The sequence below is a fragment of the Pristiophorus japonicus genome, chromosome 6 (assembly GCF_044704955.1).
Source record: "Pristiophorus japonicus isolate sPriJap1 chromosome 6, sPriJap1.hap1, whole genome shotgun sequence".
NCBI lineage: Eukaryota > Metazoa > Chordata > Chondrichthyes > Pristiophoridae > Pristiophorus > Pristiophorus japonicus.
This window is the reverse complement of record NC_091982.1, coordinates 20,871,939-20,944,027: the sequence shown is the minus strand read 5'-3', so window position 1 is coordinate 20,944,027 and position 72,089 is coordinate 20,871,939. Positions and strand designations below refer to the sequence as shown.

Here is a 72,089-nt window from a genome sequence, read left to right as displayed (position 1 = left end):
TCTGAGTTGTGGTTCAGTTGTTTGCCTTGGTGTCTGTTTTTCTTTGGGTGTGGTTGCTGGTATCTTGCCTGGGCTGTCTGTTTAGATTGGTGTGATTGTTGTTCACTCGCCTGGGCTGTCTGTTGGGATTGCCCTTTCCTCAGGTTGTTCCCTCTGTCTGTCCACCAGGTGTGATGCGAGTTCCACATTGTAGTCTGTCTCTGGTTCCGCAGTGTTGTTGGTAAATCTGTTTTTGACTTGGTCTACATGCCTCCGGCAGGTTTTGCCATTGTTCATTTGTACTCCCCGTAGCCTGTTTCCTTCCTTGCCCGTTACTGTCCCTGCAAGCCATTTGGGACCCCTGCCATAGTTTAGTACAAACACTTTGTCCCCTATCTCATTCCATCTCCCCCTCGAATTTCTGTCATGATACTCAGTCAGCTTATGGCGCTTTGCCTCAACGATTTCATGCATGTCTGGGAGGATTAATGAGAGCCTTGTCTTTAAAGTCCTTTTCATCAGCAGTTGCGCGGGGGGGATCCCAGTCAATGAGTGCGGACGAGATCTGTATGCCAGCAGCAGTCACGACAGGTGACCTTGCAGCGTGGGACCTTGGATTTTAAGCATGCCTTGTTTAATGATTTGCACTGCTCTCTCCGCCTGGCCGTTGGAGGCCGGATGAACGGTGCCGTCTTGACGTGATTTATGCCGTGGTCAATTATCAATCTTGGAATTCTGTGCTGGTGAAGCACGGACCATTGTCACTGACCAATATGTCAGGGATTCCGTGCATTGCAAACATGGTTGCGAGGCTCTCCACAGTGGTGGAGGTTGTGCTCAAGTTTAAAATGGTGCATTCGATCCACTTTGAAAATGCATCTACAACTACGAGGAACATTTTGCCCATGAATGGGCCCGCATAGTCTACGTGCACCCGTGACCACGGTTTTGTAGGCCAGGGGCTCAGGGGAGCCTCCCTGGGGGCATTGCTGAGTTGGGCACAAATGGTGCACCTTCGGACGCAGAGATCCAAGTCCGCGTCAATACCAGGCTACCAGACGTGGGATCTGGCTATGGCCTTCATGAGTACGATCCCCGGGTGCTCGCGATGGAGCTCCCGGACAAATGCCTCTCTGCCTCGCAAAAGCATGACTACTCGGCTGCCCCACATCAGGCTTGTAGTGATAGCGCATGCATGCGCCTGTGAAAGGGTTTTAATTCCTCGGGGCAGGCATCGCGAGCCTCTGCCCAGTCACCGGTTAGGACACATCTTTTTACGTGGGGTCGCTGGCCATCCAGGCTCTGATTTGGCGAGCCGTCATGGGCGAACCTGTGGACTCAAAGGCATTGATTGCCATGACTATCTCACAGTCCTGTTCGTCAGACCCTTCCGTGGTCGCCAGGGGTAGCCTGCTGAGCACGTCGGCACAGTTGTCTGTGCCTGGTCTGTGCCTTATGGTATAGTCGTAGGACGCCAGCATGAGTGCCCACCGTTGAATTCGCACTGAGGCGTTAGTGTTTATTGCCTTGCTCACGGATAGGAGGGACATGAGGGGCTTGTGGTCAGTTTCTAACGCGAACTTGGCCCCGAAAAGGTATTGGTGCATCTTTTTGACACCGTACACGCATGCGAGCGCCTCCTTCTCTACCATTCCGTACCCGCGGTCCGGCCGTGAAAGTGACCTGGAGGCATAAGTTGTGGGTTGAAATTTGCCCGCACTATTGACATGTTGCAAAACACACCCAACCCCATACGCTGACGCATCGCATGTGAGAACTAGCTTTTTACCTGGGTCAAAGAAAGTCAAAACACTGTTGGAACACAGAAGGTTGCGTGCCTTATTGAAGGCGAGTTCCTGGGCATCCCCCCAAAACCAATTGCACCTCTTCCTGAGTAGCACGTGGAGAGGCTCCAGCAGCGTGCTTAAGTTCTGCATAAAGTGCCCAAAGTAGCCCGAGAAAGGCGCGCAGTTCTGAGACATTCCGGGGCCTGGGTGCCAGGCGAATTGCTTCTGTTTTGGACTCTGTTGGGCGGATTCCATCAGCGGCAATCCTTCTACCCAAAAATTCAACCTCGGGTGCGAGAAACAGGCACTTGGATTTCTTGACTCGTAGGCCTACCTGATCCAACCGCTTTAGTACTTCCTCCAAATTACGGAGATGGGAGTCGGTGTCCCTGCCCATGATAAGTATGTCGTCTTGAAATGCAACCGTCCCCGGGATGGACTTGAGCAGACTCTCCATGTTGCGCTGGAATATGGCAGCTACCGACCTGATGCCGAATGGGCATTGATTGCACATGAAAAGGCCTCGATGTGTGTTGATGGTGGTGAGTAGCTTGGATTCCTTGGTCAATTCTTGCATCAAATACGCCGATGTGAGGTCTAGTTTTGAGAAAAGTTTACCTCCAGCCAATGTGGCAAATAAGTCCTCCGCTCTGGTCAGCGGGTACTGGTCCTGTAGGGAGACTCTGTTTATGGTTGATTTGTAGTCCCCACAGATTCGTACGGATCCATCAGGCTTCATGACTGGGACGATGGGACTTGCCCAGTCGCTAAATTCCACAGATGATATAATGCCTTCCCTCAGAAGCCTGTCTAGTTCGTGTTCAATCTTTTCCCTCATCACATAGGGTACAGCTCTGGCCTTGTGATGGACCTGTCTAGCATCCTGTGTGATGTAGATTTTGACTTTGGCCCCTTTGAAAGTGCCCACACCTGACTGAAAGAGATGTTCAAATCGCTTTATAACTGTTGAGCAGGAGGTCCGTTCCCCTAATGACATGGCATGGACATAGAAACATAGAAACATAGAAAATAGGTGCAGGAGTAGGCCATTCGGCCCTTCGAGCCTGCACCACCAATCAATGAGTTCATGGCTGAATATGCAACTTCAGTACCCCATTCCTGCTTTCTCGCCATACCCCTTGATCTCCCTAGTAGTAAAGGCTACATCTAACTCCTTTTTGAATCATCCCATTTCCAGTTTAGTTTTGCCACCCAGCTTCTCCCCAGCAGTGCTGGGGGGTCTCCGGGGACAATCCACAGGGGAAGTCGGTTCACTGTCCCTTTGTGTGTGACAGAGAGCATGGCGCTGCCGAGGACTGGTACGATTTCTTTGGTATAGGTCCTTAGTTTGGTGTCGACCCTCGTGAATTTTGGTCTGTCTCTTTTATGCGGCCATAGTTGTTCAAATTGTTGAGCGCCCATGAGAGATTGACTCGCTCCCGTATCCAGCTCCATGTTGACAGGTATCACGTTGAGTAGGACCCTCATCATAATAGGAGGCGTCCTGTTGTAGGAGCAGTAGCCATTGATCGTGTTGACCCGCTGTACATCGGTGTCCCGGATACTGTCCCCACCGTCTTCTGGTCCGCTTTCCGACCCATCCGATTCGTATACCAGCCGAGCTGACGTTTTTTTGCACATGCAGGCCAAATGCCCTGTATATTCACAGTTCCTGCAAACAGCCTGCTGAAATCGACATCCCCTTGACGAGTGCCCACCCCCACACCTCCAGCACAGACTGCTTGCAAAGAATGAGCTGCGTCTGGCTGATCTCTCTTGAGCTTCTCTCAGTTTGTAGTTGATTGCTCGCATTGTGGGTTGATGAGGTATGAACGGCCGTTCCTGTGGCCCTTGTTGGCTTCTGGCGCCACTGCCTGCTGTCGAGAGCCTGTTCTCCCGGTTTTGTCTGTATGTGGGGGTAGCAGCTTGTTTAATGCTGTGAACTTCTTGTTCCAATATTTCGTTAGTTGTCATACCTGTATTCTAAATCAACCTCGTTTCTTCTTCCCCTACCAAGAATGTCTGTGCAACCAGTGCTGCTGCCTCTAAGGTCAGGTTCTTGGTCTCTATGAGCTTTCGGAATATGCCTGCATGGCCTATTCCTTCAATGAAAAAGTCTTTCAGCATTTCTCTCCTAAGTTCATCGGAGAACTCACATAAACTAGCCAACCTCCGAAGTTCTGCCACGACGTCGGGTATGCTCTGGCCCACACAGCGTCTGTAGTTGTAGAACCTGTGTCTGGCCATGTGTAGGCTTCTCACTGGCTTCAGGTGGTCTCTTACCAGTGTGCTCAATTCTTCAAACGACTTGCTTGCTGGTTTCTCGGGTGTCAGCAGATCCTTCATTGAAGCGTATGTTTTCGAGCCACAGCTGGTCAAGAGATGGGCTCTTCTCTTGTCAGCTTTGTCGTCTCCGAACCAGTCTTTGGTTACAAAGCTTTGCTGGAGCCTTCCTATAAAGTCCTCCCAATTGTCTCCCGCATTGTACTTTTCATCTGATCCGTTGTTCGCCATTCTGTGGATTCTGTAATCCCGTAACTTGTCGCCACTGTAAAGTCCTGTCCCCTCAGTACAAATTCACACGAGGCATGTAGTGAAGTCAAGGTCACTCTGGACCTGCACCTTTTTGCACAGCTCTGGAATGCTGCACTTGTCTGAGACCTGTCCTTATATACCTGTCTCTTGCAAGTGCACCCCTGGTGGTAAGGTATGCTGTTGGTTACAGGTCATATCTTATTACAGTCATGTATAGCATGTTAAGATACAGTTATATATAATAATGTAAGATACATGACACTTCCGATTTGTATACCAGCCGAGCTGCTGTTTTTCTGCACATACGAGCCGAGCCAGATGCCCTGTGTCGTTGCAGTTTCTGCAAACGGCATGCTGAAATCGACACACCCTGGTTGAGTGCCTTCCCCCACATCTCCAACACAGACCGTTTCCATTGTTTCCGAAGGATGAGCTTCTCTCAATCTGTTGTTGATTGCTCGCATTTTGGGTTGATGAGGTGTGATCGGCTGTTCATGTGGCCCTTGATTTTGATGGCTTCTGGCGCCACTGTCTGCTGTTGAAGGCCTGCTCTCCTGCCTTTGTCCGTGTGTGGGGGTAGTGGTTTGTTTCACAATGTGAACCCCTTGTTCCGATGCCTCGTTGGTTGTCGTACACAAAGTATAGATCAGCCTCGTTTCTTCTTCGCCTGCCAAGAACGTCTGTGCGACCAGTGCTGCTGCCTCTAGAGTCAAGTTCTTAGTCTCTATAAGCTTTCAGAATATGCCTGCATGGCCTATTCCTTCAATAAAAAAATCTCTCAGCATTTCTCTCCTCAGTTCATCGGAGAACTCACATAAACTAGCCAACCTCCGAAGTTCCACCACGAAGTCGGGTATGCTTTGGCCCACACAGCGTCTGTAGTTGTAGAACCTGTGTCTGGCCATGTGTAGGCTGCTTGCTGGCTTCAAGTGGTCTCTCACCAGTGTGCTCAACTCCTCAAACGACTTGCTTGCTGATTTCTCGGGTGCCAGCAGGTCTTTCATTAAAGCGTAAGTTTTCAAGCCACAGTTGGTCAAGAGATGGGCTCTTCTTTTGTCTGCCTTAGCATCGCCCAGCCAGTCTTTGGTCACAAAGCTTTGCTGGAGCCTTTCTATAAAGTCATCCCAATTGTCTCCTGCATTGTATTTCTCATCTGAGCTGTTGGTAGCTATTCTGTGGATTCTGTGATCCCATTCTCGTCGCCACTGTTAAGTCCTGACTCTAATGTACTGACTTACACGAGACACATGCTGAAGCCAAGGTCACTCAGGACCTGCACCTTTAATTCCAGCTCTCCAGTGCTGCACTTGCCTGAGACCTCCCTTTATATACCACAGTGGGACAGGTGTGGAGTGTCTCCTGCAAGTGCACCCCTGGTGGTAAGGTATGCTTATTGTTACAGGTCATATCCAGTTACAGTCATGTATAGCATGGTAAGATACAGTTATATACAGTAATGTGAGATACATGACAATTTCCAGAACAAAATCAAGCTTTTTTTCTTTCTTTTTGGGTTAGAAACATTTAATCTAAGTAGCACTCCCTGGATGCATTCTCAAAATAATTCACCACTTTGACTACATACATTTATTCCAGTCTATTTTGGGATAGTTAAAATCACCCAATGTTCGTGCCTGTTCTTGTATATCTCACTGAACTGTCTACAGATCTCCACCTCTACTTCGTCTTCACTGTTTGGGGACCTGTAATGCACACTGAGAATTGTTAACATCTCCCTTCCTATTTCTTAACTCTGTGCATATGGATTCTGTCTCCATGCAATCCCAGGACATCCCTGCATTCTAGCATTGGGATGGAATACTTTACCAACTCTGCCACCTCCTTTCTTCCCTACCTTTCCTGAAAATGTTAGCACCAAGAATATTACATTCCCACCCTGTCCAAATGTGATAGCTACTAAATCACATCACTTTGATCACTAACGCTTCAAACTCAACAGTTTTGCCTTGAATGCTTTGTGTATTTGCATACATTCCACTCAATCCTGTCTCCAATTTTTTTAATTGTTTAATGCTCTTTGCAGTAAAATCATTTTATTTTATCTCTCACTACCTCATGACCTTTTTATCCCCCTTGCTCTAATATTTTCTCATTATATATTTCAATTAAGCCTTCTATTTCCCTTCCAGCAGCATTGTTAATCCTGCTCGCACTCTCTATTTCCAAATCAAGGCATTCCCCAGCTCCCTGCTATATTAGTTTAAATCCTGTTTCCCCTACCCTCCTTTTTCCCCAAGGACGTTGTGGCCATTTTGGTTCAGGCGAAGGCCACCATTTCATATAGCCTTCACTCTGCAGTACTGGTTTTCAGATCCATCAACTCCCACTCAAATCAAATTAACTCGCTCATATATATCGATTAAAAAAAGATTGATCTTGTTGTCTCTTTTTTTTTGGGGGGGGGGGTGGAGAATGGTATTTGCTGAGTTAGATGATCTTCCCCCATGTTTTTAACTGGACTCTGACCCCTGTGTTAAGGAGGGGAATACATACCAACCCATAAAACTCAGAAAAGCTGACAAACAGTTTTAAAAACAGACAACTCAATACAACATACAACAGACAAATGGCACTGAATAAAGGCTTATGACCAAGGCTACTGGTTCATCGCAACTGAATAAGTTAAATATCTTTTTAATAAATTAGATTTCAGGATTTTTATTAGAAAGTTGGTATTGCATTCTACAATTCAGTATGTTTTTGTGGCAAATTGTAATACGGTGGCCTCATGTATAACATACAAAAGGTAATCCCAATATGAGTGCACTAGACATGAACTTGTACACACATGCAATTTTTCAGTGGTGAATTTAGACATTTTTTAAATGAATTGTGATTGTGCTAAATTTATTTCCTAGGCGGTCTGGGGGCATGCTCCCAAAACGTTTTTATTTTTGACACTTGGTGCATTTGAAACCAAAAATAATTTCCTCTAGAATGATTATATAGTAAATACTAAGGCTAGATCTATTTAAAGGTATATACTTACACTTCAGTGTGAATACTGCATGAAATTGCTGTCTCCATGTCAGATGCAAACTTTTTGTGAGATCTGGGAATCTGCCAAAATAATCAAGAAATTTCTTGGCTTTCAGACCCTGGCTTTAGGATAATTTATGTTTGGATTTACTAATGTTCTATAAAGGTCTGGCATTCATCTACGGTTCTAGAGAACGTGTGTTAAACTCCTTTACTTTGGCAGTGAATGATTCACCATTACTCTATACAATCTGCATTGTAACAAGAACAAAAGCCCCCAAATTCCATGAAATAACTACTGTGTGAGGGGAAAAAAATCCAAATAGTCAATATTGTGGATCTCTTGATCCTTTGTATTGTAAATATGAAATTGTTCTGTTAGTGAGGTGAATACTTTTACAATTCCCTGATAATTAAACACCTCACCTCAAACTCCTGTTTTTCAGCTGATTTAGGTGCACAGGATTTTTGACCATTACAATACTTACAGATAAAAAAGTTACATTCCCCAGACTAATTGAAAGAGATTAAAGCCCAACCCTCCTATTTAAGTTATTTAAAAACAAACTGCAGAGATATACAATCATGGGGCCACAATCTTAAAATGAGGTTACAATGAAATCTGGGAACATGAAACTGTGCCTCAAGATTTCAAAGACAGCAACATTGTGCACCTCGACAAAAACAAAGGTGTTCACTTATGCTGCGATAGTCACCACTTTGCTGATTAAACTAACAACTAGCAGAAAAATTCACCCACAAAACCAAAGCAATTGTGGAATATCTGACATGATTTTCTCAGCTCGCCAAATCCAAGAAAAGTGTAAAGAAGAGCACCAGAACTGCTACAGGGTATTTGTTGACTTGTCAAAGACATTCTATTCTGTGAATCACGTGTCTGCACCATTTGTAGTTGTTAACAGCATCAAACAAGGCACTTATATAAAAAGTTCTATTTTTTGCTACTATTGCTCCTGGATATCTGGAAACTCTTTACTTGAATGGTTGCATCAATATATGGAGTAAATGACTGGTCTGTGTCTATCTTAAGTACCAAGTTCAAGTGTACAAAGTTGAGAACGTAGTTTAGTCTTGTTGATATTCATGATGGAGAATACTTATTCACACATGTATGTGGTTTCACACGTGGAAAGAATTCTTGATGTAAAGGACCTCAGTTTGGCATAATTTGGTGCTAGGTATTGTGTCTGTAAGCACTCCAGTAATGACTCCATGAGATAAGGTATTGAACTTGAATTGTGGTGACCTTAGTCCATTTATTATTGCTCCTGAGTGAGGGTACAGTATGGCGAGCTCCCTTTTATATCTGGTTACCTGTTGTGTACAGGTAACTCCTAGGTCTCCACCAGTTGCACCCTCTAGTGGTACAAGCATAGTGTATACAGTATGAAGGTACATTCAGTAGTCTTATATAACTGTACATTGAGTGTACAGAGAGTATATTAAATTATACATACACAACGCTTATATTGACAAAACTTGGTAACAATATTGGAAAATAGAGTGTTGCACTGCAGTTCAATAACTTCTATTTAGAGAACTCAGACTGCTAAAGCACACAGTCTGTAAAGACCACTCCAAAAGACACTCATCTGAAATACAATGAGCCTATGCATGAACCGTGAGGAGAAGCCAGACCACCACTAACCATGCACTACACCTGAAAGTGAAATGGAAAATCAGCGCACCTGATTTATATGGACCAGGCTCAGCCAATCGAGATCGAGCTTGCTGCATTTGCATCACTGTGATCGCTGTTACTTCGACCATTTCAGAATGCCGCTGAAGGGCTCAGAATCAGTAAAGTATTCAACTGCTCAGCATGGTTTGATGCAATTTGCGTGAAGTGCCCACTAAATAAATTCCCTGGGTCTAAAATGTTTGAGAGCTATACTCAAATGCCGCTATTTTGGAACAACTTGATTACATGTCATGGGATTGTACTGATTTATTTAAAAGCATAAGTCTAGTAATGGAAGGTGCAAAGACTTAATGACTTTGTTCAGTGGATTAAAGGAATCTCTTTTCATACTAGTTCATCTTATTATCAGTTACTGTAAACAATTTTACCAAACACATTTGATCTTTATTAGAAGTGCGGATGGTAAATAATTGAAACTCCAGCATTCGACCAATAAAGCGTCAAGAACACTATAACTGAGTCAGGTTGATCCGACAACCTTGTTTGGGGTAGAAGCGGAGTGAAATAAAACGATATATGGAGGTGAGGATTGCATGTGCGAGGAGATCTCTGTCTCAGTCTCTGTCAAAGTTTAATGTCATAACGTTGTTTAAAATAAAGCAACCTGCCATTTACTGACAAGAAGGACTGTCAGAAGTGAAGTTAACCGGGATATGCAACAACAACAATAAAATGGCCCTTGTTTTTGCGCTATTCTGATTAAAAGCCTAAAAGCAACAAAAATGAATCACAAAATAAGAAATAATACTTTTTAAAATATGGAAATGGGAAGCCTGCAAAGATTATATAGCTCTTTCACTTTTATGGAAACATTAAATAACCTGTTGTGTTCTGTGCCACGCCTTGGATGTGTATCATACTTTGGCCGTGCTCCTGATTCATCGTTATGCTCACTGTGGCGTATTCTAATGGCTTTGGCATGAATTCCCCATTGGAGGATGGAAGAGCACAATGGTTATGGCATTCTCTGCCAATATCGTCATTTAATTCCAGGCCACTACAGTTATTCTCATCTAAAAACCATAAAAACATCGCAAAACATAAAAACAGATAATAAAAGCTTTTATCGATATAGCAAAACATAAAAACAGATAGTAAAAGCTTTTACTGATATATAAAAAGGAAAAGAGTGACTAAAGTAAATGTTGGTCCTTTAGAAGATGAGAAGGGGGATTTAGTAATGGGAAATGTGGAAATGGCTGAGACTTTAAAGAATTATTTTGCTTCGGTCTTCACAGTGGAAGACACAAAAACCATGCTAAAAATTGCTGGTCACGGGAATGTGGGAAGGGAGGACCTTGAGACAATCACTATCACTAGGGAGGTAGTGCTGGACAGGCTAATGGGACTCAAGGTAGACAAGTCCCCTGGTCCTGATTAAATGCATCCCAGGGTATTAAAAGAGATAGCAGAAGTTATAGCAGATGCAGTGGTGAGAATCTCCCAAAATTCTCTGGACTCTGGGGAGGTACCAGTGGATTGGAAAGCAGCTAATGTAATGTCTCTGTTTAAAAAAGGGGGCAGACAAAAGGCAGGTAACTATAGGCCGGTTAGTTTAACATTTGTAGTGGGGAAAATGCTTGAAGCTATCATTAAGGAAGAAACAGCGGGACATCTAGATAGGAATAGTGCAATCAAGCAGACGCAACATGGATTCATGAAGGGGAAATCATGTCCAACTAATTTACTGGAATTCTTTGAAGATATAACGAGCTTGGTGGATAGAGGTGTACCGATAGATGTGGTGTATTTAGATTTCCAAAAGGCATTCGATAAGGTGCCACACAAAAGGTTAATGCAGAAGATAAAGGTACGTGGAGTCAGCGGAAATGTATTAGCATGGATAGAGAATTGGCTGGCTAACAGAAAGCAAAGAGTTGGGATAAATGGGTCCTTTTCAGGTTGGAAATCGGTGGTTAGTGGTGTGCCACAGGGATCGGTGCTGGGACCACAACTGTTTACAATATACAAGGATGATCTGGAGGAGGGGACAGAGTGTAGTGTAACAAAATTTGCAGATGACACAAAGATTAGTGGGGAAGCGGGTTGTGTAGAGGACACAGAGAGGCTGCAAAGAGATTTAGATAGGTTAAGCGAATGGGCTAAGGTTTGGCAGATGGAATACAATGTAGGAAAATATGAGGTCATCCACCTTGGAAAAAAAAACAGTAAAAGGGAATATTATTTGAATGGGGAGAAATTACAACATGTTGCGGTGCAGAGGGACCTGGGGGTCCTTGTGCATGAATCCCAAAAAGTTAGTTTGCAGGTGCAGCAGGTAATCAGGAAGGTGAATGGAATGTTGGCCTTCATTGCAAGAGGGATGGAGTACAAAAGCAGGGAGGTCCTGCTGCAACTGTACAGGGTATTGGTGAGGCCGCACCTGGAGTACTGCATACAGTTTTGGTCACCTTACTTAAGGAAGGATATACTAGCCTTGGAGGGGGTACAGAGACGATTCACTGGGCTGATTCTGGAGATGAGGGGGTTACCTTATGATGATAGATTGAGTAGACTGGGTCTTTACTCATTGGAGTTCAGAAGGATGAGGGGTGATCTTATAGAAACATTTAAAATAATGAAAGGGATAGACAAGATAGAGGCAGAGGGGTTGTTTCCACTAGTCGGGAAGACTAGAACTAGGGGGCACAGCCTCAAAATACGGGGGAGCCAATTTAAAACAGAGTTGAGAAGGAATTTCTTCTCCCAGAGGGTTGTGAATCTGTGGAATTCTCTGCCCAGGGAAGCAGTTGAGGCTAGCTCATTGAATGTATTCAAATCACAGATAGATACATTTTTAACCAATAAGGTAATTAAGGGGTATGGGGAGCGGGTGGGTAAGTGGAGCTGAGTCCACGGCCAGATCAGCCATGATCTTTTTGAATGGCGGAGCAGGCTCGAGGGGCTAGATGGCCTACTCCTGTTCCTAATTCTTATGTTCTTATGAAACCATTGAATCATACCCAAATAAGGCGTCCGACATTCATAGCTCGGCAGAAAATTGGTGAAAAAAGGAGGAAGTGAAACAAATAAACCTGTTCCAAATATCTTTGAAGTATTAGAAAGTGGGAACCTCTGTCCACAATGGATGAATGTTTCATAGATAGGGCAAGTGATCAGAGCCCAGCACTTTCACTATTTTGGAAAATTATAGTTCTCGGTCAACAATTTAGACAACATGGTTAATATAGAAATTTTGCAACTTATCATAGAAGGTTCCCTCATGTCAAATTACTTGCCCTACATGTCCAATAGGAGAAAATAAATAAAATGACAAGATGATGAACTGTAAGATAGATTGCTTTTTTTGCTGTTTGTTACATAATTGAATTTGTAATACAGATTGAGGGTGAGGAAGTAGTGTCTCAAACGAGCGTACTATGCTTAAACAAAGGGGACTACAGTGGGATGAGGGCAGAGTTGGCTAAAGTAGACTGGAAACACAGACTAAAGGGTGGCACAATTGAGGAACAGTGGAGGACTTTTAAGGAGCTCTTTCATAGTGTTCAACAAAAATATATTCCAGTGAAAAAGAAGGGCAGTAAGAGAAGGGATAACCAGCCGTGGATAACCAAGGAAATAAAGGAGAGTATCAAATTAAAAACCAATGCGTATAAGGTGGCCAAGGTTAGTGGGAAACTAGAAGATTGGGAAAATTTTAAACGACAGCAAAGAATGACTAAGAAAGCAGTAAAGAAAGGAAAGATAGATTAAGAAAGTAAACTTGCGCAAAACATAAAAACAGATAGTAAAAGCTTTTACCGATATACAAAATGGAAAAGAGTGACTTAAGTAAATGTTGGTCCCTTCGAAGATGAGAAGGGGGATTTAATAATGGGAAATGTTGAAATGACTGAGACCTTAAACAATTATTTTGCTTCAGTCTTCACAGTGGAAGACACAAAAACCATGCCAAAAGTTGCTGGTCATGGGAATGTGGGAAGGGAGGACCTTGAGACAATCACTATCACTAGGGAGGTAGTGCTGGACAGGCTAATGGGACTCAAGGTAGACAAGTCCCCTGGTCCTGATGAAATGCATCCCAGGGTATTAAAAGAGATGGCGGTAGTTATAGCAGATGCATTCGTTGTAATCTACCAAAATTCTCTGGACTCTGGGGTGGTACAATCGGATTGGAAATCAGCTAATGTAAAGCCTCTGTTTAAAAAAGGGGGCAGACCAAAGGCAGGTAACTATAGGCCGGTTAGTTTAACATCTGTATTGGGGAAAATGCTTGAAGATATCATTAAGGAAGAAATAATGGGACATCTAGATAGGAATAGTGCAATCAAGCAGATGCAACGTGGATTCATGAAGGGGAAATCATGTTTAACTAATTTACTGGAATTCTTTGAGGATATAACGAGCATGGTGGATAGAGGTGTACCGATGGATGTGGTGTATTTGGATTTTCAAAAGGCATTCGATAAGGCGCCACACAAAAGGTTACTGCAGAAGATAAAGGTATGCGGAGTCAGAGGAAATGTATTAGCATGGATAGAGAATTGGCTAACTAACAGAAAGCAGAGAGTCGGGATAAATGGGTCCTTTTCAGGTTTGCAATCGGTGGTTAGTGGTGTGCCACAGGGATCGGTGCTGGGACAACAACTGTTTACAATATACATAGATGACAGAGTGTCGTGTAACAAAATTTGCAGATGACACAAAGATTAATGGGAAAGCGGGTTGTGTAGAGGACACATAGAGGCTGCAAAGAGATTTAGATAGGTTAAGCGAATGGGCTAAGGTTTGGCAGATGGAATACAATGTCGGAAAATGTGAGGTTATCCACCTTGGAAAAAAAACAGTAAAAGGGAATATTGTTTGAATGGGGAGAAATTACAACATGCTGCGGTGCAGAGGGACCTGGGGGTCCTTGTGCATGAATCCCAAAAAGTTAGTTTGCAGGTGCAGCAGGTAATCAGGAAGGCGAATGGAATGTTGGCCTTCATTGTGAGAGGGATGGAGTACAAAAGCAGGGAGGTCCTGCTGCAACTGTACAGGGTATTGATGAGGCCGCACCTGGAGTACTGCATGCAGTTTTGGTCATCTTACTTAAGGAAGGATATACTAGCTTTGGAGGGGGTACAGAGATGATTCACTAGGCTGATTCCAGAGATGATGGGGTTACCTTATGATGATAGATTGAGTAGACTGGGTCTTTACTCTTTGAAGTTCAGAAGGATGAGGGGTGATCTTATAGAAACATTTAAAATAATGAAAGGGATAGACAAGATAGAGGCAGAGAGGTTGTTTCCACTGGTCGGGGAGACTAGAACTAGGGGCACAGCCTCAAAATACAGGGGAGCCAATTTAAAACCGAGTTGAGAAGGAATTTCTTCTCCCAGAGGGTTGTGAATCTGTGGAATTCTCTGCCCAAGGAAGCAGTTAAGGCTAGCTCTTTGAATGTATTCAAATCAGAGATAGATAGATTTTTAACCAATAAGGGAATTAAGGGTTATGGGGAGCGGGCGGGTAAGTGGAGCTGAGTCCACAGCCAGATCAGCCATGATCTTGTTGAATGGCGGAGCAGGCTCGAGGGGCTCGATGGCCTACTCCTGTTCCTAATTCTTATGTTCTTATGTTCTTATAAAAGAAATGGGTTCGCACCGGTGTTAAAATAACACAGATCAGAAAACTAGGCTTCAGTGTCCCATTGTAGTTGTAGTCAGCTGTTTCATTTTTTTTTCTCTCCAGTTTTATCCCGTTCTCTTCTGAACTCGCTCATGCTGGGATAGGCTTGCATGGGTGCTGGTTGCCTTCTGGTATCTTGCCCAAGTAGCCATTCTTTATGTGTGAGCCAAGACAGTTGAGTGTTAAAAGGCCTTTCAATTATGAAGACATCACAGCAGAGCTTCTCCTGTCCTCACCTGAGAGCCACGTCCACACTTACACTTTCCCTGAAGGTTCTAGAGATGAATTGTAGCATCTCTACTGCTGGCCCAGCGGAAATCAGCAAACTCGGCACACACCAGGAATTGAAATTGAGCCTTTCTAATCTGTGTGTCTCAGTTGCATCATGTCAAGCAAGTCGTTGAGGGAGCTCATCCTGTTTTTCGTTATTTGCTTTCTTATCTCCTTATTTGGTGAAAAGAAAGTTGCTCTTTCAATTAACATAGGCTCCAGTCTTGCGAGACTGGCAAAATCAGGGCTATACTTACCCAAAGCATGGACCTGGCTATGCCGGCAGCAAGAAGGACTGGCTTCATCAAATTTTGCGAACAAAGTTTTTCCCCTTAATTTCCATATGCTCGTCGGACACGAGTCGCCAAATCGATCGGTGGGGAACTTGGTGAAAGAACTGCGTGTGCTTAACTACTCAGTAAAACAGATTTCCCTCACCCAGGGGCTTGCATCTGTGACAGACAGCGTCCTTTGTTGCGCAAAGACTTCGGGCCGTTGGGACTTTCGGTGCGGTTTCGGCGGGATGCAGAGCATTACCGCCCGGAAGAGGCGAGCCGGTGTGCAACGCTCCTGGTTGTGACACCGGCTCGGTTTTTGGCTCGTGACCGATCCACAGTGCTCCATGTAAGCGGGCAGTCCAAGCTGTAGCGGCCGCAGTGGGGTAAGTAACATCGACCACAGGTAAGTGTGATTGTTTTTTTTGTTGCAATTTATAGAAAACATAGAGAACATAGAAAATAGGTGCAGGAGCAGGCCATTCGGCCCTTCGAGCCTGCACCACCATTCAATAAGATCATGGCTGATCATTCACCTCAGTACCCCTTTCCTGCTTTCTCTCCATACCCCTTGATCCCTTTAGTCGTAAGGGCAATATCTAACTCCCTCTTGAATATATACAATGAACTGGCATCAACAACTCGCTGTGGTAGGGAAGTCCACAGGTTAACAACTCTCTGAGTGAAGAAGTTTCTCCTCATTTCAGCCCTAAATGGTTTACCCCTTATCCTTCGACTATGTCCCCTGGTTCTGGACTTCATCAGCATCGGGAACATTCTTCCTGCATCTAACCTCTCCAGTCCTGTCAGAATTTTATATGTTTCTATAAAATCCCCTCTCATCCTTCTAAACTCCAGTGAATACAGGCCCAGTCTATCCAGTCTCTCCTCATATGTCAGTCCAGCCATCCCGGGAATCAGTCTGGTGAACCTTCACTGCACTCCCTCAATAGCAAGAATGTCCTTCCTCAGATTAGGAGACCAAAACTGAACACAATATTCCAGGTGAGGCCTCACCAAGGCCCTGTACAACTGCAGTAAAACCTTCCTGCTCCTATGCTCAAATCCCCTAGCTATGAAGGCCAACATGCCATTTGCCTTCTGTACCTGCATGCCAGCTTTCAATGACTGATGTACCATGACACCCAGGTCTCGTTGCACCTCCCCTTTTCCTAATCTGCCGCCATTCAGATGATATTCTGCCTTCGTGTTTTTGCCACCAAAGTGGATAACCTCACATTTATCCACATTATACTGCATCTGCCATGCATTTGCCCACTCACCTAACCTGTCCAAGTCACCCTGCAGCCTTTTAGCATCCTCCTCATAGCTCACACCGCCACCCAGCTTAGTCTCATCTGCAAACTTGGAGATATTACACTCAATTCCCTCATCCAAATCATTAATGTATATTGTAAATAGCTGTGGTCCCAGCACTGAGCCCTGCGGCACCCCACTAGTCACTGCCTGCCATTCTGAAAAAGACCTGTTTATCCCGACTCTCTGCTTCCTGTCTGCCAACCAATTCTCTATCCACGTCAGTACATTACCCCCAATACCAGGTGCTTTAATTTTGCACACCAAACTCTTGTGTGGGACCTTGTCAAAAACCTTTTGAAAGTCCAAATACATCACATCCACTTGCTCTACCAGTTACATCCTCAAAAAATTCTAGAAGATTTGTCAAGCAGAATTTCTCTTTCATAAATCCATGCTGACTTGGATCGATCCTGTCACTGCTTTCCAAATGTGCTGCTATTTCATCCTTAATGATTGATTCCAACATTTTCCGCACTACTGATGTCAGGCTAACCGGTCTATAATTACCCGTTTTCTCTTTCCACCCTTTCTTAAAAAGTGGTGTTACATTAGCTACCCTCCAGTCCATAGGAACCGATCCAGAGTCGATAGACTGTTGGAAAATGATCACCAATGCATCCACTATTTATGGGCTCTTTCCTTAAGTACTCTGGGTGCAGACTATCAGGCCCCGGGGATTTATCGGCCTTAATCCCATCAATTTCCCTAACACAATTTCCCACCTAATAAGGATTTCCTGCAGTTCCATCTTCTCACTAGACCCTCGGTCCCCTAGTATTTCCGGAAGGTTATTTGTGTCTTCCTTCGTAAAGACAGAACCAAAGTATTTGTTTAACTGGTCCGCCATTTCTTTGTTCCCTAGTATAAATTCACCTGAATCTGACTGCAAGGGACCTACGTTTGTTTTCACTAATCTTTTTCTCTTCACATATCTATAGAAGCTTTTGCAGTCAGTTTTTATGTTCCCAGCAAGCTTCCTCTCATACTCTATTTTCCCCCTCCTAATTAAATCCTTTGTCCTCCTCTGCTGTATTATAAAATTCTCCCAGTCCTCAGATTTGCTGCTTTTTCTGGCCAATTTATATGCCTCTTCCTTGGATTTAACACTATCCTTAATTTCCCTTGGTAGCCACGGTTGAGCCACCTTCCCCATTTTATTTTTACTCCAGACAGGCCAATTCACATCTCATACCATCGACCTTACCTTTCCTTAAGTTCAGGACTCTAGTCTCTGAATTAACTGTGTCATTCTCCATCTTAATAAAGAATTCTACCATATTATGGTCACTCTTCCCCAAGGGGCCTCGCACAACAAGATTGCTAATTAGTCCTTTCTCATTACAAATCACCCAGTCTAGGATGGCCAGCCCTCTATTTGGTTCCTAGACATATTGGTCTAGAAAACCATCCCTAATACACTCCAGGAAATCCTCCTCCACCGCATTGCTACCAGTTTGGTTAGCTCAATCAATATGTAGATTAAAGTCGCCCATGATTACTGCTGTACCTTTATTGCACGCATCCCTAATTTATTGTTTGATGCTGTCCCCAACCTCACTACTATTGTTTGGTGGTCTGTACACAACTCCCACTAGCACTTTCTGCCCTTTGGTATTCCGTAGCTCCACCCATACCGATTCCACATCATCCAAGCTAATGTCCTTCCTTACATTAATTTCCTCTTTAACCAGTAACGCCACCCCACCTACTTTTCCTTTTTGTCTATCCTTATGTTGTGGTGGCGTGAGTTATTTATTGGGAATGTTTTTGGTGGGGTTTTTTCAGGTATTTTTCTCCGAGGCCGGCTGTTTAGCTCGGGATTTTTGCTTGCTCAGCTGCCCTAACACCCTAAGAAAGGTGTGTAACGCCTCCCTTAGTGCTCCGCCCCGGCGCAAACTTTATCGCCCCGCTGGCCAGCCTCCTCAGCTGCAACTCCTGCAGTAGGACCTCCAACAACTCATCTAAAAAGACTTCATTGCAAATATTTTCTAACCTAACCTAACAACAATGAAACACCTTCTACAGCTAGGTTAATTTATAATTAATAAATGAGCAAAACCGAAAATCCAGCCTTTCTCTTTGGCAAAGTATGGAACAAATCTAAAGACGGTGATTTGGAAGGATGCTGTAACATAGAAGTTTAATGCTGTTGTGACGTTCATAGCTGTCCCAGTCCATGAATTTATTGAAAATTCAGCCTGCAGCAGATGGAATAGATGGGAAATTGTCTCTACAGCGGCAAAGACAGGTCTCCTCGGATATGTCTAGTCCTTGAGTAGTAACAGGAGTGAGCATACCACCTGAGGTATTGCTTGACCTGAAGATTTTAGCTCCTCGTGGAATTATATTATCTCAACTAATTCATGTAGCACAATACAATGAGAATACCCAAACAGATTCCCATCCCCACAGCTTTATTAGTCGCAAATTGTAATATTTGCAGAAGTGCACAGGCAAAAAAGTTATGCAGAAGAAGATAAATGCTCACTGACAAAAAAAACCAACAAAGACAGTAACTTTGCTTTAAGAATAATGCTAAAGCTGGCCAGGCCTGTAGAACTGGCATGTACCCATTATATATGGGCTGGCGGTGGAGCTTTGCCAAAAATGATAAAATTCAGCGTGGGACTTTATTTAAATAATTATACAATTTTAAGCGAGACTTTAGGTTGCCTGCTGCGTTGCCTCATTTGGCCCAGTAAAATGATGCCTTACAAAATTCCAATATTTGTAAATTGGCCATGTGAAGCCGCCCACTAAGGCTCCAAGTGCCAGCAGAGCCTCATAAAATCAGGACTACAGTGTTAACGTTTCCAAAACGAATGGTACAAATATGAATCCTTCAACGTGGTTGTTCACATGTGGTCTGTTCCTTTTGTCGTCACTAGATGGTGCCGCAGGTGCTATATTTGGAAATGGCTGGGAAAACTGTTGTGCAATCAACATAACATTCTGGCATATTGTTTCAATAATGTATTATTAAGTGTGTTTATTTAAGCAAAATATTTTTGAACATTTTTAGCTTCATTCTTTCCTGATGATACCAGCCATGGGTATCCATTTTTACCAGCAAAAAAATTGTTTAACATTTGCAGCAATATTTGTTTCTCTATCTCTTATAAAGGAGAAAACTGGTGACGCCACAAAACACATTAAAAATATATCAGTTGTAACCACAAAGACCTCTTCCACAGTAAATACCTTCACGCACACACAATATTAGATTGTAAAGGATTTATAAGTTAGTTCAGATGTTTTCTATTAAATGTTATGAGCTAAAATTCAAAATTGCTATGCCCTGAAGAAATTCTTATCTAAACATGCTGTCACAGTGGACCATTTGCATCATTTGTTAGCGCACTGTTCCATGAACTGGGAAACCTGTGCTTAAAGTTTAAGCCTTGGTGAATATTTGCTCTCAGACTTAAGTAGATTTATGTAGTGGTGAAGTGCTTATAGGATGGAATCATAGAATGGTTACCACAAAGAAGGAGGCTATTTGGCCTGTCGAGCTCATGTTGGCTCTCTGCAAGAGCACCTCAGCTAGTCCCACTCACCTGCCCTTTCCCCGTAGCCATGCAAAATTTACCTTCAGGTACATATCCAATTCCCTATTGAAAACCATGATTGAATCTTCTTCCACCACCCTTTTAGGCAGTGCATTCCAGATCATAACCACTCGTTGCATAAAACAGTTTTTCCTCATGTTGCCTTTGGTTCTTCTGCCAATCACCTTAAATCTGTGTCCTCTGATTCTCAACCGTTCTGTCAATGGGAACAGTTTCTCTCTAACTATTTTGTCGAGACCCCTCATGATTTTGAACACCTCTATCAAATCTCTTCTCAACCTTCTCTGCTCTCAGGTGAACAACCCCAGCTTCTCCAATCTACGCACGTAACTGAAGTCCCTCATCCCTGGAATCATTCTCGTCAATCTTTTCTGCACCCTCTCTAAGGCCTTCACATCCTCCCTAAAGTGCGGGGCCCAGAATCGGACACAATACTCCAGTTAATTGATGTTTTCAGACTCAGATCAAATCAAAATCTTACCATTAGTTGTGTCATTCTTCATTATCTATGTTTTTCTGAGGTTTTATGAGTATGATTGTTGAGAAAAGTAGCAAATATACATGACTTTTGCTGTGAAATTTCTAATGCAAAGATTGTCATTCTAAATTAGGAGCTGTTTTGGAACCAGTACAAGGGCTTCAAATTGGTTATACAAGACCAGAAGACACCATTGAATTTTTGTGCCAGGATAGTTCAGGACAAGATAATCTACGTTAGTAGAACATGATTTTAGAGTTTTTGTATGGTAGACAATATTTTAAGAGCATCCTAATTTTACATAGAAACTCCCATAAATCTAATTTCTGGTTAAAAATCGGTATATTTCAATTTCAACAGGATCATTAAAAAGGATATTGTTTTTTGTCATCTTTCAGTCCTCCACTCTCATGCTTCTCTTTCTTCTCTCCTTTATCGTGTCTAGACTCCTTCTTGCTTGTTGTTATCCAACACAGGGGAGAGGAAATGAGATCGAGTTCCATCTCAGCACTCCTTGCTGTGCATTGGCATTTCAGGAGGCATGAGGGATCTCTGCCTGCAGTTGCCAGAACGTCTTCTCAACAAGATTCTAGTGTGTGATGTCTGAAAGTATATGAAGAAATAAAACGAGGATAAAATAAGCACACTGTCACATTTCAAATAGCTATGCTAGTTTTAGACAATTCCACATATTTACCCTAAAATGGTGTCCTTGACATTCCCCTTTCCTTGTGTTATACAATTTTATTGATGTGTTTTCACAGTCACCCTTGGCTCAGTTGGTAGCATTCTTGCCTCTGAGTCGGGGTGTGAATTCAAGTTGCACGCCAGACACTTGAACAAATAATTCAGGTTGTCACTCCAATGCAGTGCACTCTCGAAGGTGCCGTCTTTCAGATGAGACGTTAAATAGAAACTGTGACTACACTTCAAAAAATAACTCCATTGGCTGTAAAGCGCTTTGCGACTTCCTGAGGTCATGAAAGGTGCTATATAAATGGAAGTCATGTTTTTAATCTTCTTTAGTTTATGACTAAATTAGCCAATACTCCAAATGAAATTAATGATAATGAGAAAATGGCTCAATAAATGAGATGGCTGTTGTGGTATATATACTGACTGATATAGAACTGTACCATACAGATCAGAAGGACTCTGTTTTAATTCCTGGTCTATTCTAAGTTAACTGAGCCACAACTAAAGTGATACAATTGGCTAAGTGCTTGTGCTCAAACATGAAGAATGGCCACTTTGGTGAGGTGCTAGTGGACTGCCAGCAGCCAAAGGAGCTATACCCCAGCATGTCATTATTTTCAGTGGGGAAGAGAGAACATTCTTAAAAAGGAGGATTATAAGCTAAGCTTAGCAATGGAAGTCTTTTCCAAAAGAAAATGTACTTAGCATCATCCACCAATTCTGGAAGTAAAAAACATGAGCAGATATTTGAGCAAGACTATTACATTCTCCAATGTTCATAAAGATGGAGATAATTGTTGGAACTGTTTCAATGAAATCTGACAGTAGACCAATGAAAATGGTCATGGGGAACAAACAGGGTTCAAGGTTAACAACAACAACAACAACACTTTGTAATAATATAGCACCTTTAACATAGTGAAACGTCCCAAGGTGTTTCACAGGAGTATTATGAGACAAAACATTTGACAATGTGCCATATAAGGAGAAATTAGGGCAGGTGACCAAAAGCTTGGTCAAAGAGGTAGGTTTTAAGGAGCGCCTTAAAGGAGAGCTGGAGAGGTTTAGGCAGGGAATTCCAGAGCTTAGGGCCGAGGCAACGGAATGCACAGCCACCAATGGTTGAGTGAATACAATCGGGGATGCAAAAGAGCATCATTTATAAATTAAATCAATTATTAATCATAAATTTATAGTCAATGCTGAATTTTCCAACCTCAGTTGACACAGCAGTGAGAATAGTACAGATACCTTCAGTAGCCTCAGGGTAGAGAGGAGAAAATTGATCAGAATTCCCACTTATGGGGCCCAAATTTGGCCCTCCGTTTTTTTCAGTGCAGTTACCTGAGGTGCGCCGACTTTCTGCTCCCAAAACGGCACCGAAAATATAGCTCCGTATTCTCCCCGCTCTGTGGCCTCTCCCATGGCTTGGCATGACGTGGTCTGTCCATTAGGGGGCGGAGTTATGGCCCTGCATGAAAAACAGTGCCGGCAGCTCAACGCATGTGCACTGGAGGTTTCGCGCATGCGCAGTAGCTCCTGCCCCCAGCCGGAGGTCCCTCGGAGAAGTCCTCGGAGAAGTCCTCGGGGAAGTCCAGTCCTCGGAGAAGTCCAGGCCTCGGAGAAGTCCCTCGGAGAAGTCCTCGGAGAAGTCCCTCAGAGAAGTCCAGTCCTGGGAGAAGTCCAGTCCTGGGAGAAGTCCCTCGGAGAATTCCCTCGGAGAAGTCCCTCAGAGAAGTGAAGTGAAGTCCCTTGGAGAGAGAGTTGGTGCATTCTCCCGCCCCTAGTCCTGGTCGAAGGGCTTGCTGGTGCGTTCTCAAGTCGGTGCATTCTCCCGCCCCTATCCCCGGCCAAGTGGCCTCGCACACCGGCAAGCCTGGCCCGCTGAGTTCCTCGGCCAGGTAGGACTTGAGTTTTATTTTTTATTTATTGATGGTTGTGCTTTGTTTTGATATTGGAGGGGAGGGTGCGGAGGTGGAGGAGAGTTTTGATATGAAGGTAGAACTTAAGTTTTATTATTTATTTATTTATTTATTTATTTATTATTATTGATGGTTTTTGACTTGAATGTTGTCGTGAATGTGTTTAGTGCTTTGCAACATCCTCTGTGCATCCCTTGCCCCCCCCTATCTCTGGCTACCTGCTCTGATTTCTTAACTCTCCGCAAGGGTTTTCTGTGCGGCCACAAGTGGCCACATACGCTGGCCTAAGTTAATTTGGAACAACTATTAGCTGTCCAAACTGGCTTATAGGGCCAAAACAGGCATAGGTGGCTGGTAACGCCCCCTTTTGAAAAAAAACGAAACTAAAAAAAATCCTAACTAACTCACTTACACTGACGCAAATTAAATGTGCAGAATGGGGATTTTTAAGATACTCCAGAAAAATCGAGTTGCTTCAAAAAAAACAGAGCAACTCCTGGCCAAATTTGGGCCCATGAATTCTATCCAGCTACCCTGGAAAACAGATACCAGATAAGGATAATGTTGTGTTTAGCTGTGATGTCTCATATCATTGACAAACTGACTGACACTCTCCAGGCACATATGTGAAGAATGTTTGTTCCGAATGTGTACCGAGTTGGCAGATATGGAACAATAGCCTGCCACAAGACAGCTTTTTCAAGAGAATAGGAATAAGGCGACGCAACGGGAAGGAGCGCTTCAAGCACTTCATAGAGATGACTGGTGTTAATGTTGGCACCAGAAAGCAACTCGCTTTGAGTGAACAAAGTATGATATCTTAAGACACAGCCACATAAGCACACTCACTTACAAGATGTCTCCTTACAGAACTGTGATCACATGGACTTTTATTGTTATTACATTAGTAGTCCACTAGAGGGAGCAGTCCACTAATCTACAATACTTCACCCTCCTTATTGAAGAAGTTAATCAAAACAAAACAATCATTATACATAATTTGCATGGTATACACAACAAAAGATATTAACTTATTTTTCCATATTTACAAATCAAACTTAACCACTGGTTTTCTGTTTCAAAGAGAATACCTTTGTTCTTGAACAGAACTTTCTAAACTTGTTGTGGAACTTAGACTCATTCTAGGCTGAGCCTGAGGAGAGTTTTTCTCTACCTCAAGGGTTGACCTTGATCTACATTTGGAGACTCTACACCTTCAGAATGTTTGTCTGCCTGACTCGTACACAGACTTACATTCTGACTATCTTAGACTTGTTTCTAGTTCATCTGGTTTTGCTTCTGGTACTCTACTTGTAACAAGACTATCTGACTTATCAGAATAAATTGAATCATCTCAACTTTCAACTCCTTCCACATCTGTAGGTAAAATATGTGAACAAGCCTAACCTTTCCATGATCAAATATCTGCGACGGCCACATATCTTCACTGCTTTTCCTGGTAACCACTTTAACCATTTATGGTGATGGTTCTTCACTCGAACCTTCTGATTCAATTTCACACTTCTCTCTCTTACTCTGCCTCTATCAGGTCTCTCTTTCTGCCTTGATTGTTTCTCTTCTACTGACTGTGCCAAATTTGACTTTAACAACGAGAACCTTGTTCGTGGCTGCCATTTGAGAAACAACTCAGCTGGTGTTCTACCAGTAGTGGTATGAGGAGTATTCTGATAAGTAATTAGAAAATTTGCCAGTTTGTGGTCCAACGACAACTGCCATTTCCTTGGATTTGGATCCAACATTTGCTTGATGAAGGCATGTTTTACAATTTGTACTGTGTGCTCTGCTGCACCATTTGAGGATGGGATGGTGGGACTTTGGTATGTTTCACACCATTTCTGCTCATGAACTGTGCATATTCTTCTGAACAAAATTGTGGCCCATTATCAGACACAATTTCTTCTGGGAGGCCATATGAAGAAAACAATCTTCACAAATTGTCTAGTGCTTCACTTGTTGTTATTTTCCGCGTCGGAAACACCTCTACCCACTTCGAATGACTATCTATCACTATGAATAATTGCTGTCCTTCTAGCTCAGCAAAATCTACATGTAACCTTTACCACACCATGGCTTTAATGGTATTGATGGTGGTTCCTTGCTCACCGATTGACATGTTGTACACTGACTGATGATGTACTCTATCTCTTTTTGTCTAAACCTGTCCATCATAAGTGATTGTGTGCAAAACTATTGGTCAAACACATTCCCAGGTGCTGTTCATGAAGATCTCCGAACAAATTGGACCTAAAGTTATTTGGGATAACCACTCTTGCTCCCCACATGATACAATCTTTAGCTACTGATAATTCATTCCTATGGATATCTTTCACTGATTCTTGTTTTGGCCAGCCATTTGCTATGTAATCATACACCTTTGACATAATTGGGTCATGCTTGGTTGCTCTACCAATCTCTTCAGCTGTGACTGGCAGCTCATCAATGTATGAAAAATAGAACACTTCTTCCCTATTGGGTGTAACTTTAATGAGGATGGCAACCTGGACATAACGTCAGCATTAGTGCAATCAACTGATCATCTGTACTCAATGTCATATGTATACGCTGGCAAAATCAAAGCCCATCTCTGCAGGGGACTTTGGATGGAGGATTGCTGTCAAGGGATTATGGTCAATAACGATGGTAAATTTATGACTAAACAAGTATTTGAGAAACTACTTGATCGCAAATATCAATGCCAAAGCTTCCCTTTCAATCTGCGCATAATTCCGCTCACTGACACTGAGAGTGCATGAAGCAAAAGCAATTGGTCTCTCCTCCCCGCTATGTAGTACATGAGAGATCACTGCCCCAACTCCATATGGAAAGGCGTCACATGCTTGCTTGATCTCCTTAGATACGTCATAGTGAACTAATATGGTACTCTCTATAAGCAGGCTTTTACACGCTTTGAATGCTCTGTCGCATTCTTCTGTCAACATCCAAGGGACCTGTTTTTTCAACAGCTCATTCAGTGGATGTAACACTGTAGCCACATTTGGGAGGAACCTCCTGTAATAATTCAAAAGACCCGAAAATGATCGATGTTCAGAGATATTCTTGGGAGTGGGTGCATTTCTGATTGCATCCAAATTTATCTTACTCTGTGCCCTAAGTACTCCACTGAGTTTTAAAATATCTGATACTTGTGAGCAGTCACTTGTACTCTGTGCTTTTCTAGCCGTTTGAGCACTTCACTCAACATCTTATTATGGATTTGTCTGTTTGGTGCTGAAATGTGTATGTCATCTAAATAACACACTACCCCTTCAATGCCTTGCAAAATCTGGTTCATCACCCCTTGGAATATGATGGGGCAGAAGACACTCCAAATGGTAGCCTATTAAACTGATATAGGCCTAGATGAGTATTTATAGTCAAGCATGACTTGGACTCTTCATCTAACTCAAATAATAGATAGGCGTTTGTTAGATCTAACTTTGAAAAAATCTGGCCACCTGTGGTGAACAAATCTTCTACATTTGGCAATGTATTGAGTAGATTACATTCTAGAACCTGGTTTATGGTTACTTTATAATCACCACACAACCTTACCTTACCTTAACAGCTGACTTAGGTACTGTTGTGTATGCAATGACTGTTAGACTGAGTACTGTTTAACTCCAAAAGGTATGACCTTGGCTCTGCTTTATTAAGGCCAAAGTGACTAATATCCAAAATGGCTGGCCTTTTATACTTGGGCTGCACACACGTGCGTGCAGCCCAATGGCCTCCAAAAGTGATGCCATCTAGTGGCTAGTGATCCCAAAAGTACATACATGACAATATACCCCCTCTGAGATATTAACACAATCTTTTACAAATTGAGACGGTCCAGTGTTTTACGCTCCCGGGTTGACCATCTCAGTTCAACTCCAGCCTTGGGTGTGTGTTCAGAGTCTGTTGTGACTGGTGGCTGGGTGGCTGACCTGGTGGGAGTGGCAATGGCCATGTCAGGGATTGAAAGTCCATTTTCATTGAACATGTCAGTGATTGAAAGTCCTGATTCACTGATGATCACTGAGTCCTCTGATGACTGGGGGCTAGGTTGGTTGGTCATCGATTGTCTCTTCCTCCGATTGTTCTGGTTCATCTGTGTGCCGCAGTTTTGTGTGATCCATATGTTTCCTGCATGTTTGCCCATTTTTGAGCTTGACAATAAATACTCTGTTGCTCTCCTTGTCCATGATAGTACCAGTGATCCACTTGGGACCCTGACCATAATTCAGAACATATACAGGATCATTTACAGAAATATCGCATGACACAGCTGCGCGATCGTGATACCCTTTCTGACTTTGTCTTCTATATTCAACATGATATTCAAGTCAGGGTGTACAAGAGATAGCTTGGTCTTAAGAGCTCTCTTCATCATTAGTTCAGCAGGCGAGACCCCAGCAAGCGTGTGAGGTCTTGTCCTGTAACTAAGCAGTATGCATGACAGGCGGGTCTGCGGTGATCCTTGGGTTACTCGCTTCATACTCTGCTTTATGATTTGGACAGCACATTCTGCTTGTCCAATCGATGCAGGTTTGAATGGTGCTGACATTACATGTTTGATACCATTGAGTTTCATGAACTCTTGAAACTCCTGACTGGTGAAGCAAGATCCATTGTCGCTAACAACAATGTCAGGCAGACCACGTGTCGCGAACATGACACTGAGATCCTCAATGGTAGCTGTAGATGTGCTGGATGACATGATTATACACTCTATCCACTTTGAATATGCATCCATCACAACTAAAAACATCTTTCCCAGGAAGGGACCTGCAAAGTCTATGTGGATCCTGGAACATGGTTTGGACGGCCACAGACTCAGCGGTGATTCCGCTAGTGCTTTGCTGAGCTGCATGTAAGTGTTGCACTGATGCACACATGATTCCAGCTCAGAGTCAATTCCCGGCCACCATACGTGAGACCTGCGATGGCTTTCATCATTACAATGCCGGGATGTGTGCTATGTAGCTCATGTACAAATTTCTCTCTCCATTTCTTAGGGATAATGACACGATTGCCCCACTGTATATAATCTGATTGAATAGACATTTCGTCTTTGCGACGAATGTAAGGTTTGGTCTCCTTGCACATTTGCTTGGGTATGGCAGACCAATCACCTTTGAGGATGCAACTCTTCACCACCGATAAAATCAGGTCCTGGCTGGTCCAGCTCTTAACTTATTGAGCCATGACAGGGGTTCCTTCACTCTCAAAAGTACCCATAACTAACAATAGGTCCGCCGGTTGTGGCGTTTCCACCTCCGGTGTGGGCAACGGCAGATGGCTCAAAGCATCGGCACAATTCTCGGTGCCAGGTCTATGGCGAATGACATAATCATAAGCAGATAATGTCAGCGCCCACCTCTGGATGCGGGATGAAGCATTGGTATTGATACCTTTGTTCTCAGAGAACAGTGAAATGAGCGGCTTGTGATCAGTCTCCAGTTCAAACCGAAGACCAAACAGGTACTGATGCATCTTTTTAACCCCATACACACAGGCTAGTGCTTCTTCCTCTATCATGCTGTAGGATCTTTCCGCTTTAGACAAACTTTTTGAAGCATACGCGACTGGTTGAAGTTTACCCGACTCATAAGCTTGTTGGAGTACGCAACCAATTCCATATGACGAAGCATCACAGGCCAATACTAAACGTTTACATGGGTCATAATGTACCAGCAGCTTGTTAGAACAAAGCAGATTAGTGGCTTTCTCAAAAGCTCTGTCTTGAGACACATTCCACACTAGTTGTCGCCTTTTCTTAGCAGCATGTGGTTCTAATAAGGTGCTCAATTTAGGTAGGACGTTACCGAAGTAATTGAGTAGACCCAGGAATGAGCGCAGCTCCGTCGCATTCTGCAGTTTGGGTGCATTCTTGATGGCCTTGGTTTTTGCGTCCATGGGCCTGATGACGTCAGCAGCAATTTTCCTCCCCAGGAATTCAACCTCTGGTGCCTTGAAGACGCACTTCGAGCGTTTCAGTCTGATTCCCACTTTGTTCAGACGATGTAGAACCTCTTCCAGGTTGTTCAGATGTTCCTCGGAGTCATGACCTGTGATCAGGATGTCATCTTGGAACACGACAGTTCTGGGAACGGCCTAAATAGACTCTCCATGTTCCTCTGAAATATTGCTGTAGCCGAGCAAATTCCAAAAGGGCACCTGTGATAAATAAACAGTCCTTTATGCGTGTTAATGCACGTAAGTCTCTTCGACATCTCGACCAGCTCCTGTGTCATGTCGGTCAATGTCAAGTCCAGTTTGGTGAATGACTTCCCCCAGACTAGCTTTGTAAACAAGTCATCAGCCTTTTAGTAACAGATACCGATTCTGTTTCAAAACCGTGTTGATCGTAGCCTTGTAGTCTCCACAGATTCTGTACATATATGACAGGTACATCAACAATGGGTGTAGCCCAATTACTTAGATCTACCTTCGCGATAATGTTCTTAGTTTCTATTTTTTGAATTTTTGCTCAACTTTCTCCTTGAATGTGCATGGTACGAGGCGTGGCTTGCAGTAAACTGGTCTTGCGTCCTTCTGCATTCTGACACTTGCCTTGAAATCTTTGATTGGACTGCCTGTTTCATGGAACACCTTCGGCTACTGCTTGATGACATCATCTTTCGATGCAAATTTCGTTTCCACACGAAAAATCTCATTCCAATCCAGCTTCAGTGATCCCAACCAATTTCTATCTTGCAAGGCAGGCTTATCTCTTGACATTAGTATGAGAGGCAAGCTCTGAAACTGATCCTTGTATTTCACCAGTATGGTGATACTTCCTACAACAGGGATTTGCTCTCCTGAGTAGCCTCGCAGCTCTATCTTCGATTTCTCCAGTCGAAAATCATGCAACTTGTCGAGATATAACGATTCCGATACTACACTCATGGATGAACCAGTGTTGATTTCCATGGGTATTCTGGTTCCTGCAATGTCTACTTGGATGACAATACTTTGTGAATCGCTGTCGGATACCTTCGTGCTCCTGATGACGTGTCTCTCCAGAACCTCCTCATCCTGTTGCTTCTCTTCAATGCTATCCAGTGTCTGCCAATTTCTACCTCTAGCATTGAAAGTCGGTTTACTCTTCAGTCAGCATGCCTTTGCAAGATGCCCAGTTGGCCTTCATATACGGACAGCTTTGAGCAATGTGTTGGCCCAGGCAATGATAGCACGACTTCACTGTCATCTTGGCCAGTTGCTGAGACCTTGGAGCCAAACTGCCTATTATTTTCAGCCTGCAGCCGATTCACCTTGGTTGTCTGATGACTGGAAATGGCATGAAATTCTCTGGAGTATAGGTTGGTTATATCCATCGCCATAGTTGTCTGACAAACTAAATCAAAAGTCAAGTAAGGTGTTGTCAACAATTTCCTTCTGATTCCTTCATTTTTCAACCCACAAACAAAGTGGTCACGCAATGCTCGGTCCTGAAAGTTTCCAAAATGACAGTGAAGGGATAGTTTTTTTTAAGCTACAATTTACTCACTGATACACTCATCATTTAATTGATTTTGTGTTCCAAAATGATAACTTTCAGCAATTTCCAGGGGCTCAGGACTGTAGTTATGTTTTGACTTGGTTAGATTCTCCCTCAGTGGTGTGCCTTTGGCTTGATGAGAACAAGCACATTTTTCAGGGTTTCATACACCTTGGGGCCTTCTTCAGTCAAGAAAATAGCCCGTTTCCTTTCTAACACCACATGGTTATGGTTTACATCATCGGGGACTTCGATGAAACTATTCGCGATGAAAAACATTTCTAGCCATTCCACGTACGTTCCGAAAGTCTCTCGGTCACGATGGAACTCACCCAAGTACCTTATTATTCCCATAGGCGTGGCCATCTGGACTCTGGCAACATCGACAGTTCAGCCATGTAGTCCATTAGTCTACAACACAAAGAACCAACCTACTGCTCTCAGGTGGTCATGAAAGCCAGAGGCATCATAAGTAATGGATTTTTTTCTTTTTTAACTCTAAAGCAGCCACCTACTGGCAACTAACTATAATCATTGCTTTACTTTAAATTCTATATCTTAAATATATTAATTGAAGTAAATATTATAGTACAAGATGAAGGCTGCCCATATCCTATTCTGCACTAAGTCCTGCTCCCCTGTCACCCTTGTTCTCTTGGATCCCTATTAGCTACCCATCCCCAATGCATCAAATTCAAATCCTTGTCTTCATCAACTCCCTCCAGTCCTACATGCCACTGCACACCCTCTAATCTTCTCATTCTGATCTCCTTTGCATCCTTCTCTCTCCGCCCACCTTTGGTGGCAAAGCATTCAGCTGTCTTGGCCTTACACTCTGGGATTCCCAAACTTCTCTGTCTTATTACCTCGTCTACTCCAGGAAATATCTCTTCAGAACCTACCTCTTTAACATGGGTTTCAATAACTCCTCTAACTATTCTTCCCTCACTGCTCAATTTCTTTTTTCACCTCTATGACATGCATTAAGATGTCTTATTATGTTAAAAGCACCATATGGATACAATTTGTCATTTAATACGACAAGTTAATGTGAATACTTGCTTACTACTTAAAATGTTTTTTTAATTTATTCATTCTCGAGAGGTGGGCATCGCTAACAAAGCATTTATTGCCCAACCGTAGATGTCCTGAGTAGCGGTTTGATGCAACTAAATGCCATGTTAGGCCACTTCAGAGTGCAGTTAAGAGTCAACCACATTGGTGTGGAACATGCAGTCACATATAGGCAAGACTGGATGGGAAAGGCAGGTTTCCTTCCCAAAATGACAATAGTGAACCAGTTACGTTTTTATGACAATCTGACAGCTTCATGATCACTTTTACCGATCCCAGTATTTTATTTCCAGATTTTAAAAAACTGAACTCAAATTCTCAAACAGCATTTTAAATCATAAGTCATCAACTTCAGAATAATTTATCTATGTAAATTTTGTTTTTATTCCACAATTTTCTTCTCTCTTTTTCTCTCTTACTTTTCTGTAAGTTTGTCTCAGTTAATAGCACTCCACACAAGGACTTGACCTTATAACCTCGGATGGCACTCCAGTACAATACTGAAGGAGTGCTGCTTTGTTGAAAGTCCCATCTTTCAGATGAGATGTTAACTTAAGAATACTTCAGGTTGTTCCTGTGGTTCAGGTGAATTTTAAAGATCCTATGTTCTTTTCAAAACGGAGCATGTTGGCATCCTGGTGCCCTCGCAAACATCCTTCCACTATTATTTCCTAACAGGTTGACTGGTCATTCATCACATTCAGCATGTGAACTGCTTTGAGATGTTTTGACATCTGTATTATTATTTATTACTAATCGATCTTTCATGCCATTGCACATGAGGAGTGAAGGCCCCATCTAGTCTTCAGATGAAGTGGAGTTAGAGGGGGAAATAATTAAACCATGGTAAGCATGTAATTCAGTTCCCATTTTAATGTTACACATTCTAGCCTTATTTTTATATTCCCATTATAAGTTTCTCTGTCCAAATTTATATTGGGAACTGAGTAAGTAAACTTGTAATGCTGTAATTATGACTACCCACTGCAGTGCCTCCACTAGTGTTACTATAGCATGACAAGGTTACATAGGCAGTTTCTATTGTACATGTGGACATATAAATTTTTGATGCAAGTTGACAAGAAGTACATGCAGATGTAAGATTTTTTAATATATTACTAGTATATTTCAGTGGCATTGCTCACAGTGAGACGGGATTTGCTGTTTTATAACAAAAGAGATGTTTATGCCATGTAGTGGATAATATCTGGGCCACTGATTTACAAGTGACTGAATAAGTCAAATTCAATTTTTATTAAAATACATACTGGGATTTGGGAGAATTGGTGTATTTAGTTTTTAATCCCTACATGTTATTAATATTGAGACTACACAGCAAAATAGCATTCAAAATGCACCAATTCGAGGTAGATATCTGAGGCTTGGGAAGTACCCTGTACTTGAGTAACAGTGGAAGAAGTCTTGGGCTTAGGTAGCAGTGTGGAAAGGTCTTGAGCTTTGCTTGTTCTGGAGAATAATTCTGAGGTTTTGCAGAACAGGGATTGGGGCTCCTGGCGTTTGACAATATTGCAGTGGGGCTGCTGAAGGCTGGCAGCATTGGGGCGGGGGAAGGGGGTTCTTTGAACTGTGGAGGAGGAATCTGGGGTTTGGCAGAACTGTAGAAGGCAAAGCTAAGGTTTGCCACAACTGTTGGTTGTATTATGTATTTAACTCCTTGTAACCTGTATTATACTACCACGGTATATAAGCAGGCCACCCACGAGGTACCTGCACTCTGGAGTCTTATTAAAGAAGCTAAGGTCACACTTGCTCATTGTGCACAATACTCACTTTCATCCTTTATTTGTGAACGCATCCGGTTGAATGTGAGGTTTGAGTCATTGTGGGATTCCTGGTGCCTGTCAGCAGTGAGGGGAGGGCAGGGCATGGGCCTGACAGATTTGGGGGGAGAGAGGGGGAGAGATGAACTTCATGTGTGACGGCACTGGTATGTGACTTTCTAAGGGATGTCTGGAAACACTGAATTTGGTGTTTTGTGATTGATTCCTGCCAGAGGCAGCTTGTCAGGTGAGACAAGTGAGCCTCTGCCTCACTATAGTTGTCAGACTTGCAATGACTGCAAAATGTCTTGCGCATTATTTTTTTCTCTGTTTTAGAATATTCCACGTGCAAAACTGCAACTTGCAGATGAATGATCATTTGCAAAGCTGAATTTTTTCAGATTTCTTTACACTTTCAAGCTTCTCCTCAGGTTGCCTGGGCCTCTGATACTGTTTTGCAGTGCGTGTGTTCAAAGACTTTGCACATGTACGAAGTACCAGTTGTCATGGTGACAAGCTTGCTTGGTTAGGTATGTATAGTGCGTGTCTCACCTGCCAAAGAGATTACCAGATATCTCTTTATCTATCTCTGTATTTATCTCTCTTCCTCTTTCTCAACTATGCAAACATTCTAATTACTATCAACAAAATATGACAGGTGATAATTAGAACTTTCAAAATTCAACTCTTCTTTAATTATTTGGAAATGCAAATTTAATGAGGAAAGACGCTTTGTGTGTCTTTATGTCTCTGAGCCTTTCTGTGTCTGACAGCTGTTAACAATTAAAATGTTAAAATTTATTAACTGTCACACTAACACAGGTGATAACCAGATGAGATCATTAAACATGGTTTTCTTCAAAATTCAATGGTGTATTTAAAAAATGAACTCAATTATAATGAAGAAAGACTTCCTCTCCACAACACAAATGCCAAATACCGTGATGATGGAAATCTGAAATAAAAACAGAAAATGCTGGAAATACTCAGCATGTCAGGCAGCATCTGTGGAAAGAGAAAAAGAGTTAACATTTCAGGTCGATGACCTTTCATCAGAACTCTCCCTCCCTCTCCCTCTCATATGAAATCATTCAACATTAATTCTACCAGTATAAAGATTTTTAAATGTGTCCTCGAACTACTCCCCTGAGTGTCAGCTGTGGCTCAGTGGGTAGCACATTGCCTCTGAGTCAGAGGGTTGTGCGTTCATATCCCACTCCAGGGACTTGAGCACATTACTCTAGGCTGACACTCCAGTGAGGTGTTGAGGGAGTGCTGTACCATCGGAGGTGCTGTGTTTCGGATGAGATGTTAAACTGAGGCCCCCATCTACCCTCTCAGCTGGACGTAAAAGATCCTATTGCACTATTTCAAAGAAGAGCAGGGCAGTTATACCTGGTGTCCTGACCAATATTTATCCCTCAATCAACATCACTAAAACAGAGTAACTGGTCATTATCACTATTGTGTTCCTAACACAGATGAGGCTGCACACAGGGAGCTTAAAGTAACAGTGACCTCAGTCTTTAATAAGACACTCCAGAGTGAGGAACAGGCTTATATACAGTACTTCCAAGGGATGCTGGGATCCCTTGGGACTTCAGGGGATGAGCTCCCTGGTGGTGGAACATGGGAGTGCATGCTTTACAGATACACATCATCACTCCGCCCCCAAAGTCAAAGTGAAAACTATTTACAAGGTGAGGTGGTCGGGAGCCTTTCTTTCCCTGGTGGACCGCCTCGGTACAAATGTCTGTTCTGGTGTGTTGGCTGTGCCCTCGCTGAGCTGGTGTGTTGTTGGCCCTGCAGGGCTGCTAGGTGAGCCTGGTTTTGCTGGGCTGTTGGGTGTGATGGGTTCAATTTCCTGGTCCGGCGTGGTGTCGTTGATCCTATGGGTGTGTGTTGTGGGCTCAAAAAAGGTGGTGTCTGCTGTGGGTTGTACAGGGCAGTCTGTGAACTGCAGCCTCGTTTGATCCAGGTGCTTTCTGCAAATTTGTTCATTGTCTAGTTTGACTACAAACACCCTACTCCCTTCTTTAGCTATCACCGTGCCCGCGATCCACTTGGGACCATGTCCATAGTTTAGCACACACACAGGGTCATTCAGATCAATTTCCTGTGACACAGTGGCGCGACCATCGTTTACATTTTGTTGCTGCTTCCTGGTCTCTACCTGATCATGCAGGTTGGGGTGAACCAGCGAGAGTCTGGTTTTAAGTGTCCTTTTCATGAGTAGCTCAGCCGGGGGCACCCCTGTGAGCGAGTGGGGTCTCGTGCGGTAGCTGAGCAGTACTCGGGACAGGCGGGTTTGGAGTGAGCCTTCTGTGACTCGTTTAAGGCTCTGTTTGATGGTTTGTACTGCCCGCTCTGCCTGCCCATTGGAGGCTGGTTTAAACGGGGCCAGGGTGACATGTTTGATCCCATTACGGGTCATGAATTCTTTAAATTCGGCACTGGTGAAACATGGAGGTTGTTACTGACCAGTACGTCAGGCAGGCCGTGGGTGTCAAACATAGCCCTCAGGCTTTCAATGGTGGCGGTGGCAATGCTTCCCGACATTATTTCACATTCAATCCATTTTGAAAAAGCATCCACCACCAACAGGAACATTTTACCGAGAAACGGGCCCGCATAGTCGACATGGATCCTCGACGATGGTCTGGAGGGCCAGGACCACAAACTTAGTGATGCCTCTCTGGGCGCGTTGCTCAACTGAGCACATACGCTGCATTGCCGTACACAGGACTCTAAGTCAGAGTCGATACCGGGCCACCACCCGTGGGATCTGGCTATCGCTTTCATCATTACTATACCCGGGTGTGTGCTGTGGAGATCCGAGGTGAACGGCTCCCTGCCCTTTTTTGGTAGCACTACGCGGTTACCCCACAAAAGGCAGTCTGCCTGAATGGACAGCTCGTCCTTTCGCCGCTGGAACGGTTTGATTGGCTCTTGCATTTCAACGGGGATGCTGGCCCAGCTCCCATGCAGTACACAGTTTTTTACTAGGGACAGCAGAGGATCTTGGCTGGTCCAAGTCCTAATCTGGCGGGCCGTGACAGGTGGTTTATCATTTTCAAACGCTTCCATGACCATCAACAAGTCTGCAGGCTGCACCACCATCAACAAGTTTGCAGGCTGCGCCATTTCCATCCCCGTGGTGGGCAATGGTAGCCGACTGAGAGCATCCGCACAGTTCTCGGTGCCTGGCCTGTGGCGAATGGTATAGTTATACGCTGATAGCGCGAGTGCCCACCTTTGTATGTGGGCTGAGGCATTAGTATTTATCTCCTTGTTTTCAGCGAACAGGGATGTGAGGGGCTTGTGATCGGTTTCCAGCTCAAATTTGAGGCCAAACAGGTACTGATGCATTTTCTTTACCCCGAACACACACGCCTCTTTCTCAATCATGCTGTAGGCCCTCTCTGCCTTAGACACGCTCCTGGAAGAATAGGCGACAGGTTGCAATTTCCCCACAACATTGGCTTGTTGTAATACACACCCGACTCCGTACGACGATGCGTCACATGCTAGCACAAGTCTCTTACACGGGTTATACAATACAAGCAGCTTGTTGGAGCATAAAATGTTTCTGGCTTTCTCAAAAGCAATTACTTGGTTTTTTCCCCATACCCAGTTCTCACCTTTGCACAATAACACATGTAGGGGCTCTAAAAGGGTGCTTAACCCCGGTAGGAAGTCCCAGGAACGACCGCAGCTCCGTGAAGTTCTGTGGCCTGGGTGCGTTCCTGATAGCCTCTGTCTCGGCATCTGTGGCCGAATGGCATCCGCCGCGATCTTTCTCCCCAAAAACTCCACTTCTGTTGCCATGAAGACGCATTTCGACCTCTTCAGCCACAGCCCTATGTGACCCAGTCGCTGGAGGATCTCCTCCAGGTTTTGTAGATGCTCGACGGTGTCCCGACCCGTGACCAATATGTCGTCCTGAAAGACCACCGTGTGTGGTACCGACTTGAGTAGGCTCTCCATGTTTTTCTGGAAGATCGCTGCAGCCAACCGAATTCCAAATTGGCATCTGTTGTAGATGAACTGTCCCTTGTACGTGTTAATGCAGGTGAGGCCCTTCGAAGACTCCTCCAGCTCCTGTGTCATGTAGGCCAAAGCCAGGTTGAGCTTGGTGAACGTCTTGCCTCCTGCCAGCGTCGCAAATAGGTCGTCTGCCTTAGGTAGCGGGTATTGGTCCTGTAGTGAGAAACGATTAATAGTTACTTTATAATCGCCGCAAATCCTGACCGTGCCATCACTTTTGAGTACTGGAACAATCGGGCTGGCCCACTCGCTGAATTCCACTGGCGAGATGATGTCCTCACGTTGCAGCCTGTCCAGCTCGATTTCCACTCTCTCCCTCATCATGTGAGGTACCTCTCGCGCCTTGTGGTGAATGGGTCATGCCTCTGGGACCAAGTGGATCCGCACCTTCGCCCAGAAAAGTTTCCAATGCCTGGCTCAAAAAGGGAAGGAAATTTGTTAAGAACCTGGGTACATGAGGACTCATCGACATGTGATAGTGCTCGGATGTCATCCCAGTTCCAGCGGATATTGCCCAGCCAGCTCTTTCCAAGCAGTGTGGGGCCATCGCCTGGGACAATCCCGAGTGGCAGTTCATGCACCGTGCCCTCGTAGGTGACCTTGACCATGGCGCTGCCCAGGACAGTGATATGCTCTTTGGTGTACGTTCTCAGTTTCGTGTGGTTGGGGCTCAGGGCTGGTCTGAATGCCTTGTTGCACCACAGTCTCTCAAACATCTTTTTGATGTCCAGTTCCATGGCTGCGGGTAAGCCATTCAATTTTATGTACTTTGTACTTCAGCATCTGCCTCCTCTCTCTGAGGCTCAAAATTGCTTTGTTCCACCATGGACCAATCTTCCTCTGCCATGTGGTGGTTAGCAGGTTTTGCAGAGCTTGCAGCTCATTTGCAAGCTCGTTGGCGGTGCCCCATTGCTTCACAGTTCTTGCAAACATACCCTTTGAAACGGCATGAATAGGCTGAATGGAAGCCTCCACAACGCCAACAACGTGTGAATTGCCTTGTATTCATTCTTTGTTGGGGATCCTGTCACCTGGGTCACCTGAGGCCTGCTGGCAGTTGCAGACTCGTGGGTTCTGCCCTGTACATTTCTGCTCGCAAACACAGTTGCAGTTAATTTATGAACATTGCTAGCACTTGCGTGCTGAGATATTTGTTTGGTGTTATCACTGGTGGACATAAACGCCTGTGCTATCGCAATGGCCTTACTGAGGGTCGGTGTCTCTACAGTCAAAAGTTTTCGTAGGATGGTCTCGTGGCCAATGCCCAGTACAAAAAAGTCTCTGAGCATTTGCTCCAGGTAGCCATCAAACTCACATTGTCCTGCAAGTCGCCTTAACTCAGCGATGTAGCTCGCCACTTCCTGACCTTCAGATCGCTGGCACATGTTGAACCGATACCTCGCCATCAGCACGCTCTCCCTCGGGTTAAGATGCTCCTGAACCAGTGTACACAGCTCCTGATACGACTTATCTGTGGGTTTCACCGGAGCCAGAGGATTCTTCATGAGGCTGTAGGTCGGTGCCCCACAGACTGTGAGGAGGACCGCTCTCCTTTTTGCAGCGCTTCCTTCTCTGTCCAGCTCATTGGCTACAAAGTACTGGTCTAGCCATTCGACATAGGCTTCCCAGTCCTCACCCTGCGAGAACTTCTCCAGGATGCCCACAGTTTGCTGCATCTTTGCGTTGGATCCGTATTCTCGTCGGCAGTTATTGTGTTCCTAACACAGATGAGGCTGCACACAGGGAGCTTAAAGTAACAGTGACCTCAGTCTTTAATAAGACACTCCAGAGTGAGGAACAGGCTTATATACAGTACTCCCAAGGGATGCTGGGATCCCTTGGGACTTCAGGGGATGAGCTCCCTGGTGGTGGAACATGGGAGTGCATGCTTTACAGATACACAACAATCACATTGCTGTTTGTGGGAGTTGCTGTGCACAAATTGGCTGCCACGTTTGCCACATTACAACAGTGACTACACACCAAGAGTACTTCATTGGCTGTAAAGCGCTTTGAGACATTCGGTGGTCATGAAAGGCGCTCTATAAATGTAAGTTTTTCTTTCTCACATAATTATGAAAAATGTTTAAACAGAAACTGCTGAAGCTAAAGAAAATTATTCCATCAGTACAGTAAACTGAACGATATTGATGCATTCCTGGAAAATGAGGTGCAATGCACACACTCAGACTACACAATTCAAATGCAGCTCAGAGTCACAGTTCCAGGCAAAAATATCAAGCCCAGTGTTTTTGGGATGGCTGAATCTCCCACTTGGTGCTGTGAGGGGTGGTATCTCTTCTGCTCTTTACAGGTCCAGTCATTTCAGAGGCAGTGAGGCTGAGGCAGAAAGGAACTTCACTGGGAGTTCCTACTTTTCCAGCCGATACTGGACCCAGCTGAGTCAGACCAAGGCATAGTAGCCTTCAGAAAGATGCCGCCAAGCTCCACCAGGGGGCAGAAGGGTTCAAGGGCAGCAAAGTGATCTGGACCCCCTCAAAAGAGGGAAAAATGTTTTCCCAATATTTTTGTATCACTCTTCCGACATAGTGGGCTTCAATTGGGGGCGGGGGGGGAGCTGGTTACTCCCCCAGATTACTGGGATTTTCGAGTTTCTGCCAATATGGGTAAACCGATCACCTGAGATGCAGCCGTATTGGTGCAGACGCTTGCTATCTTAGACAAACGCTAGACTCAACAGCGCTGGAGGGCACCAACAGGCACAATCCGTAATTGCCAGGATCAGGTCATATCAATTTTAAGTCTTTTTATTGTGAAATATGTGATCCTTAGAATTTTAAAATCTTGTTTAAACCCTTATGTTGGATATTAGACATTTCAATTACTGAGAAAAAAAATTGTAGTTGAAAAAAAATTCAGGAAGCATTTTGAATCATTTATAGAAACCTGGTGGGCAGATTCCATGATCAGACTGATGTTTACATAAACAAAACCTATTATAATCATTGAGATAGGAATTTATAACAGAATCTATTTTACATAAAAGTCTGACAAAAGTGTAAAAGTAAGTCAAATTGTGCAAGCAGAAAGTAAGCACAGATATAAGATTTAAGACACCAATTTATGCTGGAGTACAGTTCCACAAACACTGGCAGCCCTCTGATACATCACCCCTAACTGGCCATTGTTTTGTTGTGAGCCTAGAGTGTTGGCGGGCTATTCAAATTGTGGAGAGCATCACAACTGAGCCTATTCTGTCCTCACCCATTGTTCACATATTCCTCTTCCAGCAGGAATCACAAGAGTTGGAGCCCTGGTTGATATTTCTGCTCCCTAGCCCAGGTTGCTGAGGCCACTTGTATCATGGTTGAGCTCAGATAACTCAGCACAGAACTGGGATCTTCTCATTCTGTATGGCTCAGTATCACATTGGGCGATGCACTTGTCAGTAAAGTATTGAGGGAGCTTGCTTATTTCTTTTAAGAGGAGGATCACTTCTGTATATTGCTTCAAGTCTGTTTTCACCATCCTGAATGTAAGACTTCAACTTTTCATATGAACTATTACTCCTATAGATGTATAATACACCATTCTCAAAGAGTCAATGCTCTAGTGAAGAGCATAATTCGCCATAAAATACAAGCTTAAATGCTCTCCCAAAAGCTCAGATTCAGTAAAGGCAGCACAGATTTGAGTCATACAAACCAGAATGTTCCAGGTTCAATTCCCAGTTTGTGCTGAGGTAGCTGATCTTGGCTACAACAAGCATTACATCTCTACAGTTGGTCTTAATGTGCATCAGCTAAAGAGAAATAAAGAGAAAAGAACATAATCACCTGTCTTCTTCTTCTTAGGCAGTCCCTAGTGTCGAGGATGACTTACTTCCATGTCAAAAAGGGATGAGTTCACAGGTGTTTCAATGAAGGACACAATAATCCAGGTCCCGAACTACATCTTGAAGGGTGGAAGATGCCTGTGTGTGGATTTTTTTAACGTGTGGTGGCCGTTGCACACTAGCCACCACACGGGCTTGACAGAGCTCAGTCTTGGTCCAGTGGCAAGATTTTAACCAAGATGATTGGAGACCAGCTCTGCTGCACGGACCTAGTGCATGCACATATTGCAGTGTGGGCTGACCCGTGCTGCCCCTGGGCCCTCGGCTCTTCTGGGCCCCGAACTCATGTCTTTCCTGCGCCCTGATCACGTCGCTCTGCAATCTCTCGCCGCTCCCTAGCCCCGACCTCACCATTCCTGCTGTACCTGCCCAATCAGCTGTTGGACTGTCTAGCCTCACACTTAGAATCATAGAAATTACAGCACAGAAGAGGTCCATTTGGCCTATTGGACATGTGCCAGCTTTAAAGATGGAACTATTGAATCCCACTTCTCTGCCATTTCCCATATAAGAACAACAGCTTTTTGGGTCAGCCACCATGGAGTAATTGGCACCCATGAAACAGTACCCAAGCAAGATTGAATGTCTTCAGAAGAGAGATAACAATTCCAGTGACCTATGCCATTATTCCCTTATAACATCAAGGCCCTGGAATTATGCTCTGTGAATATTAGTGTAGAAATGTTTTACACGCATACAAAATTCCTTTGACAACTATCTTAACGGCGGGTTTAACTTATTTATTTTAACCAGTTTATTTTGAATGGGATAATCCTTCTGCTAAAATAGCAGATGAAGGAATTTAATTTGCATTCACAAACTATTAATTCGTACAGCATAATTTCAATGCCAGTTACATAATGGTTCAAGAAGGCTAACTGTACTTCCGAAAGATTTCATTTCATACCTGTTTCTCAGCTCTGCCCCTAAATGCTCCATATTGTTAATTTTTCCAATTTATGCTTTAAATATCAGATGGGCTTTAAACTTAACCGTATCAACGGGTGGGCACCACAAACTCTCCTAATTTTTGAAAGAAGTAGTTTTTACAACTTCCAGAAACAAAACGTACTGGCCTTTCAATTGAACGCCACTATTTTTTTAAAATTTAACACTTAATATTGTATATGTTAAAATATTGGTGTTAAATCCGCGATCTATCTATCGTGAATAAAATCCAATGCTATGTATATGGTAATCAAGCTGTGGGTGTTACCCAAGAGGCGGAGCACAAATCCTTTCAGGCGTAACTTCGTTGGAATTTTAAATTGGGATTGGTGGATCACGCACAGCCTATTGGGACCCACTTGCCAGAGTTTAAGCGAAAGAACTTTTTTTAACAACAGACTGAATCAGAAAGGGAATGGAAGGTGGGTAGGATTATATTTGTGTTTCAGTATTTGAAAACTGCACGTTACCGACTTTTATTTATATTTTTTTTCTACCTTTTGCATTGTTTCTGATTAAAAGACTTGCTTGCAGATGGAAAATTCGTTGTAGCCCCTGCTAAAAGTTTAGCAACCGAGCGCCATGAATAGAGCCATTTAACACTGAGAAATGAACACTCCTGCACTCCGCCACTCATTGTCCGGAGATTGAGGTCCAGGACATCAGAAGAGAGGGGGAATCGGTTGAGGAAAGCGGAGTGCCAATAACGCGCTCAGAACTTGGATTTTGTTGGTTTTAAAAGGGAATAAAGAATAAATCTGCTTTTGGATTTTAATCTGTGAGCCCCACAGTTCTCCTTGTGCCGGTTTTAGCCATGGGGACTGCTCGGTTTGGGACACTGCTTCTTTTCTTTGCTAACTGGCTGCTGGGTGTTCACGCCGCCTCGGGAGAGTACTGCCACGGCTGGTCTGACAGTAACAGGAGCTGGCACCCGGGGTTCCAGTGCCCCGAGAGATACGATGGCCAGGATGCCACCTTGTGCTGCGGATCGTGTGGTCTCAGGTACTGCTGCTCTCTGCTGGACAACCGACTGGACCAGGGCGACTGCAGCAATGATGACAATGTGCATCAGGAGCCGGGCTCCCACAGCAAGTCAGCATCAGGTAGGGGCACACTTATTCTCAATTCTACCTTCAGCACCATCATTTACTGACCTAGAAAATCTATTCAAAAATGCACCAAATCTTGCGATCTATCCTCCTCTCCTGTAGAGGAAAAAGCAACTTAAAAACAAATCTATCAGCTGCTAATATACAATATTGTAATAGATATTCTACAGGACTTTTCTCATTTACTAACGTGACATATGGCATCTACACTCGGTCAGGTACAGTAAAGGGCCCAATCTTGGAATATGTATGTTCCTAAGCCAGAGGGTCCCAGATTTGATCTCCAGTCTAAGCTTAGTTAGCCGATTTCAGTTGCTCATTACAATTGGTCTTAATTCCCCTGGGCTGAGGAGGGAAATAAATCGGCCACGTTTCCCCCTCCTGATTTATATACAATCATAATATTTTACAGCACAGAAGGAGACCACTCGGCCATTTGTACCTGTTTTAGCTCTCAGAAAGAGCTCGATCCACTTGGTCCCTATCCCCTGCTTTTCCCCCACACTAAATCACAGATAGATAGATTTTTAACCAATAAGGGAATTAAGGGTTAAGGGGAGCGGGCGGGTAAGTGGAGCTGAGTCCACAGCCAGATCAGCCATGATCTTTTTTGAATGGCGGAGCAGGCTCTAGGGGCTAGATGGCCTACTCCTGTTCCTAATTCTTATGTTCTTATGTTCTTATGTTCTTACTTCCCTTCAAAAGCTGTTGTGGAGTTTGCTTAAACTACTGTCCCTGCGAGAGGATTCCAGGCCTTAACAGACCCATATGTGGAGAAAAAAAAATCTCCAAAACTCTGGTATCAGAGCTACCAGGGCCTGTGGAACTGTACTCTATCAAGAGTCAACACCATCAGCGTTTTTTTAAATAACTATATATATATATATATATATATATTAGTATCCTCTTCTGAAGATGTTAGCTCTGTTGCTGGGCTGTGGATCCATGGCAGTCGGCATCTGGTACTCGTCCAATTAGACATTTTTCACATGTGAACCTTGGAAATTAGATTTGGAAGGCTATACAACTGGAGAATATTACAGCTGAATACCACAGAAGAGAACATCTTGCTCTCACCTGACAGCCACATGCAGATAATGGTCAGGATTGGAAATCCTGGCTGATTTTTCTTTTTCAAAAATATACTTTATTCATATAAAATTTTCACAATACATTGGAAAATAGCTCAGTACCTTGCGGTCAGCAATTTCATACAATTGGTTTGGATGCTGACAGCGGTTCCATACAATGCACTAGCGTGCATTTCATTTCAAGGTGCAGTTTAGTACAATCCATAAATCACGTTACATGTAGTACTATGCAAATAAGGGTATTACATGGAACAGATGAGAACAGATTTACATTACAGTCCAGGATACATTTCAATACCAATCATGGAATCCTGGCCGATAATAGAAGGGCACTATAGCCAACATTAAAGTCCTGGGAAAGATCAGCTAATTCAGTGCAACTAGGGATCGAACCGAGGACCATCTGGTCTGTATGGCTCCAAAATGGTGACTTTACTCTGATCTATAAAGAGAGCTAAATTAACTTTTAAAAATGTAAATTTAAGTACACTAATTCTGTTTTTTTTTATATGCTTTTAACAATGTAGAATCATAGAAGTTATGGCACAGGAGATCATTCGGCCAATCATGTCTGTCCCAAAGCTAGCTCTTCAACTGGTATTATCTACTCCAGTCCCATTCCCTTCATCTTTTTATATTCTTCCTTCACAATAATCCAATCCTGCATGTGCCTCAGTAGCCATTTGTAATAAAGCATTCCATGCTGTAATAACCATGTAAAATTTCCCTCTGTGAAAGAAAATCTTCAAACTTCCTAATTCTATGGAGAATCCTCAATCTATGCTCCCTTGTTACCAGTGCAGCAACCAGTGGAAATTATCTTTCACCATTCACCCTCTCGAAACCTTTCAGAATTTTGAAAAGCTCTTTGATTTTTCTCTTAACCTTCTCTGTTCTGGTGAGAAAAGCTAATTCTTTCTTCATAACTATGACCTTTCATTCAAATGGTATAATTCTAGTGAATCTTAACTAACCCTTTCCACAGCTCTAACATAGTGATTCAATGTTGTTTTTCTACCGTTATTGATATTAAAATAATATATGCTTAATATATATCTTAAATGACAAAAAATATTAAGCAGCCTGCTACCACTGTTGCCAAAATATTCAAGAAGTGCTGGAGTAAGTGTACAGAGTGTGTTTGTGCATGTGTATATATATATCCTTATATGAATAACTTCCATTGACCAAGTTGCTGACCAGGACACTCCCCTAGCCCCAAAACAAACTCTCTTTCTGCCAAGTGGAGATTACGTTAGAAGAAAAAAAATTAGGCTGCTAGAGGCCCTAAAAATATGTTTATAATTGCTCACAGAGGCTAGTTATAATGCTCTGACTATTGGACCCTATGGGGTAATTTTAACCTAACTCACCCGGCGGAAACTAACTCGATCAGGCCCACAGTCCATTTTACACCCCATCATGATTTTACTCTCCATAAACAGTAAAATCAGTCGAGGTATAAAACGAGTGGCCAGCATGATCCGTCAGTTTTCTTTCGGGCAAGTTAAGTTAAAATTACCTCCATGTTTTAAAAGTATTGTTTAAAAACAGTTCTGCACTGCAGTATCCAGTGCTGACTCTATAAATTCCCTAATTGAACATGCAGTTTTTCCATAGTAGATGTGAAAAGTGCTTATCAAACAGAATTTGCCCACCAATTTTCTCCCCTCCGCTTCTGAACTGTTGCTGGGTTCAATCTAAAGACGCTGGTTGTCCTCACTCACTTGGCCATTTTTCATGTGTAATCCCAGACAGTGAGTACTGGTAAGCTGTTTGACTGGTGTTAGTGGGGTGTTCACAACCAACCCTGATCCTGTCATCTCATGATGTCTACAACCCCACATGTACAGCAGAAGTCACTGGATACAGAGAGGTGACAATAATGATAATACCTCTGCTGTGGCCCTGACTGAGATTAACTAGCACAACTTAGACTACAGATCCGACCTGGAATCTTCCTGGTTTATAAGTTTCAACTGAAACATCAGGTGGAATTGTTTATGTCTGGGGTAGAATTTAGTCATTGAGCTTTCAACAGATATAGACAACTACAAAAATACACTTACTCAACAATAACCTGCTCGGTTTGGGTTCCATCAAGACCATTCGGCTCCAGACCTTATTACATCCTTGGTCCAAACATGGACACGAGTTGAATTAAAAGTTGTGGTGAGAGAGACTGCCCTTGACAGTGAGGCACCAAGGAGCCCTAGTAAAATTTAAGTCAAATGGTATAAGGGGGAAACTCTCCAGTGACTGGAGTCATACTTGGCACAAAGGAAGATGGTTATGATTGTTGGAGCCCTATCATCTCAGCAAAGGGCATTGCTGCAGGAGTTCTTCAAGACAGTGTCCTCAGCCCAACTATATTCAACTGATTTATCAATGACCTTCCCTCAATCATAAGGTCAGAAGTGGATCTGTTCGCTGACGACAGCACAGTGTTCGGCTCCATTCGGAATTGCTCATGTAATGAAGCAGTCCATGCCCGCAAGCAGCAAGAGCTGCACAACATCCAGGATTGGGCTGATAAGTGGCAAGTAACATTCACGCCACACAAATACCAGCAAATGACCATCTCCAACAAGAGAGGACAGTACGCCCTCCCTAACATTTAATTTCATTACCATCACCAAGTCCCTCAACATCCTGGCGGTCACCATTGACCAGAAGCTTAACTGGACCAGCCTCAAAAACACTGGCTAATAGAGCAGGTCAAGGGCTGGGTTTCCTGCGGTGAGTGCCTCACTAGCTGACTCTCCAAAGCCGCTCCAATATCTAAAGGCCCAAGTAAGGAGTGTGATGGAATACAACTGCACCCATCCAAGCAACATTCAACAAGTTCAACTGTCTAAATGTCTATCTCCTCCACCACCGGCACATTGTGGCTACAGTGTGTACTATCTACAGGATGTACTGCAGCAATTTGCCATGGCTTTTTTGGCAGCACCTCCCAAACACGCAACCTCCTCCACCTAGAAGGGCAAGGGCAGCAGGTGCATGAGAACACCACCACTTCCAAGTCATACATCATTCTAACTTGGACATATATCACCATTCCTTCATTGTCGCTGGGTCAAAATCCAGGAAATCCCCTACCTAACAGCATTGTAACTAGTCTGCAGTTCATGAAAGCAGCCCACCAGCACTTTCTCAAGATAATTAGGGATAGGCAATAAATGATGACCATGCGAGCAATGCCCATGGGCTAGATTTTACACTTTTGTGCAGATTGTCCAAAAATGAGCATTATTTCCGGCATGGCCGGTAAAAATGGGGTTTCAGATCGCCAGCTCCTCACCCATTCTCAAAGCACCTAGGCTCCATTTTTGAAATTGGACGTTACCGTGAGCGATATGAAATGGGTGGTAGTGTTAAATCTCTCCGATCTGCTGCTGTAAAGTGTCGCCGTCCTTAGCAACGGCATGGCAATGCTTGATTCCTGCGATTCAGGAGGTCAAGGGTCATCATGACATGCAGAAGAGGAGACAGAGAGAGAGAGGGAGCTGAGAGGGATTGAAGGAGTGTGTGGCTGTGGTGTGTGCTTGTTTGACTGTTGTGGGAGGCATGAGGGAGATTCACCAGCAGCAAAAAGCCTACTAAGCACCAAGAACCGAGTTTTTGTCCAACAAATAAGATATAACATGGAAGGGATGGTGGAGGCCCTGGAGCTGGTAGCCAGGAACACTGGTGGCAGAGGGCTCCCAGTGGTCCCGGAGAGCGGCACTGCATCCAAAGATGCCGCACCCCCATTGTCAATGGCACATGAGAGCCAGCAGCAACATCTTGCTTCTGGCTCGGAGCACATTCCCACCTCGGGACTGTCCTCTCCCGCATCCGTTCAAGCAGTGGTTCGGACGTCATCCCCCCCCCACTCCCAATGAAGCATCACCTGAGGAGCTCCTCAGCCAGGCGGCTTGGAGTCAGGAGGGGAAGGAGAAGGGGTAGAGGTGGGGAGGAGAAGCGGTGGGGGTGGGGGTCGGGGGTCGGTGGAGGATTGTTTTTTACAGAAATTCTGATGATTTCAGACTAATGTTCAGTTTAAATGTTTTTTATTCAACAAAACCTTGTTGCGCATTGGCTCAGATAGCTGCACCGTTGCACACTAGTGATTCCTGAACATCAAAACGTGTAATTGCACTTAACTTCAATCAACTTAAACTTTAACTGTCACCAAGATGATGCCCACCATTGATGTATGACCTGCACACCCAGCAGTGTGTCAGCCTTGTAAATAACACCAACGTTCTTTCAGGCAAAGCGCTCATTGATGAGCTCCTGACATAAGGCTCTTGCAGCTTTATGTGTCAGCCTGATTGTCTGGGCCGATGTCAGCGTCCGCCTCCTCGTCCTCCTCTTCCTCTATGTGGTGAGTGGATTGTCAGACTCTTCAGGCAATTCTTGTCCCCTCCTGATAACCAAGTTGTGCAACATGGAGCACACCACCACGAATTGAGCTACCTGCTCAGGGTGATATTGGAGGTCGCCCCCTGAGTGGTCCAGGCATCTAAAGTGCTGCTTAAACATGCCAATGGTTTTCTCCACGATATTGCGAGTGGCTCTGTGGCTCTCGTTTTATCGCCTCTTGGCTTCGGTGTGGGTCACGCAGGGGGTCATCAGCCAGATGGCGAGGCCATATCCTTTGTCACCAAGCATCCAGCATTGACCTTGTGACTGATTGTTAAACAAGTCAGATACAGTGCTCTCGCGCAGGATGTGAGCATCATAGATGCTGCCCGGAAATTGAGCATTCACTGCCATTATAATTTGCTGGTGGTCGACAACAAGTTGGACATTCAGGGAGCGGAAGCCCTTGCGGTTCCTGAAAACCTCTGCATCCTGAAAAGGTTCTCGCATCACAATGTGCGTACAGTCTATTGCTCCCTGCACCTTGGGGAAGTTTGCAATTCTGAAGAATCCTAGAGCCCTCTCAGTCTGTGCCTCCCTGGTCATAGGGAAACTGATCAAGCCCCTCCTGCATGTGTACAGAGCTTCAGTGACCTATCTAATGCAGCAATGTGTGGCCTGCTGAGAACATCCGCAAATGTCGCCAGCTGAGGCCTGAAAAGAACCCGACGCGTAGAACGACAGTGCCGCGGTGACTTTGACCTCGAAGGACAGTGCAGTACTGATGGTGCTGGCAGGCTGCAGATCTCCCCTTATGAGCTGGCATACATCAGTGATCGCCTCTTTGTGGAAGCGCAGTCTCTGAAGGCAGGTGGTGTCGGGCAAGTCGAGGTAAGACTGCTTCTTCCTGTACTTGCGGGGCTTGTAACGTCTGGTCCTCCTCATCAGTCTGGCACATCTTACATTGGGCACATAATGCCGTGGAGCGTACCTTCAGCCAGCTCGAGTCTGCAGCATGTAATTGGCCATCAAGAGAGGGTGAGAAAGGACAGGCCCCATTGCAATAGCTATCTGTTTTCCACCGATTGGTCAAAAAGAATGAATGTCCCGATGAAGACACCTATTGAATTCCAATCGTTCACAGTATGGTAAAGATGTTTGTACAGATGTTCACATCACCTCAAGACCTCCAGAGTACATCTGAACTCCTCTGAGGTTGAAGCAGAGCAGCCTTTTAAAGGATGTGACATGTGATGTAGAACATAGCGTCCATAACACTGTGATTAGTTCCAGTTAGTTCCACTTTTTCCGGGCGTTTTTTTGGGCGAGCGATATTGTGGGTGATATGTGTGCAAGGGGGTGAAAGTGACTCTGGGCGATCTCATAGCCGCTAGTTTCGGCAAATGTGATCTTTATGACAAAAAAAAGTGGCTGGTAGGTATTATTAAATCTCGGCGTTAATTCCGTGCGGAAACTAACGCTGGGCGATATTATGGGTGTTGATTTCGCCCATCCTGATGATTCCACCCAAATAAAGTGGGTGGGCAGTATTTTTTCCCAGCATTACGCACATGGGGAAAGTAACGCTCGGCAATAAGTTTCCGAAAAGTGCCCATCCGTTTCCATTTTGTGGCTAAATGGGCGATATATGGGCATTAGTGGTAAAATGGGTGTTAAGTGGGTGTTAAGTAAGCAAAATAAAGTGGAAAATCTAGCCTCATATCCCAAGAATGAATACAAACGTATTGAGCCCATGGGACCAATTCTGGTCTGTTGTGCTGCAAAGATTGGTGCAGATGAAGTATAATGGAGCATGAAATTCAACGCAGATCAGTACTGACTAATTACTGCCTATTATTTGTCTGGTTGACGTTTCCACTTCGCATTTGAGTGGGTGACTAAAGCTGGCATCCAAAACTGTCAAGAGCTTCATTAAAATATATAGGACCATAATTTGCGGTCAAAATAACGGCGAGGTTAATGGCACTCACCATTATTTATGTGAAAATGCTACAGTAACTTCAGGCAAGGGCAGATGTGTGGTTAAACACGGAAATCCAAAGGTTGCTGTCCAAGAGGCACCTCTCTGCCATTAGCTTCATGAAAACAACATCTCAGTGGTGATCCCATGCATTGAACAGGATGAAGTTGCTGTATTTGCATGGTAGATACAAACTAATCTCGTCACAGACAGTTAAGTCCTGTTCATTTCATTCTAAGTACCCTTTGAATGATGTGATAAGTTTTAATTACTGCTGTCAACATCTCTGGCACTGAAAATGAACTATTACAATTGTGATTTCTCATTCCTTCAGGTTTTAATTGTTGGAGATTTTACAAATGTAATTGTATATATTTTTTTACTTTTCCTTTCTGTTCTTCATAGAATCATAGAAAAATTACCACACAGAAGGAGGCCATTCGGCCCATCGTGTCCGTGCTGGTGCTGTTAGAATCATAGAATGGTTGCAGCACAGAAGGAGGCCATCATGCCTGTCAAGCCCATGCGCGCTCTCTGCAGGAGCACTTCAGCTAGTCCCAGTCCCCACCCTTTCCCCGTAGTCCTGCAAGTATTTTTCCTTCAGGTACTTATCCAATTCCCTTTTGAAAGCCACGATGAAGTCTGCCTCCATCACCCTTTTAGGCAGTGCATTCCAGATCCTAACCACTCACTGCATATTTTTATAATCTTTCAGTCTGATTGGTTAAGAAGATACACAGTTGCTTTTCCTGGTCACCCTGATCCCAGATGCCCGATTTCCCTCGCTACAATATTATCAGATCGCACTTTCAGCAAATCACCACGCAAAAAAAATTCTAAACCTAAATGTGCAAGGGGAAAATCTTAACTAGATGCTCTACCACCGAAAACTATGGCCCATAAAAGATGACAGAAGAACATGGATACAATTTCCTGAACTGTGAGCATTCAGCACTTCAGAACATAGTTAAAAATAAAGTCACAACACATGACTATGCAAAGTGCTAATATACCTTTCCCACTTCTAATAGTCTCCACTGTGGGGAAGTAAAACTCTGAAGGAAAATGTATTTGCATCTTATTAGTAGTCATAAAAAAGTTTGCAGTCTTTTTTAAATCATAGGTAAAACTGGGAAATTGTCGAATATTTATGAAATATAAAATGTTTGTCATTATTTAATTACTTCATGTGCTTAAAAATGTATTCACAAAAAACACAACTGAGCCCTTAAAAAAGTGACATTACTATTACCAACCTCCTTTTAAAACTTGGTTTTCACCTAGGTCACAATATAGGTTCTCCACGCAACTGAACTGCACCAAGTTGAAATGTAAAAAAGCCTTTCTATGTTTGTACCGCTGCTTTAAAGACTTGATTCTTACTATAGCAGAATATCTGCTACTGTGCCCTATGATAACACTTGTTCTTTCTGTTCCCTTTGCAGTTCCTATGTATTTGCCATTCCTCATCGTTGGTTCCATATTTGTAGCCTTCATCATAGTTGGTTCATTCATTGCGGTTTGCTGCTGCCGGTGCTTGAAACCCAAGCCAGAGGAGAATCAGCAGGATGCCCCCACCCAGAGTCGTCTCCTGGAGCCCATTCCTCCAACTGGTATCAGAACCCCCTCCCGCCACTCTACATCCAGCACCACAACTACTTCCACAAGGAGCTCCATGGGACGGCAGAACAACATCTGTTCCATGGGCACTGATTCTATCAACCTCTACATGAACATGCCTACAAATTTCCCGGTCATGGGCTGCCACCAAGCTCAACAGTTTCTACCTTCTCAATCCACAGGAAATCCTTTCTTACCAGCACAATATCTTAGCTATGGGATTCCACCAGATCATACACTAGTCATGGCTCCTGCTTATGTGGACAGACCAGGATATGGGCAACAATCCAATAATCCTTATTCACATGGGGCATTGAATGGTGACCAGCTAATGTACCCTGCAGTGACTCTGTAAGATTCAATCACACAAAGACCATATCTAGTCTTTATGGAACCTCTGACATGTTCTTGTGTCTCAATAGAAAGTGCATTATTTAGTCAAATTCAATAATTTAAAAATGACAAACTATGTAATACTTCTTCCTTCATTTTAATGTTACTGCATTATGTCAACTTTTAGTGCTAAGTCCTCTACTCCTCCCACTGGAATAACTGAATCACTTCATCTTGATCTCCTCCATGCCGTTTGGCTAAAATTAATCTATTTGCTAATTTTACTAGAAAAGTCATCATGAGTATAAAGCAGGGGATCCCACTTTATACCCACAGTGGGTTTTACTAAAATTAGCAAATAAAGTAATTTCACCTCCTCAATGGTTCTTTCAGTCTTCAAAGACAGAGTTTCTTTATCTCTCTGGTAAGTCTGGTCAACACCCAATACCTCTCTGCTTTGAATGCTCTACTCTTAGTCCTTCTTCATTAGTCAACATTCTTCACCTTATTTGTGAAAGTAGTCTTTTTTGTAATGTATTGGATATTACAGGACTGTATATGTAGGCTCCTCTGGCTGAGTGCACTCTGTAGCACAAAACTGTACAGCGAAGTCCCAGATTCAATTCAGTGTGCTAAGTTGGGGTTCTACAATTGGTGTTGACTGAGCTGTGACATACCATTGCAATAGGTTTGCAAGTATGCAGAAGGAGTTGTAAATATGTTTGTGTATATTGTGCGAAAAATATTTTTCTGTGAGAAGTCCCTTATATTTTTCCTTCCAGACAGGAGTGCTTTTTAAATAACTCGTTGGGTCCTTTTGCTCCAAATGTAACATATATGATTTCCGTAAAGGGCAGTGATGTTTTGTACATTTTCTCAGGATGTAAATAAAAATGTGAGCAACTTACATTGATATAGCCTCATTCGTGTAATGAAAAGTCACAAGGTGCTCTACAGGAGGACACCCAGCAGGTTGCAGGAAAAAGGGTTCCTGAAAGAGGATATAGAAGTGGCAAAGTAAAGAGATTTAGGGAAAAGATTCCAGAGTGGAGTGACGTATGGCTAAAAGCTCTGCCATCAATGGTGGACTGTAGGGCGATGAGGGTAACCCACGATTGACAAAAGTTAGAAGAGTAGTGGTTGGGAATGTATGACTGAAGGTAGAAACTAGTTGAGTGTTTAATTATTTGGGTTGGATACATCTGCTCTGTACTTTTGCCAAATTGTCTGGTGTAGGGTGACAGAAATGCGTGCCACATATGTTCTGTCTCAAGTGTTGAATGGTGCCGAGTTGTAAGAATACATTAGTGAATCAGAATTCCAAATGCTTACAAAAACTGAAAGCATCTGGTTTGGAAATGGGATAGTCTGCTCAATACAATGACCTTGCACCAAAAAACACAGGTCACTCGCTCTGCTGCTTTCTTTACAATTGTAGATTAGCTTTAAAGTTCCTGTAACATTATAGTGCATCTGCCTTACTGACAAAACTCCTGAAGGCAGCAATTGCAAGTAGGTTAATGTGACACTTGGCTCTGGTTGCTTTCAGCGGGAAGAAAGACCGCAGTTCGAATTCCGTAGTTTTTTAAAAAATCTCAATTTTTTTCTTTTCCCCCCATCAACTGTTGAAAGTGCTGACTTTTGTTCTAGTTTGGTTGCCCAGGTGCTGGGTAGCCTCTAATATCATGGGATGACATTTTATTATGTGTGAGCCTAGACGGTGAGTGTCAGAAGGCTATTTGACCATGATGAACATGCTTCTGATCTCGCATAACATCCACACCAGAGCAATTCCAGCCATTGATCAGCAGCAAGAACCCTGGCTGAATTCTCCCCTCCCTATCCCAGCATGCAAAGAGTTGCACCTGTACTGCCACCTTGGATAATATCAACTAACTCAGCAGACCGCAGGAAAATGAGTTCTACAATTTCTGATATTAGCACTGGTAATAGTTTTAGATGCTTTTTAACTTGTAGGAACATAGGATTAGAAGAGATCATTGTAGCCCATCTGGGCAGTTCCAAAGTTCAAAATTGCAATACCCTAATCATACTCTCGTACCCATCAGTCTTTTTTTCTGTCAAATACCTATCCCGTACCCTGCTGAGTTTCCAAACACAGTCCACCTCCAGTACCTACCCAGACACTCTCATAACTCACCACCCTTTTATATGCACAATTATAATTACTAGTCCATCTCTTATGGTGTTCACTTGGGAGGCAAGACCAAGTCCAGTATGCAGATAAGGCAGGTTAGAAAGTGCTGAAATAATTGGACCCAGGTTGGGGGGAGAAGGGGTGTCAGTGAAGTGAGAGGAGGCAGATGGTACCGAGATAGGAGAGGTGAAGAAGGGAGGGATAGAGAAGAGGAAAGATAGGAACTGTGGTAAGAAGAGCAGAACAGGGAAGGCGGCAGGAAAGGGAGCATCACAGGACTGGGTGAGGGTCCATTTATCGGGCAGAATGAGGAGAGAGGAGGAGGGTGATAGGGGAGAGAAGGAAGACAAGGTTTGAAGTAGTGGGGGCCAAGCTGGATGGGAGAGGTTTAGGTGACACGAGGACACGGCCAATTTTCCTCTCATTGAGAGGGGGCAGCTGCACTGAGCCAGCGCTTAATTCCATCTCGCTGGCATGGGACAGGGGGTGGCGGAAAGAGTGCTTTTCTTCTCATAGTTAGGGAGACATTAATTACAGGGCATAGGTTTTCAGCTCCAGAGGGTGGAGCTGAGTTGCTTCTGGGTAATGGGTTAGAAGAGGCACATCTTATTTCTCAGTGGGTGGGAAGGGAAATTTGTTTTTTCTGGGGGGTGAGGTCCTGTTTACAGATGGCAGAAATGGACCTGAATTTGTTCTAAGTGGGAGTGGGAGGGATTGGCATCAGCTCAGTGAGTTGTAGAAATTTGTTTTTAGTGAGCACTGAGGCTGCTGCCCTTCTGACCTTCCTTGGTTTGGTTCAGGTCAGTCGGTCTATGCCGGATAGTTTTGATGCATGAAGCCCAAGTACAGATCGGTTCTGACTGAGGTTCCCAGTTCAGAGTTATCATCTTCACATAGAACCGAGTCTAAGTAGATAGGGAGAGAGATGGGGCCTGTTGTGCAGTGCAGAGTGAGTTCTGACTGTAGTTTCAGGGTGAACATCAGTGCGCTTCTCGGCCTTTTGGCTAAGATCATGCGTAACTGACCTGACCAGCCACCATGACCTCCGGGTGGTTTCTCCCTGGTCAGGAAGGTATATGCTTGCTTTTTTGGAAACAGGAGGTGGGTGGGGTGGCTTGACCCATCCACCTCCACGGAGGTGTGTGGGGTGGCTTGACCCATCCACCTCCATGGCACGAACCTGGTATTGCAGTACTTCCAGGAACGGTGCAGTGGCTCTAGGCCTTTTGGCTAAGAGCATTGGCGCAGAGTGATCCTTGGCATGTGCAAGGTGACCTCTGGCGTTTGTGATTTGACAAAGAATTGGAACGATTGGCTACGAATTTAAAAAAAAAAAAAAATCAGTGTGTTATAAGGCTTACTACTAGTTACAAAACACACTCTTCCTCAGCCGACAGATGGCTGCGCTGGCAAACTGGAAGTGGTGTTGAACCTCAAAGCACTGGAGAAATACTACTAGCGCTGCCTCTGCAAGATCCCACAAATCCACTGGGAGGATAGATGCACCAAAGTCAGTGTTCTCCATCAGGCCAACATCCCCAGCATCGAAGCACTGACCACCCTCGACCAGCTCCGTTGGGCAGGCTACATCAGCCGCATGCCTGACACGAGAGTCCCAAAGCAAGCGCTACACGCAGAACTCCTACACAGCAAGCGAGCCCCAGGTGGGCAGAGGAAATGTTTCAAGGACGCACTCAAAGCCTCCTTGATAAAGTGCAACATCCCCACCGTCACCCGGGAATCTCTGGCCCAAGACTGCCCTAAGTGGAGGAAGAGCATCCGGGATGGCGCTGAGCACCTTGAGTCTCGGCGCCGAGAGCGTGCAGAAACCAAGCGCAGGCAGCGGAAGGAGCGGCAAACCAGACTCCCCACTCACCCTTTCCTTCAATTACTTTCTGTCCCGCCTGTGACATAGATTGTAATTACCGTATTCGACTGTACAGTCACTTGACAACTCACGTTTAGGGCCCAAGTTTCAGGCTGCGCCTAGAACGGCGCAGCCCCGACCTGGACGCCCGTTTTTCGCGTCGAAAGTGCGCCGAAAAAATACTTCCATATTCTCCGGCTCCCTGTAGGTCTTCAGCAGCTTGGCGCGGCACGCACAGAACAGCGGGGGGGGGCGGAGCAACAGACTCGCGCAGATTCTACAAGTAGTGGGGGGTGGGGTTAATTTAAATAAGGCAACGTCTTGCCGGCAACCCTGCGCGTGCGCGTTGGAGTGCGCGCGCATGCGCAGTGGCACTCGGCCATTTTTAAAGGGACTCGAGGAAAAGTGAAGATTTGTCTCGTGGACCCCTGGAAAGGCTTGTGATTTAATTGTAGTGATTTTTTTTGTGTCTGAAGGAGTGCTTTTAGCAGCACTGTTGAATAAATCACCTGCTGAAATCAGTGAGTGCAGCTTTTCACTGCTAAACTTGCAGAACACGTGCTGCATTGATGCATGCAAATTAAGGACTGTGTGTTTTGAAAAATAAGAGTGTCAATTCAACTTTGCAATGGAACAACGTCCACCAAGAACAAAGAATTTCTTGCATGAGGAAGTGGAGATATTAGTCAACGTCATTGAGCAGAGATGGCAGGAGCTAGATACCAGCAACAGAGGTCGCATAAAAGTGCCACCAAAAGAAATGAAGAAACGCTGGAACCAAGTTGCAGAAGATTACTGTGCAGTGGTGCATACCAGGAGATCTGGAAGCCAGTGTAAAATGAAATGGCATGACCTTGGTCAAGTAGTTAGTGTAAGTAATATTTTCCATTTTTAATGTAATTGTAATTGTAACCTGGCTATCTGTATGTCCCACCTTACAGAAAGACGCACTCTGTAAAAAGTTATATTTTACTCTTTGCAGAAGAAATTGGCCCACAACAAAAGGGTGGCAACTCAAACAGGAGGAGGCACGCCCAATCTGCATCTACTGACACCCTTGGAACAAAGGGTAGCTGCTATGATGAGTCGTACACGGAGAAAGGCAATCAGTACAGCACAAGCTGGGCCCGCACGCGAGGAAGAGGGTAAGTCCTGAAAATGCATCGTGGCCCTTTAAATCAACCTGCTGCCTGGCCTGCTATGTGTGAGAGTGCTCATGCCCCCTCCCTTGCTGTTAAACATTTGACTGTTCTGATGTATTTTGCAGAACATGATGATGATGATGAGGCTAACTGTGATGATCCTGAAGATACAGAATAAGAACCAGTACAACCAGATGCGGACGATCCAGACTGGATGATGGCAGTGATGACTGAAATGTCTGCAGGGGAGAGCTTCCAAATTAATGTTTATGAGTCCCCATCAAGGGGCATCAGAGTTTAAACCCCTAGCATAGGTTTTGGTTCTACCTTCTATGGTTTGGATTCCGATGTTGCGGGTCCCAGTGTTGCTGCTGGTGTAATGCAGCAGTCTACAGTCAGTGCACTACCGTCCGAGCCTACGCCTCCCACTCGCATAGGTTCTGGTTCCACCTTCCATGGTTTTGATTCCGACTTTGCGGGTCCCAGTGCTGCTGGTGATATCATGGAGCAGTTTACACCCATTCACCCACCATCCCAGCCCACGGCTCGCACTCGAGTGTTGTCATCTGGAACACCGAGCGCCCCATCTTCCCAGCCCGTGCCTTGCTCTCTAGTACTGCCGTCTAGAACACAGAGTGTCCCACCATCCCAGCCCGAGTCTCTCTCTCTAGTACTGCCGTCTGGAACACAGCCAGTGCCTCCCTGTGTAGTGGTGCCACGAGGCAGACCCAGGCAGAGGAGAAGGAGATTGGAGACACGCTCTCCTGAGGTGCAGCGTGCAACAGATGCGGCTCAGGTTGTGGTATTGGGTGTGGAGACCAATGAGCTTACCCGATCACTCATCGGTGGCGTCAGTGCAGTGGGTGAAGAGGTGACGGTCCTGACGGAAGAAATAGCAGTAATGACACGGGAACTTAGGGAGGGAATGTCCGAGGGAGTGCAATCGACGGCTCAGGCCGTCAGGGAGGGCATGCAAGTGTCGGCACAGGTCGTCATAGAGGTAGCTGCTGCAGTAAGGGCACACAGCCCCACCAATAAAATGACACTCCCATGAAGAAGTGAAGTGAACATTCACTGAGATGTGGATGAGACATGGTTGCAGCCTTTCTTTGCTGCTTTTGTTTATTGGCCTTGATGTAGCTGTAGTAGCATTATTCACATTGAAATTGTTCTTAAAGTTTTGTAACTTTACAACTTATAAGTGATCTCAGGGTTTTTAAGTGATCTTATAGTGTAAATGCTCTCACATTCTGTAACTTATTTAATTTTGCGCCTAAAAAGTGATCTTGAAGTTTAAGTGATCTTAAGAGTGTAAGATTTTTCACATTGAGATTATTTTGTAACTTTTGTAACTTTATAAGTTTATAAGTGATCTTAAAGTCTTTAAGTGATCTTCAAGAGTCATATTAAAAAGTAAAGTTTGATACAACAAATATTTTATTGCAGTGACGTTAACTTTTCAATAAAATATTTTTTCATTAAAACTGTTTCATGTTCAATTAACACAACACAACGTAGGAACAACTCCAAAGAATAAACATGTCCATGCGCAACAGTGGTCGCAGAGCCCTCAGGCATCAGTAGTTGAAGTGTTCACGGATGAGTTGCTGGCGCAGGGCTCGAGCAATCGTTAAAGGGGCACGATGGACGGCCCTCCTCCGACCTCGTGCTCCGGCATCAGGCACTTGCATGCTTTCCTGATCGTCGTCATCATCCACATCCTACTCTTCTGTAATACTATCATCATGCACTGGACCCTCACGTGGGTCTTCTGGTTCCACTACCAGCTCCTGCTGCCTCATGATGGCTAAGTTATGCAGCATGCAGCACACAACAGTGAAATGACCGACAATCTGAGGAGAGTATTGCAACTGTCCTCCGGAATGGTCCAGGCATTGGAATCGCTGTTTCAATGTGCCAATGGCCCTCTCAATGATGCTGTGCGTCGCAATGTGCGCCATGTTGTATTAACGGTCAGCTTCTGTCCGTGTCACGCGTAGGGGCGTCGTGAGCCAGGTGGTCAGGCCATACCTTTTGTCTCCCAGTAGCCAGCTCTGCCCTTCTGGCTGCTGCTCAAACATGTCAGATAGAACGCTATCGCGTAGGATGAACGCATCATGGGTGCTGCCAGGGTATCTCGCATCGACTGACATGATGCGCTGCTTGTCGTCACACACAAGCTGCACATTGATAGAGTGGAAACCTTTCCTATTTCGGTACTGCTCAGAATCCTCCACGGGTGCTCGCAAGGCTATGTGTGTACAATCAATGCAGCCCTGTACCTTTGGGAAGCCGGCAATCCTGAAGAAGCCCACAGCCCTCTCATGGATCGCTTGTGCGGTCATTGGGAAATTGATGAAGTCATTCCTTCGCGCATACAGTGCAGCCGTGACCTGGTAAATGCAGGCATGTATTGCACGTTGAGAGATGGGACACACATTTCCAGTTGTAGCCTGAAACGATCCTGAGGCATAGAAAGAAAGTGCAGCTGTTACCTTCACTGCAACAAACAAGGCAGTTGGCATTCCGCTTTTGGGCTGCAAATCTGCTCTTAGCATATCACAGATCTCAGCGACAACTTCTCTGCGGAAACGCAGCCTTTTGACACAATCAGCCTCGCTCATGTCCAGGTACGAGCGCCTGGCTCGATATTGTCGATGTGGGTAAGGTCTCCTGCCCATCAACCTGCGGGCTACGATGTTCCTGGTACGGTGAGCTCTAATCAATTCCCTCCTATGCAGTGAATTGATGGAGAACCATTGCATAATCCGTTGATAATGCAGCACCAAGACTTGAAGTACAAATTAAACTTTTAAACTTGCTGGCTGGCTGGCTGGCTCTCCCTCCCGGTGCTTTGTATGCCTCCCCTGTCCCCTGGCCAAACGGCCTAAGTCTTCGCAGCTCGGAGCCTGCTGCTGCCGTCGCTGTGGCCTAACGCCGCCCCTATCCCCTGGCCAAATGGCCTCAGTCCCCTTCGCAGCTCGAAAGCTGCTTGCTCTTTCTTCGGCTGCCATCCAGCCACTGATGGAAGGAAGGCCTGCCTGAAGCACTGCAGCTCGAAGGCTGCTGCTGCTTCACACAGGTAGGAACATGGAATATTTAATCTTTGCTTTCTTTATAAATTTTTATTCAGGTTGGATCTTTATTTGTATAAGTATGACTGTTGAATGATTGTAGAATTTAATGACTTCCCTTCCCCCCCCCCCCACCCCCTCGTTCCCTACGCCTAATTTGTAACCTACTCCTGATTTGTAAAGTGCAGACAAGGTTTTTCTGAGTGTACAAAAATCTACACTTACTCCATTCTAAGTTAGTTTGGAGTAAGTTTTCACTGCCTAAACTTTCAAAACAGGCGTAAGTGGCCGGACACGCCCCCTTTTGAAAATAAAATTCTGTTCCAAAGTGAAACTGTTCTAACTGACTAGAACTGGAGCAAACTAAATGCCGAGAATTGCAATTTCTAAGATACTCCATTCTAAACCAGTTGCTCCAAAAAAACAGGAGCAACTCAGGCCGAAACTTGGGCCCTTAGAGTGGAAGCAAGTCTTCCTCGATTTCGAGGGACTGCCTATGATGATGACTAGTTACAAGTAGGGCATTACAATTAATCAGTGAGTTACTATATTATTGTTGATTATGAGGGGGATCTGAGTGTTACCAGTATTATTAGTTATCAGTGGAATTTCACTGAGTTACCATTAGTTATTAATAAAAAGATAACAACGGCAGGGTGGGGCTGATTAAGGACCAAAAAGGAAATCCTCTTGTGGAGAGCATAGCTGTGGCACTGAATGATTACTTTGCATCTGTCTTCACAAAGAAGAGGATGCTGCCAATGACACAGCAGAGAAGGCCGGGGTAATGGAATTGGATAGGAAAAAAATAGATAAAGAGGAGGTACTTAAAAGGTTGGCTGCACTCAACATTTACAGCACAAAAGTTACCCCATCCAGTTGGAATGCATCCCAGTTTGCTGAAGGATGCAAAAGTGGAAATTGCGGAGGCTCTGACCACAATCCTCCTTGGATATGGGAGTGGTACCAGAGACTGGAGGGCTGCAAATGTTATGCCCCTGTTCAAAAAAGGGGGGAGGGATAACTCCAGCAATGACAGACCAGTCAGCCGAATGTCGGTGGAGGGGAAATTATTAGAGACTATAACCTGTGACAAAATTTATTGTCACTTGGAAAAACATGGGTTAATAAATGGCAGCCAGTGTGGATTAATTTTCTGCTTTTGCACTCCCAGTGCATTTTGGCAAAACATAGTGGGAAACTCCACACCTCTGTCTTGATTTTTCATCCAAATGGATTATATGGTCATATTTAAAACGCTTGTTTATTTTTGTTATTTGCCTTTCACGGTGCATAGAATGTTTTTCCTAGTTGTTTCTTTTTCCTATTTTGAGAAAGCATTAGAAAAATCTACATTTTTTTAAAAATAAGGCTGCTTGACTTCCAAAATGTTTTATTATGAAACCAAGGTGAAGGGCAAATAGTGTAAGAGACTCATGGGAAAGAATAAAAGGGAAGTGCAATGCAGCTAGGCTCCCAAAGCAATGAGAGCACACATTGGACATAGTGTTATAACATTTAAGCCCTGTTTCTCCAACCCACACCACATCTAGGAAGGCTCCACTTTGTGGATGCAACTTTGATGAATTTGCCTTTAAATGGCATCCTGGAACCTCAGTGGGCAGCTGAGCTATTCAGACTAGGTTTGAATCTCTGGGTTTGGAAGTAAAGATTTAGCAGGATTCTTGCTCCTGTTTTCTCCCGAGCGACTCCTGTTGTAAAGTGGATGCCAGTTGAAGAAAGGATCATGCACAGCTGCAATGAAACCTGGGATTGAACGGCTACTGACTTCCACTGTCAAGGCGCATGCGAGTAGTAGCCACTTTGATAAGGCAGCCCACACCCATAGAACGTACCTCAGCATTTTCAGCAGAACAATTGAAAAAAATTGGCAGAGTAATAATGATCTCATTGGGAAGACCATTTTCCATATGTGCTCTTTACTGTTGGTAGGCTATTTAAATATGAGGGTATTACATCCAAGCCTGTCCTCACTCACTAAATGTACAGGTAGTGCACCAACCACATCCGTGACTTAGATCAGCTAAAAGCACACAGGACCTCGACCTGTCTGGTCTGTATGGCTCACTCATTGGGCCACTCTGATTTTTTTTTTAACCTTGTGATTCATTGCTTTTTATTTACTCAAGACAGTGTAATGTTATAAAGCAGAGATTATTGGTACTGACCAAATACTACACCTAACTTTTTTAATGAGTCTATCTATTTTTGCCAAGTTGCTAGGGAACTGACCACAGAATCTGGGCTGTTACGGATGGTAGGAGAGCTCTTTTTTATTTTTTGGTCAGAGGAGCCAATTGACTGGCACCAATTGTAATGCTAGACTATCAAAAGTACTGTGAAACTTAGCCTTGTGTGTCAATCAGTTTGGACAACGCCCCAAAAAATCCATTAGTGCAGATTCCATGACATTTTCTTCAGCAAGGCTGTGATTGCTCAGACAGTACCAGATCAATATCAAACACTGTAGTTCTATGTCTCTCTACTCCCTGAAATATAGTCTGTATCCAGCATGTCTTATAGGAATAAAAACAGAAAATGCTGGAAATCTCAGCAGGTCAGGCAGCATCTGTGGAGGGAAACATTTTATAGGACATTGCCCTGCTTAATCCTCTGAGAGATCCAAATCCCGACAATAACTAAGGCTTGGAAAATATCGATATTAACTTCAGGGGTCGGACATTGGAGAGTTCCAGCTTGAACTGAAGGTAGAGAGGGAGAAGTGCTGTCAGGAATTGGACAGGCAGAGTTGGAGTAGTTACAGTGTTGATGTGAACTGACGTGTGAAGAGGGTTGAGTCAGTCGGAGTACTGGGGCAGTGGAGTTGCAATGTGAGAAAGAACTGTTCAGATAGTTTTTGGAATCTGCTGAAAATCCAAAAGTCACTTTTCCCCCTTTTTTTCCCCAAATGGCAAATAGAGAGTAGTTTTCAATGAATTCTCTTTTTGGATTTAAAAAACTGCTGTGCCCACAAAACACTAGTATATGCAGCAAATAAAGTGCCAAAAATTAAACATTTTATTTGGTGCTGACTTCAGTCTACCTCAAGAAAATACATTTTATTCCTTCAATATTTGTGTTTCCTCTTGAATGCTTTCAAATCAAGGAACCTGCAGCTTAAGTTACAAATGCATCTGTACTATTTGTTTTCACATAGGCTTATAATCATAGAATCATACAGCACAGAAGGAGGCCATTCGGCCCATTATGCCAGTGCCGGCTTTTTGAAAGAGCTACCTAATTTGTCCGACTCACCTGCTCTTTCTCCATAGCCCTGTCATTTTTTCCTTTTCAAATATACATCCAATTTCCTTTTGAAAGTTACTATTGAATCTGCTTCCACCCTTTCAGGCAGTGCATTCCAGATCATAGCAACGCACGGCGTAAAACAAACTCTTCTCATCTCACCTCTTATTCTTCTCCTGCCAATGGAAACAGTTTCTTCTTATTTACTCTATCAAAACCCCACAACATTTTGAGCATCTATATTAAATCTCCCCATAACCTTCTTTGTTCTAGGGAGAAAAATCCTGGCTTCTCCAGTCTCTCCACATAACTGAATTCCATCATCCCTGTTGCCATTCTGGTAAACCCCCTCTGTACTCTCTCCAAGGCCTTGACACCCTCCTAAAGTGTAGCACCTAGAATTGAACCAAATACTCCAACTGAGGCCTAACCAGTGACTTATAAAGATTTAGCAAAACTTCCTTGCTTGTGTACTCCTTGGGGCTGAAATTGGGGGACTTACCATCTGCCGCTGCCGAGTTTTTTGGGTGGTCTCCCCTCCGAGCGAGTTTGGTGGAGGCCTCCCGCCGGCGGGGAGAGAAGACCGCTGGGGACCGTCCGCTGGCGTGCAACGCGCGTAAATGTCCTCCCGCCCACCGAGCTGCTAGTTTGGTCCAGGCGGTCCTTCGCTCCAGCCGGGGAAAAGGCCGTCGCGTGGAGGCAGGTCTAACCTCAATGGTAAGTATGAAGACCTGCAAAATAAGGTTAGTCCACTTCTTTCCTTTTTTTTTTGCAAGGATTCAGGTGGATGGGGTCCCCTGAACCCCTGAAGGATTTCTAGTGTTTATTTTTTATTTTTTGAAAATTTTTAATTTCATCAGTTGCCCCCCTCCTTGGGCCCAACTCATACCTCGGTGTTTTTTTTGCCGAGGATTGCATTTGCCGCTGAGAATGAGAGCTCCTGCCCGCTGCCGCCCAGATTCAGCGCGCAAGTCCCATTTTTGCCGCCGGGCGGTCTTTCCAAGATTTTTCCATAAAACTTCCGCCCAAAGTACCGTCAGGATCTCAGCAGTCCTTTGGGCAGTACTTGGGTGGAACTTAGCTTCCACTGATTTCGGGCTCTATGCCTCGAGTTATAAAAAGGACTGTTCTTGAGTCGTCAACTTGTTGGGTTTCTATTAATTATTTTTCGGCTGTTAGTCATCCTTTGCTAGTTGGCATGTGCATTCTGAAGGTTTAAGGAGACGTTAAAGTTCCCATTACATGATTCAAAGAGCAGGAAGTTCACCCTGTGTCCTGGCCAACATTTCCTCCTCAACCAACACCACTAGAAGCAGACTAAATGGTAATTTATTTTGTGGCTGTTTGTGGAATGATGGTGTGCATAAAATAGCTGGCATGGTTTCCTGCAGTCAAAGTTATTCATTGTATGTGAAGTGCTTTGAGATGTTTCTGAGAGAAGTGTTAAAGTGCTGTATAAATGGAAGCTTTTTTATTCGAGAGGCGCTGGAGTATAAAAATATCAGGAGACCCCAATCCTTGACCATTTTTACGCACTAACATAAAACATACTCCCAAGAAGCTACTTCTTTACTTATTCATTATTTTGACATGTCAATTACTTTTCTCGCTCTTCAGCTCACTAAGGATGATATTATGCTGTTTTGCTCATTTTAATGAATAAGTAGACAACAACAACTTGTATTTATTTAGCATCTTTAACATAGTAAAATGTTCCAAGGCACTTCACAGGAGCGTTATAAGACAAAACAGGTGTATAAAGTGGGGAACAATGCTTTCTACTCATATTTAAACCCAAACTTTGCTCTCACCTGTGACATAGGCTACCCCATGCTGGGACATGGGAGGCCAGGCCTTACCAAATTCCCCAACAGTTGAATAGGCTCCCTACATTTGGAAAATCTGTATAGTGAGTCACTGTGCATCACTGTGAGCTGAGAGTTGCAAAAGCCAGTTGGACATCAGCTCTTAAAGGCTACTGTTGACCTTTAAAGCGGAGTCTATTTTTTTGTGATGCCAAGAAAACGCCCTTGATGTGTACACATGGCTTCAAGGAGAAGTATGGACAAAACTGCCCCTTTCATTAATCATGCATTGGAGGTCCTGCTGCAGGAGGTACAGAAAAGAAGCGTGGCTCTTTTTGGGGAAGACGATCAACGTCTTGTGAGGATTGAGATGCAAGCAGCATGGAGGAGGGTGACTGAGCGAGTCAATGGAGGTTCCCTAGTCCGTCATACTTAGAAGCAAATCAGGAAGCAGTTTTCCAGTATCCAGATAAGTACCAAGGTGAGTGTAAATTCCTTAGTATACATGCCTGCTTTTCAACCATGCAAGGCATGGCACCAACTGAAATATCTGCCTCCTATAAGAGCATAAGAAATAGGAACAGGAGTAGGCCATTCCGCCCTTCGAGCCTGCTGTGCCATTCAATAAGATCATGGCTGATCTACTATCTCAACTCCACCTTTCCAAACTATTCCTATTTCCCTTGGTTCCCTTAGTATCTACGAATCTATTCACAGCCCTCAGGGGTAGAGAATTCCAAAGATTCCCCACCCTTTGAGTGAAGAAATTTCTCCTCATCTCGGTCCTAAATAGCCGGCCCCTTATTCTGAAACTGTGACCCCCTAGTTCTAGACTCCCCAACCAGGGGAAACATCCTCCCAGCATCTACCCTGTCAAGCTCCTTAAGAATGTTATATGTTTAAATGAGATCACTTCTCATTCTTCTAAACTCTAGGGAATATAGGCCTAGACTACTCAATCTCTCCTCAGAAAACAATCCCCCATCCCAGGAATCAGTTTAGTGAACCTTCGTTGCACTCCCTCCATAAGGCAACTATATCCTGTAGCCTAGGGAGATAACATGCAGAGAATATTTATCCCTTTTTGTCACTTTCGTATAACAAAAGATATAAGGCACAATTGCGACAAGACGCAGTAACACCTAGCTGTTCTAAGATTAGCACATATAGAATATTACCGGCTCATTATAAATTCCTGCCCCAGAATGGAGGTGGTCTGTGCATAGAGGTGCTATTTGCTGTGCTCATATGTAGATGTCAGATAAAGTGGGATTACCTTTAGCTGTGATGCTGTCCATTGCTGAATAACCAGCCGTCACTAGCGCACTGTTGTGGCTCACTTAGGCAAAGTACTGAAGAACTGCCATTCAAAAACAGACCTGTTTGCTGAACTAAAAACAGAAAATTCCAGAAATACACAGCAGGAGAAAAGAGAAAATCTAAGTTAATGGCTCTGAATTTGCAGTCGGCGACATAGCTAAGGAGTACATTGCCGACATCCGAACAAAATGTACACTTATCTCATGAGAAGTCCCCTTCGAAAAGTTGCAATGAAAAGTTCCGGAGTTGTGCACAGCGTAGTGGCCTATGGATCCCAGGGGCGCACCATTGTGCATAAACGTTCCTGGGATCACGTGGGGCAGTGCTCCTTTCACTTCCTGACTATTAGCCAATCAGGAAACATAGAAATCTCTGATGGGACAGCATTAAGCTTTGTAAAAGTCCATCAAACTACCCCTGTATTCTCTAATTGATTATTGAAGACCCTTTCCTTATTTTGTGGGTATTCTGCATAATATTAAACATCCATATTTTCATTTAATAATGTGCATTGTGAATCACAAAAGAAGTGAATGTGATTAGTAAAAGCAAATTATATGCATTTTGTTCATTGCTGACAATTAAGAAAAAAATTAATTTAAAATAAAAAGTCATCATCATCATAGGCAGTCCCTCAGAGTCGAGGATGACTTGCTTCCACTCTAAAAGTGAGTTCTCAGGTGACTGAAGAGTCCAATGCGGGACCCACTGTCTCTGTCACAGGTGGGGCAGTCAGTAGGTGAAGGAAAGGGTGGTCGGGGAGTCTGGGTTGATGCACCCGCTGTCTTTCCGCTGTCTACGCTTGGTTTCTGCTTGTTCTCGGCGATGGTTCTCGAGGTGCTCAGCGCCCTCCCGGATGCTCTTCCTCCATTTCGGGTGGTTGTGGGCCAGGGATTCCCAGGTGTCGGTGGGGATGTTGCACTTTATCAAGGAGGCTTTGAGGGTGTCCTTGAAACGTTTTCTCTGCCCACCTGGGGCTCGCTTGCCGTGTCGAAGCTCCGCGTAGAGCGCTTGCTTTGGGAGTCTTGTGTCGGGCACGCGGGCAATGTGGCCCGCCCAACGGATCTGATTGACCGTGGTCAGTGCTTCGATGCTGGGGATGTTGGCCTGAGCGAGAACACTGACGTTGGTGCATTTAGCCTGCCAATGGATTTGCAGGGGGCGCTGGTGGTACTTCTCCAGTGTTTTGAGGTGTCTGCTGTATATAGTCCATGTCTCTGAGCCATATAGGAGGGCGGGTATCACTACTGCCCAGTAGACCATAAGCTTGGTGCTGGATTTGAGGTCCTGGTAAAAAGTACTATTAAGATGAACAAGTCTGAAGTTTTACCTAACACAGTAAATCAAAGTTATTTTGATTTGGACAGTTTAACCTAAATGCATAGATATTAAAGTAATTATTAATACTTTAGTGCATTTAGCAGATAGTAAAATGTTTCTAGACTCTGGATAGGCACCATAAAACTCAATTAGAATGCTTCTTATGGGCTGTAGCATAAACCTTGCTCAAATTAATATAATTTTTTCATTCCCCCTCCCCTTTCGCAATGCGACAGGATCCAGCACCCATTTGCACCAGCAGTAACATTTTTCAGGATAATTAATGCACAGTAGGTGGGCAATTAGCCCAACTTTTCACCAGCACATCATAGAAACATAGAAACATAGAAACATAGAAAACAGGTGCAGGAGTAGGCCATTTGGCCCTTCTAGCCTGCACCACCATTCAATGAGTTCATGGCTGAACATTCAACTTCAGTACCCCATTCCTGCTTTCTCGCCATACCCCTTGATCCCCCTAGTAGTAAGGACCTCATCTAACTCCTTTTTGAATATATTTAGTGAATTGGCCTCAACAACTTTCTGTGGTAGAGAATTCCACAGGTTCACCACTCTCTGGGTGAAGAAGTTCCTCCGCATCTCGGTCCTAAATGGCTTACCCCTTATCCTTAGAATGTGACCCCTGGTTCTGGACTTCCCCAACATTGGGAACATTCTTCCTGCATCTAACCTGTCTAACCCCGTCAGAATTTTAAATGTTTCTATGAGGTTCCCTCTCATTCTTCTGAACTCCAGTGAATACAAGCCCAGTTGATCCAGTCTTTCTTGATAGGTCAGTCCCGCCATCCCGGGAATCAGTCTGGTGAACCTTCGCTGCACTCCCTCAATAGCAAGAATGTCCTTCCTCAGGTTAGGAGATCAAAACTGTACACAATACTCCAGGTGTGGCCTCACCAATGCCCTGTACAACTGTAGCAACACCTCCCTGCCCCTGTACTCAAATCCCCTTGCTATGAAGGCCAACATGCCATTTGCTTTCTTAACCGCCTGCTGCACCTGCATGCCAACCTTCAATGACTGATGTACCATGACACCCAGGTCTCTTTGCACCTCCCCTTTTCCTAATCTGTCACCATTCAGATAATAGTCTGTCTCTCTGTTTTTACCAGCAAAGTGGATAACCTCACATTTATCCACGTTATACTTCATCTGCCATGCATTTGCCCACTCACCTAACCTATCCAAGTCGCTCTGCAGCCTCACAGCATCCTCCTCGCAGCTCACACTGCCACCCAACTTAGTGTCATCCGCAAATTTGGAGATACTACATTTAATCCCCTCATCTAAATTATTAATGTACAGTGTAAACAGCTGGGGCCCCAGCACAGAACCTTGCGGTACCCCACTAGTCACTGCCTGCCATTCTGAAAAGTACCCATTTACTCCTACTCTTCTGAATGAGGACTTGAAAGTTGCTGAGGATCATCTATCTGTTCGGAATTTGACAGATCGCAAGTTTGGAATTTAGCACATTTGCAAGCACATGCTGAAATCCCAAACTTGCAGTCAATTTCAAAGGCAATATGACAGCATATTCTGAGAGTACACAGTCATACCAACCGCGAATTCAGGGCCTGTATTTTCAGTGTGCACTCTTTTCAATTTACAGCATTTCCAGTTTTTTAAAATCTCTTTTACTGGAGTATTGCATTGCCTGGAAGCAGATGCAATAGTAATTTACAAAGGGAATTGGATAAATACTTGAAGAGGAAACATTTACAGAGCTATGGGGAAATAGCAGGGGATTGGGACTAATTGGCTAGCTCTTTCAAAGACCTGACACAGGCACGATGGGCTGAATACCCTCCTTCTATGTATGCTGTGTCATTCTACGATTCTATGAAATGGCAAGTTTTTCGAACAACAGAAAATTGGGTCTACATGTCTGCTGCTGGGATAAGGGGAATCAGATTTACTCATGTAAATGCTGCAAGCTGGCTGCTGGTCTCCTCGGGCTAGATGTTCCGGTCCTCTGCACTCTGGGTTTTTCCCCGGAGCGGTGTGAAAGGCGGCGTTCAGGTCTCCTGTGCCCCTTCCCGATTCTCCGGTCCGGTTTTGTGGCGGCGCTCAGCAGCACCGCTGGGAAGAGATGCGCCCGGTGTACAATGCCTCTCGTTGCGACACTGGCAGTAGTTTGGCCACTGGCCCGATTCGCCTGCCCGGAAGTGTGCCCGCAATGACCGCCTGGGAAACCAGAGCGGTCCAGCCATGCCGGCGGCAGTGAGGACGGTAAAGTGCTCCGAAGGTAAGCGCGAGTGTTCGTTCTTTTAATTTTTTCAGCGATTTGTGTTGTAGTGGCGTGGGCAATGTTTTGGGAATGTTTTTGTGATTTTTTTTTAAGGTTTACCCTCTGCTCCCCCCTCCAGGCCTCTCTCGGAGCGCACATGGCCCGGCACTTTAGTTCGCGAGTTTCCCATTTTTGCGCCTCGAAAAGTGTACAACGCCTCCCTTCGCGCTGCGTCCCTGTCGCAGGGCCCAGTCGGCGCAAATTCCTTACCAAAGCGCAGACTCTTCCCGGCCGGTAACTTTCCCGCCCCACCTCCGTTTTCACCCCGAAAACAGAGAAGTCTAAAATCCTGCCCTAGAATCTGAACTAAACTGACTGAACTAAACCAGTGCCAATGTAAAAGAGGTAAAGAAGCTGCAATTACAAATCTCCAGCAGTTGTGAATAGCAGGACTATGATTTGAGCTGAGAAAATAAATGCATTATGCTATCTTCAGTTTAGCCTAAAGCTATAGGCCCAAGAGAAAAGTATGTTGGGATTTGTATAAAATGCATAACAATGACATGAATGGACAGCAGACCGTCAACAGCAGCTGTGTCAATGGGGAGGGCGGAGCTGTGAAGAAAAAGCTGCTTAAGCATGTCAAGTAAAACAAAACAAGAAACTTAAAACCATTCACACTAATACTTAACACTTGGATTACATATCAGCATGAGAAACAAGTTTTAATTGGGAAAGATTTTCTAAATGAAACTAAATTCATTTAAATGCAACAGCTGAAGATAGCAGAGTCTGTAGAGGCTAAACGCCTGTGCCTGTCTCGTCTCTCAGAATGCTGAGGCTCCATGCTTGAGTATATGAACTAGTCTAACACTTAGTGAAGTATTGATGGAATACTACATTGTGGGAAGTGCTGTCCTTTAGATGAGTTGATAAACCCAGGCCTTGTCCACTTGATTTGCTGGTTCAAGTGGTCAGTAAAACCTTATGACGTTACATGAAGAAA

General features: G+C 44.2%; 1 protein-coding gene and 1 pseudogene across 1 annotated transcript; both read left to right on the top strand.

The window, feature by feature from the left end:
• Positions 1–25,755: 25,755 nt before the first annotated feature.
• shisa2a (shisa family member 2a) lies at positions 25,756–52,904 on the top strand. The gene is made up of 3 exons (XM_070883940.1): positions 25,756–25,849; positions 43,190–43,501; positions 52,375–52,904. The coding sequence occupies exons 1-3, from the start codon at positions 25,756–25,758 to the stop codon at positions 52,902–52,904; spliced, it is 936 nt and encodes a 311-aa protein (XP_070740041.1).
• Positions 52,905–56,024: 3,120 nt separating this feature from the next.
• Positions 56,025–56,257, top strand: LOC139266384 (U2 spliceosomal RNA; annotated as a pseudogene).
• Positions 56,258–72,089: the final 15,832 nt, after the last annotated feature.

Coding starts and splice junctions, on each gene's coding strand:
- shisa2a (XM_070883940.1), top strand. CDS start 25,756: ATGTCATATGTATACGCTGGCAAAATCAAAGCCCATCTCTGCAGGGGA. Junction 25,850..43,189: donor GATTATGGTCAATAACGATG/GTAAATTTATGA, acceptor TGAGCCCCACAG/TTCTCCTTGTGCCGGTTTTA. Junction 43,502..52,374: donor CCACAGCAAGTCAGCATCAG/GTAGGGGCACAC, acceptor TTCCCTTTGCAG/TTCCTATGTATTTGCCATTC.